Source organism: Phascolarctos cinereus, unplaced genomic scaffold (assembly GCF_003287225.1).
Source record: "Phascolarctos cinereus isolate Bilbo 61053 unplaced genomic scaffold, phaCin_HiC Scaffold_3;HRSCAF=262, whole genome shotgun sequence".
NCBI lineage: Eukaryota > Metazoa > Chordata > Mammalia > Diprotodontia > Phascolarctidae > Phascolarctos > Phascolarctos cinereus.
The window spans coordinates 184,838,743-184,899,690 of NW_027555736.1; the positions used below are offsets into that span (position 1 = coordinate 184,838,743).

The 60,948-nt window shown below is 42.7% G+C and overlaps 2 protein-coding genes across 2 annotated transcripts; both read left to right on the forward strand.

Annotated features, from left to right (window-relative positions):
- Positions 1-19,620: 19,620 nt before the first annotated feature.
- On the forward strand, positions 19,621-33,671 carry DISP2 (dispatched RND transporter family member 2). Its single transcript, XM_021009187.2, is given in 9 exon segments — positions 19,621-19,759; positions 24,742-25,077; positions 25,390-25,419; positions 26,275-26,398; positions 26,776-26,891; positions 27,247-27,374; positions 28,643-28,740; positions 29,271-29,394; positions 29,397-33,671. Coding segments are annotated over 9 exon segments (4,242 nt in total). The 5' UTR covers positions 19,621-19,631; the 3' UTR covers positions 32,555-33,671.
- Positions 33,672-49,062: 15,391 nt separating this feature from the next.
- KNSTRN (kinetochore localized astrin (SPAG5) binding protein) lies at positions 49,063-60,188 on the forward strand. The gene is made up of 9 exons (XM_021009400.2): positions 49,063-49,158; positions 49,340-49,434; positions 52,043-52,163; positions 52,907-52,954; positions 53,121-53,226; positions 53,420-53,513; positions 54,383-54,444; positions 54,951-55,025; positions 55,590-60,188. Exons 1-9 carry the CDS (start codon positions 49,112-49,114, stop codon positions 55,719-55,721), a joined length of 780 nt encoding a protein of 259 aa, XP_020865059.1. The 5' UTR covers positions 49,063-49,111; the 3' UTR covers positions 55,722-60,188.
- Positions 60,189-60,948: the final 760 nt, after the last annotated feature.

Below are 60,948 nucleotides of genomic sequence, written 5' to 3' on the forward strand. Positions count from 1 at the left end.
CTCTATTGTTCTAATAGCATCTGAAAACTGTTTTTAAGACCACTGGCTTCCTATAAAGGTGACTGAACAGAGATGAGAAGAACCCATTAGAAGTACTAATGAAACAAGTTGTCCACAACAGAGAGTGAATACTTTGGAAAATGCCAAGTGGCATTGTCCCCTGGGAGCTGCAATCAAAATAGTGCATCATTTCAAGTTCTACTTTCTGACCAAACCCTTCCACTAACTATCCTCAGGCCATGAAATGCCATCTCTTATCTCCCTCTCTTTGTATAGGCCATTCCACATGCCTGGAATACATGTTCCCCTCATTTCCACCTCTTTGACCTTTGCTTCTTTTAAGGTTCAGCTCAGGTATCACCTCCTGCTGCTGGAAGCCTTTCCTGTAGTTAGTACTCTCCCTCACCTGAAAATACTTTCTATTTATTTCCTTGTGTATAAATAGAATGCTGTCAGAAGAATGTAAGGTCCTTGAAGACAGGGACAATTTCATTTTTGTCTTTGTATCTCCAGAGTCAAGACCAGTGCCTTACAGGTGTTGGTTATTTAATAAATGTTAGATTAATTTGAATCTAATTGGGAAGGGTTGAAAGGTTTGGTGGTGAGGGCACAAAACGGGTTCCATGTAGGAGAAGGTAAGACCTTGGATTTTAAACCTAGGAATTTAAGACCTTGGGGGTGGAAGAGTTCTGAGAGATGATGAGGTCCAAAGGGTCCAGCTCCAATGGGATGGCTAACATGGAAGGAAGATGAAATCTATTGGTTGAGGTTGGCACACCAATCTCGAAGTTTATAGGATGGCCATGGGGGATGGATTTGCTTTCTGTCTCCTTGAGAATTATTCCTGGTCAGGACTTACTTGAAGTAATAGAGAAAATAAACCAGAATCAAAATGAGCTACACTCTGACTACAATGATCTAAAAATAAGCTCAAAAGAATCTGTGATGTCACTGATGGGAGAGTACCATCCAACCATGTCATTTTCAACTCATCCGAGCCTTCCATCCTATGTGACTCTTGTTCATGTTCTCTCACACATTTACTACATGGAGGACACCCTACCTGTTGGAAGGCTTGCTCAATTTCTCCTGATATCAAGAGGGTAGCAATAGGGCACTCCAGCCATCTAAGTGTCATCCCAGGCTACTAGCCCATTTTTTCTATCAATCATTTCCTTGATGAAATCTTTACTCCTGTTCTTTCTCTAAGTTCCTCAGTGTTTACGTGTTGTAACCCACTCAGACAACCATGCATCTCTCAGAGGCCATCTGTGTGATAGGCATTTTAATTAATAGGCATTAAATTAATTAATCAATTAATAAATTGATAGGTATTTAATTAATAGGCATAAAAATAGGCATTTGTAATTCTGGCTGCCAGAGAGCAATACTGATAGAATACTGGTCTTTAAAACAATGACAGATCATTATTTCCATGGGAAGTTTGAAATCATTTTTTTTCATTTTTGTTTTTAGGCAATTTGGGTTAAGTGACTTGCCCAGGGTCACACAGCTAGTAAGTGTCAAGTGTTTGGTCTGAGGCCAGATTTGAACTCAGGTACTCCTGACTTCAGGGCCGGTGCTCTATCCACTGCACCACCTAGCTGCCCCCTGAATCATTTAAAAGGGCTTTGTAATTCTGAAGGAAATATAGCCCACCCTCCTTCTCTGATTCAATTCTGGTCAACCTAGTTGTCCATTTGCACTGTCTGTCTCAGATATTCATACTGATGGACAGGTCCTATAGGTTGGCAATAGACATTCTTCATACACTTGGAAAAAGACCATTGTAATAGGCTTTTTTTTTACAGTAATCTTTGCAAATCTTTTACACTTTTCTACTGCTTGTTGGCCTCTTTCTAATTTTCACCTTTAAATGTCGTTAAGATGACTTTGCTTAGTTGGATCTCTTGAAAAACTTTATTTAAATTAGTCTTAGCCTCCACTATTAACGTCTACTTTATGAGATGAAACTGCTCATAATCACCCATCAGATTTCTTTGTAAGAGTTTGACAAATGAGATTGTATTCTAAATTGGTTTTGTCCTTGGCTTTCACCTTATTGGGGAAATAGATTTATCTCAATTGAACTTTTGTCTGTATTGTTATAATCTGTATGATGTCATTTTTTAACCATTTTCATTGCCAATAAATGATTAAATAAATCAGGACTGAATTGTTTCAATTGTACTCCATCTCTATTTCTCATTTTCATTATTTTTTCTTGCCTTCTACTAATTCCGATCTCTGCTCTAACAAGTTGGTGGTCAGTCTGTATGTGCATAGACAACTAACGGGCAGAGTATATGTACATAGACCAGACCTGCCAAAGGATTTTGGGTAGCCCACAAAAAATGTAGAGGAAAACATCTACATTTCATGGCTGCCTGAAATCCTTTGGCATGCCCGTAGGCCATAAGCAGTGTGTGGACCGCAGGTTGGGCAGGCCTGACGTAGACAATGTTATTTCATGGGATACCTGGTTATCTCATATTACAGTACTCCTGGTAAGTATTCACAAAAAGGACTACCATGAAAATAATTGTGGCCAATGCACCAATATGAGTTGTTGATAATTCCCATATCATTAACAAATCTTCTTTTCATTACAATGTAATAGCTTTCCTTTTTTTTTCAAAAAAGTATTCATGATATAAATGTATGGATCTTCTTTGTAGACTTTCATTTTTTTCTTCCTGAGTTATTCTTGCCATCCTCATCTTTCCCTAGGAGTATCAGAATGTTTGTTGATTTAATTTGGAGGGTCTTATCAAGTTTTTCTTAGAATTTCTCTACCTCTTCATCTTCAGCAACTGATAATGGTGCATTGGCCACAATTATTTTCATGGTAGTCCTTTTACAATACTTGTCATGGGTATTGCAATGGGAGACAATCAGATATCCCATGAAATAATGTTTCTTGTTACTTATTAGCACACAATAGAACCGACTCTACCAACTCCTTTCTTTGTTTCTCCAAGGAGAATCTATGAACTCTATTTCCATATAACTGCAATCTTTTCCCTTCGTCCAGTTCCATTTATGGTGAGAACATCAAGGTTAATATGAATGAGCCCTTCCAGCTGTATGTCTACTCATTTGTCATTGGACAAGGACTTCACATTTAGAGTCCCAACAGTCAAAATAAGGTTTAAATGTGGTCTGAGAAAGATGGGTTTTGGCACCATCTGCACTCTTTTCCCACACTTTACCACTGTCATGTTGGAAGAATGGAACTATTTTATATTTTTCTTCCCAATATGTAGAACCTGCCAGAACTTATACTCCACTGGTGTGGTCTTTGAGAACCCAAAGTCACCTCCACGACCCATGGAGGCATTGGAGTGGGGGAAATGATGAAAAATACAACAACAATAATAAATAATAGTAATAATAAAACAACAAGCATTTATTAAGAACGTACTACGTACCTGACACTGTGCTAGTTACTGCAGATACAAAGGCAAAAATGAAATAAATCCTGCCTTTAAAGAGCTTATGTTCTATAATAAACATTAAAATCAATAAGAATAATTTAAAAGGAAACTTTCCAATTAATTAAGAAAAAAGGAAAATACACAGAAAAAAAAGTGCAGGAACAAAACAAGATGTCTTTGTAACTATCTTGTGAATGTTAATCAATGCAGTTTTCAAATTACAAATGGAGTTTACCATTTCATGTGTGATTATCTGTAAATTCTTTTTCTTTAGTTGAATGTTTTTGTAGATGCTTACTGGGTTGAGAGAGACAGACAGACTAGAAAGACAGACAGACACAGAGAGAGAGAGAGAGAGAGAGAGAGAGAGAGAGAGAGAGAGAGAGAGAGAGAGAGAGAGAGAGAGGGAGAGAGAGAGAGATGGTTTTTGACTCAAACATTCTCTGCATCCCACATCCAGTCTGGGGATACTTTTACCTCTCTAAGTCCCCTGGCACAGTCTCTTTTTCCTTATGCCCTGCTGAGAGAGTCATGTAAAGATTGGACTCTACCAGGAAAATGACAGAGATGCCTCACAAATCCTTCTCCCCTCTGCAAAGAAACAGAATCCCAGAGTTGGAAAGAGTCTAATTCAACCTACATCAGAATAGGAACTCCAACTTTAAATGTCCCATATATTGACCATCAGCCTCTGTTCAAAGACCTGCAATGATAGAGTATTCACTACCACTTTTGGCAGACCCTTCCACTTTAAGACTTTTTTTTCCTTAGGTGAAGACAAAATTTATTCATGTAACTTCCTCCCACAGTTCTTAGTTCTACTCTGAGGGGACCAGGAGAACAGGTTTTAGGCTTCTTTTATACAGAATCTTCAAATACTCAAAGACAGCTATCATGCCCCCAACTAAATCTCTTCTCGAGATGTTTCAACTGATTTTTGGGTGGCATCCAAATTTCTCTCACAATTTGGTTGCCCCTTCTCTGCAAAGTAAAAAAACTAACCCTATTCCACTTTGACAATTATCCCCCAAAAATGCAGCACTCAAAACTGAACATAATATTCCAAATACGAGTTGTGGTTTGGCATAATACAATGGATGGCATTCTGTGAAATAACTGAAGATATTCCTAACCTGGTGCCAGCTCTGTGCCAACTAACAAGCAGTCCAGAGTCAAATGACACTGAAGCATCATGGTATACAAGAACTGGATTTGCAGTCAGAAAACCTGACTTCAAATCCTAGATCCGTTACTTTCTACTAGTGATACCTTGGACAAATCAGTTAACCCCACTGGGCCTCAGTTTCTTTATCTGTAAAATGAGAGGATTGGATTAGATGGTCTATACAGTCTCTTCTATCTCTGAATCTATTCCTCTTTTCAGACTCAGTTCATTAAAAATGAATTAACATGGGATGTTAGATGTAGAAATAGAAAGGACATTAGCAATCAATGAGTCCAACCCACTTCTTTTAAAGGTAACAAAATTTAAAGAAGTTAAATGATTTGCCCAGGGTCACACAATCAATAAATGTCTGAGGCTGGATTTCAACCTAGGTCTTGACTCCAGGTTCCACACTCTGTTCACTGTACCGCACTGCTTGGAGTTAACAAAGGAAGGAAGGAAGGAAGGAAGGAAGGAAGGAAGGAAGGAAGGAAGGAAGGAAGGAAGGAAGGAAGGAAGGGAGGAAAGGAGGGAGGGAAGAGGGAGAGAGGAAGAGAGGGAGAGAAAGTGGGAAGTGGAAAGGGAAGAAGGAAGGAAAGGAGGGAGGGAGAGAGGGAGGAAGGAAGGAAGGGAAGGAGGGAGGAAGGAAAGAGGAACATCCTCATGGTACTGAGATAGCCCTACATTGGGCTCTTCTAGAAGGAATCTAGTCCTACTGTTTATTCTAGCCCCACCTTACCTAAGCTCAATACAAAGCAATCATGCTTTGGCAGCTGTTCTTAGCTGCGGAAAGGTGAACAAACCCTTTGCCCTCCTCCCTATCTTAAGGCCACTCCTGCTTCTGTGACCTTTTCCCTTCCCTTTGGACCTGGCAGGAACTCAACTGCCAGCCCCTCCTCACTCAGTACAAATAGTTGAAGGATACTGAGGTCACACCATTATCCTTCTTTCCCTGTATCGCATCTCCATTCAGGTAAGGAAGTAATGGTTGGATGTAGAGCTACTCATTTTCTAGGTTGTTGAAGCCTACTGTAAGCATGCACCAGGGAGACTGGGAATATGTTGGTGCATGGTGGTGCGTCTCTCCTCCCAGGGAGCCATCTGTAGGTAGAGAGAGCAGGACTGTGTGGAAAGTTGAGAGTTAGTTGTGTAGGTGGAAGGGTGGTAGAAGAAACGGGTTGAGCCTCTTCCAAATATCTTGTTTCTGTTCTTAGATCTTGGTGTGCCAAAGGGATGAGGGTGATAGCTCTAGAGCTAGAAGGGATCTCAGAGGCTGCCTAATCCAACCTTCTCATTTCACAGATGAGGAAATCTCTCACTGTGAAGGAGTCAAGAAGGGTTGAGAGAAAAGGCCATTAGGTTAAGCAATTAAGAGGTCATTGAAAACTCTGGAAAGAGCTATTTCAGTGGAATCCAGGTTGAAAGACAGATTGCAGAGGTTTTAAAATGGCATGGGAGCAGAGAAAGTGGAGGCACCTATTGAAAACAGCTCTCTGTAGAAGATTAACTGAGAAGGGGAGGAGAGATATAGGATGATAACTGGTGAGGATGGGAAAAATCAAATGACACTTTTTAAAATATGGATGAGACATGAACATGTTTGTAGGGAGTAGGGAAGTAGCTATCACATAGGGAGAAATTGAATACAGGCATATCTTGTTTTATTGTGTTTTGCTTTATTGCACTTCGAAGATATGACATTTTTTACAAATTGAAGGTTTGTGGCAACCCTGCATCGAGCAAGTCTATCGGTGCCATTTTTCCAACAGTATGTTGGAAAATAGTATGTGTTTACATTGTGTTTCTATATCACATTTTGGTAATTCTTTAAATATTTCAAATGTTTTCATTATTATTACACCTGTTATAGTGATCTGTGATCAGTGGTCTTTGATGTTATTCTTGTAATTGTTATGGGCTTGATAGCTCTTGGTACACCATGAACTTCACCCATATAAGATGGCGAATTTAATAGATAAATGCCGTGTGTGTGTGTTCTGACAGCTCTGCTGACCAGCTCCCATCTCTCTCCCTCTCCTGTGACACAACAATATTGAAATTAGGCCAATGAATAATCCTATAATGGCCTCTAAGTGTTCAAGTCAATGTGACAAACTTCATTATTGTCTTGTTTTAAGAAATTGCCACAGCTACCCCCAACCTTCAGCAATCACTACCCTCATCAGTCAGTAGTCATCAATATAGAAGAAAAACCCTCCACCAGCAAAAAGATTAATGACTTGCTGAAGGCTCAGATGATGATTAGCATTTTTTAGCAATAAAATAATTTAAGTATGTACATTTTTTAGACATAATACTATTGCACACTTAATAGACTATGGCATACTATGAACTTAACTTCTACATGTGCTGGGAAACCAAAAATTTTGTGTGACTTGATTTATTTGCAATATTTGCTTTATTATGGTGGTCTGGAACTAAACTCACAATATCTTCAAGGTATGTTCACATTAGTGAGATAGTGGTGTCAATAGAGGGGACAATCTGTTGGAGAAAATGGGATTGAATGGAATTAAGGGCATATGATGAAGTGTTTGCTTTGGCAAAGATAAAGGCCGTTTTGTGGGGGACAAAATGGAGGTGAAGGAGGAAATAATGGAGGAATACATCTGAGTGATATGAGATGGAGAGGTGAGAAAAGGAAATTCTCATTGAATAGCCTCACATTTTTGGTACCATGGAAGTCTTGAGGATGGATGAAAAGATTTGGAAAAGTGGTATGTAAGACAGTGAGTCAAATAGGGAGGTATAAAGGACTGTCTCACTGCAGTGAGGGCCTAGTTGAGGTTATATATAAATTTGTGGTAGAGCCAGTCAGCATGCACTCTACTGAAACTATTCACTCAGAGGCCACTAATGATCTCCAAATCACTAAACCCAATGACCTTGTTGTTCTAGTACTCATCCTCTTTGACATCTCTGACATCATTGGCCATCCCCTTCCTTCTGAATGCTCTCTCTTACTTTAGCTTCAGAGATATCACATTCTTCTTGTTCCCTTTTTTGTCGTTCAGTCATTTCAGTTGTATCTGACTCTTTGTGACCTCACCTGGGGTTTTCTTGGCAAAGATATTGGAGTGGTTTGACATGTCCTTCTCCAGCTCATTTCGCAGATGAGAAAGCTGGTTCTCTTACTCCACCTCTAACCACTCCTGTTCTATCTCCTTTGCTAGCTGCTTATCCTGACTCGTTAAGGCTCCAAATACCCTTGTTTGTACCTCAACACGTCTTTTGCATTCATCCTACCCTCTCTGTTTCCACTGATACCACTTCAGTATAATCCCTCACTACTACCCACCTTCTTCTTTCAATAGCCTCCTAACTGGTCTTCCCATTCTCTAGTCTCACTCTAGACTTCAAGTTAGGAAGAACTGAGTTCAAATCCTGTCTCAGATACCTATTGGATGTGTGACCCTGGGCAAGTCACTTAGCTTCTCTGAATTTCAGTTTCCTTTTCTATAAAATAGACAAGGGTTAGATTCGACCTTTGAGAATCCTTCTGACTTTAAATCTTTGATCCCAATACTTATCAATGTCATTTCTTGCTCAATAAACTTTAATGAATTCTTACTTATTTTTTTAAATTAATTTATTTTGATTTATCAACAATCACTTCCATATGCTTTTGAGTTTAAAATTTTTCTTCCCTTTCCTCCCCACCACCCTCCCCAGGACGGTGCACAATCTGATATAGGCTATACATATATATTCCTATTAAACATATTTTCACATTAGTAATATTCTTACTTATTCTTTAAAGCCTAACTCAAATGCTACCTCTTCCATGAAGCCTTCCCTGATTCTCTAATTGGTAATGAAGCATTTTTATACCTTCCTCATGCATTTATCATGTATTATTTTTGCATTATAGCAAGTATATATGTTATACCATCCTACTGCATACAAACTTCATAAGTTAGTTCATGTTTTGACTAAAATTTGTGTCATCTCTAGCACCAAGAACACTATTTTGTACCCATTAGTCACTTAATGTTTGTTGAATTGAATTGAATTATCCAGTCCATTCCTCCATCTCACATACCACAGGATGATAGCTCTAGAACTAAAGGGAATCCCAGTGTAACCTCCTTATTTGACAGTTGAGAAAATAGCCTGAAGACTTCTGGGATTACCTAACCCAATCAATCAATCCCCTCATTTTATAGAGGAGGAAACTAAGACATATAAGGGTGAAGAGATATGCTTGAGGTGACACAAGGATGAAGTGAAATTATCTTGTTATCTCCAAGCAGACAGTCAAAATCCACATTTCTCAACTGGCTGCAAGAATAGCAGTGCCAGCCACAACTCTGAAGCTCTGATTTGGGATAAGGTCTGTCTCTCCCACCTCTCACTTCTTTCCCTTATGATTCCTTCAAGTCTTGCCTGCAAAGACTAGCATCTTGATTATGGCTGGTCTTTTCCCAGCGTGGGACCTGTCAAGATACTATTAGGAGACACCCTGTTTTCCAGAGCTAAGGCCCAGCAAGCAAGCTGTGCCCTGAGCTTGGCAAAACAATAATCCTTTGTGCTCACCTTCTAGAACTGATGGTACCTGAGCTTGGCCAAGCACCAGCAGGCCCAGAGGTGAAGCCCTACTATTAAAGGACTTTTTGTCACAAGACAACCCTGCCTCATTGCTGCTTTTGTGACTCATGACTGTTGCTGTACTACACTGTTTGACTCTTTGTTTATCCACAAGTACATAAATCAAGGTTAGGCTGAACATTCAAATGAGTCCTCCGACTAGGGGCAGAGCCCCAGCACGTGTATCTAATCTGCCTCCTCGCTTGCAAGCCATTTCCCTCACTTTGAAATTAAACTTCTGTTTGATTCCTGACTTTCCTGTCCCTAGCCTGCTCTGTCTGGCTCTAGCCATCCACAGGTTAGAGGCTGGTTTGTGCAGTTGACAGACTCCACATATAGATCCAACTCTATCCCACGATGGAAGGAATGTCTTTTGAAACTCCCAACAAGTGAAGATCATATATGTGTGTTTTTAATCTGCTGTGTCCTGAGAATGGATGGAGATCAAGGTCATTGGGGGAAGGGTTGGGGTGTGCGTGGAGGAGAGGAGTATGAGGATATTCCCTCAGGCTCCAGTCAGTAGCCATAGTAACACCAATCTCTGAATTTCAGGTGTCACTGGAAACCCTCCCTGTGTATTGACCCAGAAGGATGGATCCAGGTAGGGAACCAGTCTGGGTATTTGTGGAATGAAGTAGAGGATAAAGCTAATGGGTGGCTTGAAGTGATTGGAGGTTAAAGGTAGAAAAGTAAACCAATCTGCCATATTACTTAGCAACCATTACCACAATCAGAAATGGAAGACTTGAGCCATAGGAACAGGAAGATGGCCATTGCTGTTAATATTACTAATAAGGGCTCCAGCCTCCTTCCTATTTTAAGACTACCTGAAGATAGCATATAAAAGCAGAACAAACTCAAGCTGGTATTTTCAAACTGACCCTTATATTGTGATTGTAGGGGATTTTTTTTTTTGTGGCAGAGTACTGTGACATGCCTGGTTTCATGTTCCCGTTTTGTTATGTGTATTCTTGGGAAAGTCTTCTGTACTGGGCTGTGCTCCAAGCTGTCTGGGATCTTAGGAAGAGTATATCAAAGGGCTGGGTCATAAAGACAGTGACACCCAGGAAGAGTATATCAAAGGGCTGGGTCATAAAGACAGTGACACCCGTAGCCTTTGACAATACCTAAATCATTCCCTGTTCCTCTTTGTCAGAGGTCCCCAGACTCTTATCAGTCATGGAACATACATCACGTTGGCACACAGCTTTTTCTTTTGGGGGTGGTGGAAGGTGAGATGGCAACTAATATCAAAACCTTACATTCTTACAGTGTTTGGTGCTTTTCAATGTGCTTTCATGTTTATTCTCTCATTTGACCCTCATAACAGCCCTGTGAAGTGGAGAGGGCAGGTATTATTATCCCCTTTTTACAGATGTAGAAACTGAAGCATCTGGAAAATGGAATAATAATACCTATAATACCTACCCCCACAATGTTGTTTTAGGGATAGAGATTGAACAAGGTATTTCATTGGTATAGGGAACACCTGGGTGAAGGAAGGTATTCCCTCTATCAATTAGGTCTGCAACTTCTTTGTAATTTGGAGTCTTAGAGAGTTGCCTGAGACACTGAGTGGTTAAATGATCTGCCTAAGGTCACACAGCTTGCATCAGAGGCTGGACTTGAACCCAGGTTTTTCTGGCCCCAGAGGCAGCTTTCTACCCCTCTCCGCCCACTATACCACATTGCCTATATTATGTTACTCAAATATTCCAAAAGTAGTAATTAGTGGGGAAAGAATGATGGAAATACCTGGTTTAGTGTCTTACTAGACTAGCAGCTTCTGAGTAGTTAAATAAGTCTCATCCTCCCATATGCTAAGCTGTTCAAGGGCTCCATGAGAAAAATAGCCCTCTCCTTATCTTGGATAGAAATGATCTAGTGTTATTATGTGTAGTAAGAGCCTATAAAAAACATAGTTGACATTTGCAAAGCTATCACTTCGCATATATTAACTCTTTCGATCCTTACAATAACCTGGTGGTACTATTATTATAGCCATTTTAAAGCTGAGAAAACTGAGGCTGAGAGATTAAGTGACTTTCCTGGGGTCACACAGCTAGAAAGTACTTGAGTTCCAGAACCTTCTTAAATTGACCTTTTTATACAGTGGTTAAAAGATATTTCTTTGTGGTTTCAAACCCAGGTTTTCTTGACTCTAAGTCAGGAATCTCTAATCATTACAGCACACTGCCTCAGTATTATGTTTCTGAGTTGTACAATTTGGCTTTTAGAAAGGGGAAGGGAGGGGAGTGGAGGGGCATCTAGGTGGCACAGTGGATAGAGTATTGGCCCTGGAGTCAGGAGGACCTGAGTTCAAATCCAGCCTCAGACACATAACACTCACTAGCTGTGTGACCCTGGGCAAGTCACAACCCCAACTGCCTCACAAAAAAAAAAAAAAGGTGAGGGGAGAGACTTTGTTCATTGGTCAGTCTCTCCAACTCTTTGAATAGATCAAGAGTTAAGACCCACAGTCAGCCCAAAGGGAAGGGAGGAAACATGGAAGCAAGAAAAAGGAGAGTTGCTGTGAGTGCTGGAAGGAAGCTCCTTGCAAAGGAAAGGACATCTTCTAAAGCTTTAAAAAGGCACAACCATTTGTTAGAGCTATATGGGCTGGACCCCAGTAAGATCAAGATGCTAATTAGAGGTGGGAGAACTGGAGCTTGCTTAAGGGAAGAATAAACTCTACCTCAGCCTAGGAAATATTGATCAATGCAAGCAACATTTATTAAGCACCTACTATTTGCACGGCACCCATGCTGGAGCTAGGAATACAAAGACAAGAACAAAACAGGAAAGATAGGTAGATCAGGGGTGTGAAAAGGCCTTTAGAGATCAGATCAGACAGGGTGAACCTGAGAATCTGTAGACCTTTGAATTCAACAATTATTTTGCATCAATTATTTTTCCTAATTCCTTAGTAAAGCTTTTTCTTCTAGATATTGTCTCTGTAGAGTTAAGGTTTGTCAAAAAAGGGTCCAAAGAATTATGGGAACCATTCAACTCTCCTTAGGGGCTAGGCTTACTCTGCTGGCAGTAGAACAAAGAAGCAATGAACCCTTTGGGGAATAGGCTTTAGGACTCAGATTTGGGCATTTGGCCTTCCAAGGGCATTTCCTGATAGCCCTAAACCAAGGGAGAGTTAGGCTAATTGGGCTCCTACTGGGTGGGTGGGTGACAGGGAAGATCAGGACTGGCACATATATGGGGGTGCTAGGCTCTAAAGAATGGGCAGCTACTCATTTGTATAGGATTATTGAAATAATGACCAATGTTTTTCTCTTTGCCTTCCTCACCCTCAGGTCCAAAGGTAAGAAATTTTCCCCCTCTCTTCCTAAGGCTCTTTTCCCCTCTTCCTTTCTCTGCCCCCCCATTCCCAGTTATCTCAAGCCTCCCAGTCAGATCCTTATGGAGTCACCCATCAGCTTCCTCAGAATGGAAAGAGAGAGGGGAAGATGTGTAATCTCCCCAGGATGTCTTCAGTTCTCATTCCTTTCCACCTGCCCCTTCCCTGCTTAGCCTTTTCAGCAGCAATCTTCTTGGCTATTTCTCCTCTTTTCCCATCTGTTTTGCTCATTCCCTCACAATATCTTCCCCACTCCCCAACCCCATTCCCATCCCCCATCTCTCTCTCCTGCTGCTCGCACTCCTGTTCCATTCCTCACTCAGTTCCCTGGGTCTTTCCTCCTCTCTGGCTGTCTCTCTCTCCCCTCCCCTACAACACACCACTTAAAAAAAAAACCCAACTAGGGTTGTTCCTGGAGCAGACCTAATTAAGGCAGACCTGTGAGATTGCAATCATGCCTACCTCCCTCTCTGCTCAGCATGCCCAGGCCCTCAGCCAGCTGCTCCCTGCCAAATACAGAGACCTGGGCATCTGATTCTATCCCAGCATGCTGCGGGTGGAAGGGACAGCAGATTGGGAACCAGCAGATTCAGAGGAATGATGGAGAAAAAGCCTTGCTGTGTCCCGCTAACCTCCCCCAAACCTAACCACAGTCTGGGCCCCATAATGGGAATAAAGCTAAAGGATGAAGCAGAGTGATGGTTTGAAGACTCTCTACTTCCCCCTACCCTATTCCTGACCCTCTGGTCCTAATGCCAGGAAACTGGAACAGGAAAGGTGATTACCCAAGCCATACCAGGACTGCAGCCTAACCCCTGTTCCCCAAAGCCCTGACCCAGAAGACTCTACCTGGAGAAACCAGGCAAGGTGCTGAACAGAGCTTTTGCCTTTGCTGGTCTTTACAGCAAGGAAAGAAACTCACCTGCCTAGTGTGTTTTATTTAATTTTTATTTTCATTGATACTTTAAATTTTTATACTAGCTTAATTTCCAAATATACCCCACTCACACCCACTCCTTTAATAAAAAAGAAAAAAGAAAGAAAAGAAAAGTAGTACAGCAAACTAATGAGTATATGGATGGAGTCTGACAGCACAAATTGTGTTACACACCCATAGTTCTCCATCTCAGTAAAGAAAGTAAGTATATTTTTTCATCTCTTCTTTGGAGCCAGTCTTAGCCATTATAATTACCAGCATTTGGTTGGTTTGCATATTTTAAGGGTGGTACCGTCTAGAAGCAGGACGATTAACTTAATGATCTTTCCGGGTCCCTTTCAATTCTTCATTACCTGTCCCTACTTGCTGGTCTTCCTGACTTCTTGTGGCTTGCAAACATGGGTAGCCAGGTATGTACAGGACCACACTGCTCCTTACCCTAATCTTTGTTTCTCTCCCTTGACTCTAGCTTCCTCCTTTGCCTCAACCTCTCAGGAAACATTCTCTGTAGGGACACCCCATGGACCCAATCTGCCCCAATAAGAACTATCTGATTTACAGCCCATAGCACTATCAGAATTCCAAGCATTATATGGTAGCTACTGGTTGAAAATGGAAGGGGAAATAATTGTGTGTGTGTGTGTGTGTGTGTGTGTGTGTGTGTGTGTGTGTGTGTGTGTGTTACTAATGAGTAAAACTGAGATTTCCCACGAGTCAAAGTCATACAGCAGATTAGAGGATAAAATAGTCATTTTGACTCCCAGCCACAAGATTTCCTACATTCCCCCTTCTTGACTTCTCTGTTCCTCTCAGTGTGCAGAGCCAGGGCCCTGGGTTTTCAGTCCTCTCTGCCAGCTATAGTTTAAGGTTATGGGGCTCAGGGAAGAGTGAAAATGCTTGGGAGGCTGCTAGGTAATTCAACGAACAGAGCATTGGACCTGAAGTCAGGAAGACCTCTCTAGGATTATTGTGAACATAAAACAAGATAACATTGTAGAGAGCTTTGCAAATCTTGAAGTACTACATAAATATTAGTAATTATTATTATTATTATTCTACAAGAACAGGATTTCCTTGGCCACCTCAAATCAGGCCAGAACCCCCCCGAGAGTGACCAGGAATGCTCTTTCTCCTCCTATGCCTCCTATTATGATGTAGCTGGTGGCAAAATGGACAGAACAGTGGGCCTGGTATCAGGAAGACCTGAGTTCAAATGTGACCTCAGACATTTACTTAGCTGTGTGACCCTGGGCAAGTCATTTAACTCATTTTGCCTCAGTTTCCTCAACTGTAAAATGGGGTTAATAACAGCACCCACCTCCCAGGGTTGTGAGAATTAATTAGATAATATTTGTAAAATGCTTAGCAAAGAGTCTGGCACATAGTAGGTACTTTATAAATGTTTGTTCCTCTCCCCCTATGCAAGACATTGAGATCACTGAGATTATGATTTAGGACCATAGGGACAGTTCATCAAGTCCAACCTCTTCAATTTACACATAAGGAAACTAAGGTCCAGAAGGGATAGATGAATTGGTCATACTCACATGAGATAAGTCTGAGTTCTAACTGTGTCTCTTTGGCTTCTTACAGGGACACGGCCCTGGAGGGCATCCCCCTGGTCATGACCCTCACGGACACCCACCTGGAACTGAGGGCCCTCCCATGTAAAGCACCCACATGGTCCTGGAAAGCACACACCTGGTCCTGGAGGGTCTCCCCCTCCAGGGAAACCTCATGGTCCACCTCACTAAGGAAGCAGTTCAAAGAGGCAGGGAGACCAAGGAACCACTTTTGCCAGCCTGGCACCGGGCAATATCACCAGTCTATTCTGCTTAATAAACAATCTCATGGAGACAAAGCCATGTTATCAAAAGAAGTCTTTTCTTGGTCCACCGTGCCCAATATCCTTCCTAGGCCAGGGAGTCTCTCCATCTCCTTATTGCTCTTGCAAAATGTACCAGGAGAAACCCAGCACTTGCCCCTGAACTAACCCCCAGTGTTTTTATAAGTCATTCAAACAGCCTTCGTACAAAAAAACAAAATTTGTCTGAGTTATAGCTTAAAGGACAATGTAGTCTCATTTGCTCACTGAGTTACATGGAATCAGTCACTTCCTCTGCCACTGCCATCCCTCTGGTCTAGACCTTATTCAATACATTATTACCAGGTTAACCTTACTAAAACATCACTCTTTGTGTGTCATGTCCCTTCCCCTTCAAAAGTCTCTAATAGTTTCTATCAATGAAAATACAAACATTTCATCTTTATTTTAAAATTCTTAAAAAATGTTTATTGACATCTTTTGTTTTTATATTACTGCCCAAATATATTACTCCTTCTTCCCTTCCTAGTGAGCCATGTCTTAAAACAAAGAACCCAAAAAGAAAAATAAGTTCAGCAAAACTAGCTAGCACTTTCACTCAGTCCAACAATATCAGTCAGTCAATAAACATTTGTTAAGTACCTACTATGTACCAGGCATGGGGCTAAATGCTGGGGATACAAATACAAAAAAGAAAGATAGTTCCTGCCCTCGAGGAGCTTACAATCTAAAGAGGGAAGACAAAACACAAAAAGAAACTGAAAAGGAAGGTGGGAGTGAGGAAGGTACCCAAAGAAGGGACTTGGTGGAAAAGTCAGGGAAGTCCCAAAATAGTTCAGTCAGGTGAGAAATGAGGAGAGAAACATAAAAAAATCCCTAGGTTCCCATCTCTGCAAAGAATGGATGTAGGTCAACATCTGATTCTTAGGGAAAGGATAGATCATATCCTATGCCTTAAAATTCTGTGGTGAAAGTGACTGGAAGAAGGATGGAAAACTCTCATAAATGAAAACTTAAACACACAAAAGTAAAAGATTCCAAACAGGGAGAAAATAAGAAGGGAGCTATCTGAAGAAACCAGTGTAGATGCATTAAAAAAAAACCAACAACCTAGCAATCAGTTTAGATATAACAAAATTTACAACAATAACACCTCACATTTATGCAATGCTTGAAGGTTTGCAAAGTGCTTTACATATACCTTCTTTTGCTCCTCATAACAGCTCTAGGAAGTTGACTCTATTTAATATTCCCATTTTGCAAATTGGAAAATAGGCTGAGAGAGGTTAAGTGACTTGCCCCAAATCACACAGCTACTCAATGTCTAAGATAAGATTCAAACCCACTTCTTCCTGGGCACTCACTGTACCCATCTATGATGCAAGAGCATATAAGAGGGAATTGATATAAAACAGTAGCATTGTTCTTTAACATCAGGAGTGCAAAAACTCAGAACAAGCTAAAGCTGATAATGAAAGCAAAAGACAGCAACCCCCCCAAAAAAAAGCATTTGCAGGAGGTCAAGGAAAAGATCAAAGAAGATATAGTACAGGTCTTTGGAGATGACGGGACTGATAAAAGATGATTAAGAAAAGGCCAAAGTATGCTACCCTTAACTTTGTTTCTAGTCTCTTTGAGAAGGGGTTTAACTTTTGGACAGGGATAGATATATGTAAAAAAACCAAAAAAACCAAAAAAAACCCAACCAACTATTTAAAGATCACTTAGTTGTCTTCAATGAGTTTAAGCTATAAGACCCAGATGAACCATATCCTGAGGTCCTGAAAGAACTTGAGGATGTGACTGCTGAGCCACTGTTTGAAAAATTGTGGCAAATAGGTAAGGAGCTTCAGGACTGGAGCCTGGCAAATGTTGACTTGGCTTTCAAAAAAAGAAAAGAGGGTGGAACATACACTCTATAGACCAATAAGCTTGAAGTCCACTTCTCACAAGTTCCCAACAATATTAATAAATGGAAGGTTGTGAGCATTTAGAAAAAGAAGCAGTGATTATCAAGAATCAGCATGGTTTTAACAAGAACAGGTCACGCGAAAATAACTTCATTTACTTTTTTATAAGATTACTAGACTAGTAAATCAGATGCATTCTGTAGTTACAGAATATTTGGATTTCAGCAAGAGAATTGACAGTCTTTTACACTTCTTTTGTGGGCAAGACACAAAGATGTGTTCTAGATGATAGAACAAAACTGGCTGAATGACTGAACTCAAAGAGTAGTCACTAATAGTTCTTTCAACATAAAGGGAGATTTCTAACTAAATGCTGTCAAACATTTTTATCAACAAATTGAATAAAAATAGCATGGTTATCAAATTTGCTTATGACCTGAAACTAAGGGGCATAGTTAACACATTGAATGACAATCAGGATTCAAAAAGACCTGAACAGGCTAGAATGATGCCCTCAACCTAATCTTTCTGCCTTATTTTCTATGATTCTTCTACACGCCACAGATCCACAGAATAGGAATTGGAAATGAACTTGGAGGTAATCTAGTCCAACTGGTACCTGAACAAGAAAGAATCCTTTCTACAACTCTGATAACAATTGGCCATTCAGGCACCAATTGAAGACCTCCAGAAATAGGGAACCTACTGACTCCTGATAGAGCCTTTTCCACTTTTGGACAGCACTGATAAAAAGTTTTTATTTGCATTGAACTCTCTGTCATTCTGTAACTTTGCCCTATTGTTCTTGGTTCTGGCCTCTGGAGCCAAGCAACATAAATATAACCCTACTTCTATTTGTCAACACTACAAAATTGCTCATCTAAGTCTTCTCTTCTTCAGGCTCCAGTACCTAGAACAATTCCTGAACTTAAGACAGGTGCTTCTCAACAGATGCTTGTTGGATTGAATTGCCTCAGTATCATTCAGTCCTTATAGGACACAGTCTTTAGTCCCCTCACCATCTTGGTCAACTTCCTCCTTTTCAATGGTCTTCTTAAAATACGGTGCCTAAAACTGAACACAGCATTCCACTTATCTGACCACATATCTGACACACACACACTTTCTCCTTCACTCCCCACTCCCACCTTGCAGTCCTTGTGTTGCCATCCAAAATAAAAGCATCCCACACAAGCCAGTCCTCCCCTACTAAAGTGTCCCATGCTCTAAAGTTTTGTCTTCCCCAAATAAGAAATTCCATTCTTTGTGTCAGAAACATCCAAGGGAACAGTTCCGTGGAGGAAGACAAAATAATTCCTACTTCTTGTTGCTCAGTCATGTCCGACTCTTTGTGACCCTGTGAACCATAGTGTGCCAATATTGTCCATGGGGTTTTCTTAGCAAAGATACTGGAGTAGTTTGCCATTTCTTTCTCCAGCGGATTAAGGCAAACAGAAGTTAAGTGATTTGCCCAGGGTCACATGGCTAATGATTGTCTGAGGTCGAATTTGAACTCAGATCTTCCTGGATCCAGGCCCAGCGTTCTGTCACTGACTGAGCCACCTAGCTGCCTAAGTTGTGACAAACGATATAGTTTAAAGCATGACTTCGGAAGGGGAAGGCGAGCTGTGTATGGGGGGGGGCGCGGTTAGAAGGAGGAAAGAGTGAGAAAGAGCGACATTTCTAAGCAAGGAAAGAAGCCCAGTTCCCTTGTCTTATTTCAGGCCTTTACTTTCCTAAATCTCCACCCACTCCACTGCCCCGGGCAGTAATATCGCAGAGCGCTTTAGAATCACGCTTCGGAAAGTTTTCAGAGAAAGCCAAGTTTTCAAGTCTTGGACCTATGATGTTAAGCCCCACAGCCTCACACTCCTACACCCCACAACTGAGGAAGGAGGAAAAGGAGGAGTTCGGGAGATGTACGTAACATCTCTTCAACTGCCGTCCTCTACCCCCTTCTGTCCCTCTTCTTTAGTCTCCTCTCTTCTCCCCTTCTCGTAAAGATCTCTAAGTGCTCTCTACACACAGGAGCCAAGCGTAGCTTTCCCAGAGTCCCACAGGGAAAAAGTGAAATCTTGAGAGCAGAGTAAAACTGTATGCAGGCAACCTGGCTCCCAAAGCTCAGATCTCCATCCTGGCTCCTGCTGAGAGGGCTACGTCGTGGGCTGTAGCCTGGTCGGGAGTTCCTGGGCTGAGAGCTTCAAAGAAGCAACCCAAGGGACCCCAGAGCCCTGTGCTCGGCTCCGCCCGACTCCACCTGGCTTTGGGTCCATTGGCTGGGCCCTTCCCCGACCCACGCCCATTGACTGGGACAGCCTTTGCTGAACGCAGGCGCAGTGAGGCAGCTTCCACCGCCGCTTCAGCACCAGAAACCGGACAGCGGCGCCGCCCACGGGCATGGAGAGCCAAGGCAGCAGTGGCCCTAGCCCGGGTCCGGGCCCCGACTCCGCATCCACCCCTGGCCCGAGGGCGGAGCAGCCTCCAGAAAGGCAGCATCCAGCCCTAGACAGCAGTCCCCAAGACAGGTAAGGAAGACCATAACCCAACCCAACCTCCCACGTCTTCATGAAACCTTTCCCATAACCTGGACATCTGCTGGCAGCCTTCATACATTCTCTTCACCCTCCCCATCGCCGTGGCCCCCTCTCCTACTTCCCCCTCACTTCCACACGCTCCTCCATGCCATCCCCCATACACACCACTCCCTCATTACTCTTGCATGTCTTTCCCCAATCTCAACATTCCTCCCTGCCCCCCATCTCCATTCCTGCCCATCTTCCTTATCCCTGACCCTGTGGCGCTGACCCATTTGCTTCATTCCTGGCTCCTAACCCTTCTCTGGTCCCCCAGTTCCAGCCTACCCCCTCCCACCTCTGTCACTCCCATCTCTTTATACCTTGCCCTGCATCTCCTCAGAAAACACATCCATCCTCTGTGAGCATCTGTCAGAGGATGAGCTTGTGAGCCTCTGCTTGTGTGACTGTGTAGAGAAGTGTGTGCATGTGGATGTAACACTGGGGTGTGCCTTTGGGTCCTTATCTATGAATGTCTGACTATTTGCCTTTGTTCATCATTTTGACAAGTTGCATGTCCATGTGTGTACTTGTAATTTTGTTTGCTTGAGTCTCTGCCCCACCTATGGCAGTCACGTACACAAAGTCGAGCCCAGAGAGGCAGACTGAGGGTCTCAGAATTGCACCTGGCACTGCTGGAAAGAATCACTGCTCTGGAAATGAGCCCAGTGTTCACAGTAGGGAGACGCAAATCTACAACTTGCTTTGATGATTAAAGCCAACTGTGCAGCCATTCCCCTCACATCTGATTATTTCATATGTATATGACCAGAGCTCCCTAAAGGCAGAGTGGACAATAATATATACCTTAGTTATGGGCCCCATAAAGGTCTTACTTTCTTTCCAGATGTCACCCTCTGCCATGGTACTGCCCTCCTTTCCAACCTGAGAAGAAATTAGACTCACTCTTTTGCTCTAGACATCAAAGGTAGAGGCCTTGTCTCTAGAAGGCCATTGTTAAATCACACATCTGTTACCTGGAAAGGGGGGGGAGGAAAGGCAAGGGTGGGGAGAGAAGAGACCTGGCAGACTGTTATTACATTTTTTTCTGGATTAGTTTATTATGTTATAAAGGTGTTGCCTTGAAAGGCATAAAAATCCTGTCATTGAGAGAATGGATGAAAAGCAATCCAAGAAATACTATATTTGAGCTTGCACTATATGAAACACACTCTGCTAGGCACTATAAGAAGTACAAAGATGAATAAGATAGTCTCTTCCTTCATGAACAGTTTATCAAGAAGGAAAAACACATTAAACAAAAACTATATAATACAAGCTAGCTTGTAAAAGTATAGTAAGAAAAATGTACAATGATAGGGGCATTCAGAAAAAGGAAAAAAAATACAGAACAAGTAAGTGTTGGTGATGGGGAAAGAACCTCCAAGTCTCCCTCAAGGAGAGTGAGAAGAAGTGATCAGGGAGATGGCTTTAAGAGAACCCAATCACAGGACCATCTGATCTTACACAGGACAGAAATTGTTGTTGTTGTCATTCAGTCATTTCAGTCATATCTGACTCTCCATGACTCCTTTTTGGGGGTTTTCTTGGCAAAAATACTGGAGTCATTTTACCATTTTCTTCTCCAGTTCATCTTACACATGAGGGACTGAGGCAAACAGGGTTAAGTGACTTGCACACAGCTAGTAAATATCTGAGGTGGATTTGAACTCAGGAAGATGAGTCTTCCTGACTTCAGGCTCTGAATTCTATCCACTCTATCCCAGCTGCCTACTCCAAGACAGAAATTAAGAGGTGATTATTTGCATTACATAAAACCCCACATTTCGTTCTGTTTCATTACAGGGTCTTTAAAAATAGCTCCTCATGAATTTATAATTATTCTACTTAAGGGGAAAACAAAATATTGTTACGCATTTTGGTTCCATAAAGTTTGGTTCCATCCAGTGCTTGGCATAATGCCTGGCACACAGTAGATGCTTAATAAATATTGATTGATTGAGCAAGTAAAATATACCTGTACGCCCATCATTCCCCATCTAAATGAGTTGATAGGTGGCATAATGGAAAGAGTGATGAACTTGGAGTCAGGAAGACAATGACTGTTAATCCCTTTGGCTTCTCTGCTGCAGCCAATGTATATGGTATTCCTTCCCCCATTTATCTGCCTGCTGGATCTCTCCAAGACAGGCAGGCAAATCCAGGAAGTTAATCTTCACAATCAGCCTTAGGCTTCTTTCCTGGGAATTCAGAGGGCAAGAGGAGATCATCCTTCTGAGGGTGAAGAGGCTAGTGTACTTAATTCTTATTATTACTGGATCAGGCCAAATGATTTGTGGGAGCAAGAACTAGGGAACAGAAGAGTTTTGGCTTGAGAAAGATTTTCCTTGGAAAAGGGTGGAATTTGACTCTTTTAACATGGGAAAGCAGAGGAAGAACAGAAGGCTTGGCTCTGCTACCAGTAGATGATGGATGGGTTCTCAAATTCTCCCAGATTGGGATATTAAGTACATCCAAGAGCTGCGGTTTCTGGAGAAGGGAAAACAGAGCACTAAATTCTTCGTTCCTCAATTCCCTATCAGGGATCAGAATAAATGGAAGAAGTTAGGAATATCAGGAGTAAGAGGAAAAGATACTTTTTGAAGTTAGGATCTAGGTAAAACCTGACAGAAAAAGAACAAAAGAGGTTTAAAAAAAAGGCAAGGGGGGCAGCTAGGTGGCACAGCTAGGTGATACAGTGGATAGAGCACCTGGCCTCAGGAGACCTGAGTTCAAATCCAGCCTCAGACCAGACACTTAACACTTAGTAGCTGTGTGACCCTGGGTAAGTCACTTAACCCCAATTGCCTCCAAAAAAAAAGTGGGACCAGGTAAGTTACTTATTACTGATTATTGAAATGAACTGAACATAAAGTTGCAACTTATCTCCTCCTCACACAGATGCTTGGACTCTGTGGGGGGGGGAGGGGAAGGGAGGTTCACTTTTTTCTGGGTACTGAAATTGAAACAATAACCCTGGTTTTCATGGAACTGAACCTGAGTAGAAACCTTTTCGTGATCACTCTCCATTTTTCCTTCTACTTACTCCCTACTAGTGATATCATTGGTCCTCTTTGAGAATGAAGGACAAACAAAGACTGTTCCCTATGTGCCAGTTAGATTTCTGACCTTAAAGAAGACAGTTGTCTTCCATCATAGCCTGGGAAGGGGAGGGGGGGATCTGCACTCAAACTCCTCCCCCTAAGAATAGAACACATTATCTCTAAGCCTCCTCTGGTCTGTGGTCAACAGTGTTAGTCACCTTTTCACCAGGAAGACAAAAATGGGTTCATCTTTTATTTTCTATCTATTTATTTGGTATTTGGACAGAACACAGCCTCTCCACATGCTGCCTCCTTCCTTCTCTCCCTTTGCCCAACCTTCCTCCCATCTCATTCTAACCAGAACTCTGGCTCAGAGTCTTTACAGTACAGCAGCAGTGTTGGCTTTGGAATAAGAACACAGCAAGTTCATTCAAGGGGTCTGGCCACCCCACAAGGCAGGGAGGACTCCCAGCAGTGCTAGGAAAGAAACCCTTCCAGCCCAGTCTAGTTCCAATGAGGCTTCCTGCAATCCCTCCAATCAGTGTATATCATGCAGTCCCTCCTTGTTTCTTTTCAGCAGTCCACTTGTCTCTAAATGTTGATGTTTTGCTCATGCCTGGTGGGCAGGGGCTGTCTCCAAGCAGTTTCTAGCACAGTTCTGCCCATGGCAGTTAAAAAAAAAAGGCATTTGCTACTTCTACTGAATCTCCCTGAATCCACTCAGTTTAATGAATTTATTGGACTAAACCTATGATTTCATTTGTATAAGAAACTATTGGTGAGGAAATTCCTTCTACTAATGCTGATGGGCATTGGTTCTACAATTTATCTATCTATCTATCTATCTATCTATCTATCTATCTATCTATCTATCTATCTATAGGAGGTGGCCTGGGTGCACTAGGAGATTAAGTGATTCAACCAGGATCATAATACTCCTATATGTCTGGGACTTGAACCCAGGTCTTTTGATTCTGAGGTCAGCTTTCAGGCTCATCACACAGATTCTCCACTCAATTTAACTTAATTCAATTCAATTCAACAAATTGCACTACATGCAGGACAATGTACTAGATGGAATATGAGGACAATAGTAAAACTATTCCCACCCTCAAGGAGCTTATAGTCTACTAAAGAGACACAATATGTACACACAGAATCGTTATAAGAAGCGGAGATAACTAGTAACCTTGGAGGAGGGAGTACTTATGAAAATATTCTTGTTGGATATAGCTCCTAAACTATGCCTCAAAGGAAACTAGGAATTCTAAGAGTCTGAGGGGAGAAAGGGAAGTGTTCCAGATAAGGAAGATGGTCTTTGCAGAAGTAGCAGGTGGAAGATGGAATGCCCTGTGTTGGAAGCAGCTCGTAGGCCAATTTGATTAGAACAGAGAGTAAATAAATAAATGAATGAATGAAATGAGATTGGAAAATCAAGTGAGATCCAGATTGTGATGAGCTTTAAACGCTAGCCTGAGGATTTTATACTTATCCTACATGCAAATACGGTGCCACTGACAATTCTTGAGCATGACGTGGTCATATGTATGTTTTAGTCATATAATTTCAAAGAATTAAAAACCAAACTCAGGCCACCCAAGCTGTCTAATCCATCATAAAACAAATCCTTTTCCTAGATAGCAAAAGGCTGGGGTATGAAAATAATAGAGAGACACCAGAGTCCCTCACCTGCCACCACTTAATATTATTCATTTGCCATTTCCATTTGCCACAGTGACTAGCTATCCAGAAGGACCCTGAGACTTAGTACAAGGTGGTGACCCCTATTTCTCCAACACTGCTGTAGTTCATGGCCCTGGGGATGGCCTCACTTACTCCTTGCCTCTTCTCTGTGATCCTGATTCTTCTTTGCTCTCCCTCTCCAAACAGCTCCCGGGCTGAGGGCCCAATGTCTGATCCAAGCCAGGAGAGAAGATGCCCTCTCCACCGGTGCCCAGTTACCACACCCCTCATCTCTTCGGGCCCATTACCAGTTTCAAGTAACCTCCAACCCCAGGGTCAGAACTTATCCAGTCCCTCAGGTCCTCCCCGATTCCCTTATCCCCGGGCCCAGCAGGAGTACCGCAGTGGCTACACCTTGCCTGGGCCTGGGGACAGAACTGCTCTGTGCTCCCACCACTCAAGCCTCAGCCCCTCCCCTGTCCCCTCACAGAGGGATGGTTCCTGGAAGCCCAGACCCGTGCAGCACCACGTGGTAAGCGTCAGGTAAGGAGTGAGATGAGGGTGGGGTGGGGTAGGGAAACAGAGAAGAAAATAGCCTGCCCTCTGTCCATAGGATTAAACTAGAGATTGAGAACCCAGGTCTCAGAACTCCTGGATATGGGAGTTTCAGGGGTACATACAGAGATGCTGGGGATAGGGCTCCAAAGTGGAGAGCACACAGGTTGGAATACAGCTGGAAGAAAGATTTAGGACCTGGATGGAGAGATCTGGGAATGTACTGAAAGGGTTAATGTTATGCTTCCCCATTCCTATAAAAGAAAAAACTCTCCAATTAGTTATTTTTCTTATCTACAGGCACGAGCAGGCTTTCCGGATGCCAAAGAGGTAGGAACTGTGTCTTCCTTTACCCTTTCATATTTGTCATCATGTTCTTCCCCTGCTGGGTTTTACCTCATGTTCTCCCTGTGACTTTCTTGGCTACAGCTTTCCCCTAATGACAGTGTTTCCCAAACTATCGACCACATTGACAAAACATGTAAGGGCAGAGTTCTGCAATGAGTGTTTTGGCTAGTTATCCACAGGTAAGGGATTAATGCTCTTGAAAATCAACCTCAAGGGGCAGCTAGGTGGTGCGGTGGATAGAGTGCCGGCCCTGAAGTCAGTAGGACCTGAGTTCAAATATGACCTCAGACCAAACACTTGACACCTACTAGCTGTGTAACCTTGGGCAAGTCACTTAACCTCGATTGCCTCATTAAAAGGGAAAAAAAAGAAAAGAAAAGAAAATCAACCTCAAGTCTAAAGAATCACTTCTGCTATTTTTCACATTTTGAGGTACGGTTCATATATGGCCCATATGTGCAGTGGGAAGGGAGATAGATGGTGTTTCTTGCCCAAGGCTGTGTTTTTCCTGATGGACACTGACCCCTGAACACCAATGAAACTGGGCAGTGAGAGTAGCCTGCGGCTTGGCACAGTACCTTTCAGGGCAGACTACAAGCCTTCTACTGAGGTGGTAAGATGAATGGTTCCCAGTTGAAGGACTCATTAGCATTAAAATGTTCTCATGGAATCCCTAGTCAAATCACAGATTACACTGAACACACTTTGGGAAATGCATTAAAGCAACATAAACAGACAATTGCCCTCAGCCCCCGCCCCTGAGGAACTCTTCTCTGCTGAGTCCCAGAGTAGTCATGGGTTCTGAACTACTCATTCTCTGGCTCCCGTCCCTTCCAGCTATTCCCAGCTGATTGCTGAGTGGCCCCTGGCTGTGCTGCTGGTGTGCCTGGCCACTGTCTTGCTCTGTACGATAGCTGGACTACTGGGGGGACAGATGCCTGACTTCTCAGAGCCCTTACTGGTGAGTGACAGAGGGACAGACAGATGTCCCAGCTCTTCTTCCCACAAGGCAGAGAGAGATGGGGTGGAGTCAGCTGGGGGAAAATGGTGCCTGGGTAAGGAATTGGGCTTTGAAGCATCACAGAGAATGGATAAAAGTTAAAGAGAAAGGGAAACATTCAGAATAAAAAGAGATTGGTACTCAGTGATCAGGTGATCCAGGGGGGTTTCATGTCTTTTGGTCTCTGCATTAGGGGAGCAAGGGATCCAGAGAATGGGAAATGGCAGACATTCTGGTGGTTTGTGGAACTAGGAAGGAAAGGAAAAAAGGGGAGTCCTAACTGGAAGATTTATCCCCATACCCCATCAATCTTGCCCTTCCTGTGAACCTCACTGCAGGGCTTTGAGCCTCGGGACACAGACATTGGGCGAAAACTGGCAGTCTGGAGAATCGTGCAGGAACTCACTGGCCACAAGAAGGTGTTCTCATTAACCCCTGACCCTGACCTGAATAGGTATGGGCCATGGCATGGGGAGGGTGGGATATCTGTGTCCCTATAAGACCACATGATTACTATGGTGTCTCTTTCTCTCACACACACACACACACACACACACACACACACACACACACACACATACACACACACACCACCCCACACACACACATGCACACATAACCTCAGTAATTTCTCAAGGGTAAAAGCACATATCCTTTGTATCCACTGAGGGAACTGTGACCACATAGCCCAGCTAACCTCTCTCCTTGGCCCCCTCTCCTTGAATTAACTGTAATAAGTTGAGCCCTTACTCATTACCTAGCCTTGCTGGTGGCTTCCCTGGAATGGGAACTTTCTCCCTCTACCTCAGTTCCAACAGCTCTATCACTATGAGCCCCATGGACTGGGGCAGTGCCCAGGAAGGGTTGGCCCGGCATCGTAGGATGGTGGAGCCCTGGGAGGACAGAGGACAGGATGGCTTCTTCTGTGGCCCCCCAGGTGAGTGGCATTTTGGCCAACTCCTCCCAGCCTCTTCCTCCACTCCTTCCTTTGCCTCCCCAACTAGGACACTTATTATCTCTAAGCCTTCTATGGCCAGTGCTGTTTCCCTTCCTATTACCAGAGGTACAGGGATGTACTCCCTTTTTATTTTCTGCCCATTCAACTTAGTATCTAGATAGAACACAGCCTCTCCATGAGCTCCCTAATTCCTTCCTTCCTCACCCATCCCCCACACCCTGGCTCAGGTCACCCTTCACTGCAGCAGAACATTTTCCCCCCCTGGAGCTTTGGCAATAGCAGGATGGGGCAGATGAAGGCTAGGCATGAGGAAATGATCAAGATTCTGGTATAACAAAAGGAAGAAATAAGAGGAGGACTGGTAGGTACTATGAGGTAAGCCATAGGTCAAGTTCATGAGGATAAGCTGAGGTAAAGAAGAGACAGCTTGCAAAGCAAGGGGTCAATGATGTCCAGGGAAGTTAGTCAGCAGGGATTAAAAACATAGTTCAAAAGGCTGGGGAACCCAAAATCAAGGGGCCTAGGCAGAGAGTCTGAGCAGCAAGGGATCAGAAGCACAGGCTGAAGAGATAGGACAGGATCTAGGCAACAAAAGTGAGGCCTCAGCAGCAAAGATGGAGCTTATGGTACCAAGCCAACTGCCTTCTGAGGAAAAAACTCCTGAAGTATGTTTTTTTTTTAAATCTGGGGCCAGAGCTGTTTGCACTTGCAAGAACTATCGAATTGCTTGACCCCAGCAAGGCAGCTTTGGCTACTTTCCGTTCCCCTGGGCCAACTCCCTCTGTCGCACGGACATAAGACCCAGTTAAAAGGTTAGGAAGCAGACAGATGAACATTTATGTACACCAAAGAGGGACACTGCCCCAAAAATCTCCTCTTAAGGACCAGTATGGAACAATCTGTCCCTGAGCTGGCGGGGACTCTGCGCCTCCCAATAACAATTCAACTCTCACTTAAGAGGCAATAGGGTCAGCCTCAGTTTCTCTTTAAAGAAAAACCCAAGTCCCTATCCTACCTGAGACTAGAAGGGCAACAAGAGGACACCAAGAATCAGAACTGATTTTTACCCTTTCCTGCCTTGTCCTGCAAGCCTGGACTAATCTCATCCTTTTTGTGCCTCAATTTCCCCACTTATCACACAAAGAGATAGGGATAATTTGGCCTCCCTCTCTACCTCCCAAGGGGGTGTTGGGGTCCTGAGGGGTCCATAAGACCAAAGGGTTAAGTTCTTGGAGTTTGTGTTGCAGAGAAGAGTTACTCGCAGCTGGTGTTCATGTCCACCACAGCTGGCAGCCTGTGGAATCTGCAAGCCATTCAGTCCATGTGTAGAATGGAGCAGCAGAAGGTAAGCTATCTGGATGTGTGGGGAGGGTGGGTTTGGAGAGAGAGGAAGAGGGAGGAGGATTGGCAGGATAATGGATGGCCAGTTTAGGAAAGTAAAAGTTCCCAGGAGGCAGCTGACCCTATTCTAAATGTGAAATCCCATGTGAAGTCCAAAGCAATGATCTTGCTCTTGGTATCCTCCTTGTCCTCACCGTCTATTCCTCCTATCCTTGACTGCGTCTGTCTGCTTCCCTCCACTCCCCTCCCATTCCATTCTCCCCAATTAAATGGCCAAGAGAGTGACCTATTGTTCATTGGGTTGTCCAAAGTGTCCTTGATAACTTCCACTCTTCAAAGGGACAGGCTTCTTTTCTAAGATAGAAACCAGGTGGTCATTTGGTGAATTAGGTGGGAGCTGGGGACATTGATCCCAGTCTCCCCAGCCCCCTCCTCTGTAGCTTTCTGGAAAGCAAGGAAATGTGTCTAATCCTTGGGCTACCCCATCAGAGCCATACGAGCTTCCTGAGACCTTCCACTGCTGTCCCTCTGCAGATCCGCTCCCATGCCCATTTCAGGGACCTATGTCAGCGCACCTCGGCCGACGAGTGCTGCCCCAGCTGGTCCCTAGGAAACTACATCGCCATGCTCTATAATCGCTCCTCCTGCCTGGACATCACCCAGGGGACATTGTCCGCACATTGGCTCTTCTACGGGCCTGTGCCCCTTATTACCACCGTGGTGCCCTGGTGCCAGCCTGCCTGGGTACACAACGGGAGAAACACCCACTCTGTACCCACGTGCCTGAAAAATGTGTCCGAGTGAGTGTCATCTACCAGCTCCTGCACTTCCTGGTCGATCGGGATTTCCTGAGTCCCCAGACTGCTGACTACCAGGTACCCTCCCTCAAGTACAGTCTTCTCTTCTTGCCTACCAAGAAGGGGGCCTCCATGATGGGCATCTACCTGGACAATCTGGCCTCCTCCTGGGAGCTCTTTGATAACTATACCTCCATCACAGGAATGGACCTAGGCCTCAAGCAGCAATTGTTTCAGCATTACCTAGCCCGGGACACAGTGTATCCTGTGCTGGCTCTCAGCGCCATCTTTCTCAGTATCTCCCTGTATCTCCGCTCCCTCTTCATCACACTTATGGTGTTGCTGGTGGTGATAGGATCCCTGCTGGTTGCCTTCTTCCTGTACCGGGTGGCTTTCCGCTTGGCCTACTTTCCCTTTGTCAATCTGACTGCTATTGTCTTACTCAGCAGCATCTGTGCCAATCACGCCCTGGTCTTCTTTGACCTGTGGAGCCTCAGCAAGAGCCAGCTCCCCTCCTCCGGGCTCCCCCAAAGGGTCAGCCATACCATGCATCATTTTGGCTACTTGCTCTTGGTCTCTGGTCTCACCACAGGTACCGCCTTCTATGCCAGCTACCTGAGTCACTTAACTGCCATCCGATGCTTTGCCATCTACATGGGTACTGCTGTGCTGGTCAACCTGGCACTCATGCTCACATGGCTGCCCTCCTCCATGGTGCTGTACGAGCGTTACCTAGCCCCTACCTGTGCAGATCGGCCCCGAGGTTACTGGGGCGGCAGCGGGCACCGGAGGTTGGCCTTGGCCCTGCAGCGGCAGCTTCGTGCCCTGCAGCGGGCACTGACGGGAACCTCCCATCTGCTCTTCCAGCGGCTGCTGCCATGTAGCGTCATTAAGTTTCGTTACATCTGGATCTGCTGGTTTGCCGCACTGGCAGCAGGAGGGGCCTACATTGCCGGCTTCAGTCCACGGCTGCGTCTCCCCACTCTGACAACGCCCAGGGGACAAGTCTTCCGACCTAGCCACCCCTTTGAGCGCTTCGATGCTGAATACCGCCAACAATTCATGTTTGAACGCCTACCTCAGGGAGAGGGTGGCCACATGCCCGTGGCAATGGTGTGGGGCATCCTTCCTGTGGATACAGGTGACCCTTTGGATCCCCGCAGCAATGGCACTCTGGTGAGTGACCCAACTTTCTCCGCCCGTGGTCCTCAGGCCCAGCTTTGGCTACTGACGCTCTGCCACCGGGCTCGCAATCAGAGCTTCTACTATGTTGAGCAGGAGGGGGAGCCCACTCTCTGTTTTGTGGAGGAGCTGCAGCGGTGGATGGCTGGCCATCGGTGTGCTTACCATGGCCCAGGTCTCTGCTGTGGCCATTTCCACTTCCCCTTTAGTCCCCAGCTCTTCCTGCATTGTCTCAAGATGATGGCCCTGGAACAGAGCCCTGATGGGGGCAAGGACTTGGGGCCTCGGTTTGATGCTGAGGGCAATCTGGTAGCCCTGGTTCTGCAGTTTCAGACTAATTTCCACTATAGTGTGGATTACAGCCAAACTCACCGCTTCTACATTGAAGTGAGCCGCTGGGTTGAGGGAGAGCTGAGCACAGCCCCTGGTGGCCTGCGCAATGGCTGGTTTACCAGCCGCCTGGACCTCTACAGCCTCCAGCACAGCTTGAGCACAGAGCCTGTGGTCGTCCTGGGCCTGGCTGTCGCCCTCTCTTTTGCCATACTCCTGCTGGGCACCTGGAATGTGCTGCTCAGTCTGTTTTCTGTGACAGCCATTGCCGGTACTGTGATGCTTACTCTGGGACTGCTAGTGCTTCTGGAGTGGCAGCTCAATGCTGCTGAGTCTCTCTTCCTTTCAGCTGCCGTGGGCCTTTCTGTGGACTTCACGGTGAACTACTGCATCTCCTATCACCTCTGTCCCCACCCAGACCGGCTCAGCCGAGTGGCGTTCTCCCTACGCCAGATGAGCTGTGCCACCGCTGTGGGAGCCTCTGCCCTCTTCTCCGCAGGCGTGCTCATGCTGCCTGCTACGGTCTTGCTCTACCGCAAGCTGGGCATCTTCCTCATGATGGTCAAGTGCCTCAGCTGTGGCTTTGCCAGTTTCTTCTTCCAGTCCCTCTGCTGTTTCTTTGGGCCTGAGAAGAATTGTGGCCAGATCCTCTGGCCCTGTGGCCGCCTGCCTCTGGACTATGGAGTCCACGAGACTGGTAGGGAGAAGACTGCCCGCCACCGCCCAGGGCCGGCTGGGGTCTCTTCAGCTGCATTTATAGAACAGTACGAGCTCCAGCCCTTAGCCCGCCGTCGTAGCAACAGCTTCGACACCAGCACAGCCACCAGCAAGTTGTCCCATCGTCCCTCCATGCTGTCTGAAGATCTGCAGCTCCAAGAAAGTCATTGCTATCCCCGGGCCCCTCCGCCACCTGCCCGCCAGGAAACTCTGAGGCCCGACCCCCAGGAGCCACTTTTGGACCATCAAGTTGTCTTTGGCCAGTGCCCAGCTCTACAGACCTCCTCTCCTTACAAGGAGAGTAGCCCAGCCCCCAAAGTCTGGGCTGGAAAGGATTCCCAGAGTTTGGACACTGGGACTCCACAGTCCACAAGCCAGCCTGTCACACCTACTCATTCCTCCAAAGCTGAGGTAGAGGAGACCCCTCACTGCCTTTGCTCCTCAGCCAGCTCCCTGGAGGGGCTCAGTGTCTCTGACGAGACCTGCCTTAGCGCCTCAGAGCCCAATGCCCCAGTTCCTGATTCAGCCATCTCCTCCCCAGAGGTTCTAGATGTGGCTAGGTCCCCAGCTCCAGAAAGGGGTCAGCTGAATGGAAAACGTGAGACTCTCTGGCTGGCCCTGCGGGAAACTGTCTATGCCCCATCCTCACCTGCCTCCCACCAGAGCAGCTCTTCCTGGAAGGGCCGTGGTGGCATTGGGGGCAGCCCCGTCATGCTGCCCAATAGCCAGCCCAATTTGCCCGATGTATGGCTCCGCAGATCTAGCACCCAAAATTCTGGTTATAGCAGCTGAGACTCCTTGAACAGAATGAAGACTAGGAACTGAAGAATGAAAAGGCCAGAATGGAGCCTGAGGTTGTCGCTGTGAACCAACATATAAATGTTGCACCAAACTGCTAGGGATGCTTAGAGCCCGGCCAGATGGTCAAGCTGTGGTATTGGCTATCTATGCTCGACTTGAGTAGAAACAAGCTAAAAGGTTCTCCAGAGGAAAAAGTTGGACTGTCTTTATGATAATGGCAAAGTGTGGCTCCTCCAGTCCCTATCTGAGGAAAAGGGGACATTTCCTGTGGAAGGTGTTATTGAGATAAGGCAGGAGGGGGAATTCAATAGATAGTGAGACAAATCCCAGCAGGAGACTCTGTGCCCTGGCTGGAGAAGAAGGAACAAAACAAAACAAGACAAAACAAACTGCTTTCCAGAGCTACATTTCCACGGTGCTCCTTTAGTGCTTTGGGAATCAACCAAGAAAATCCTTCCCAAGGCTACCAGGACTTCTTGTTGACCAGAAAGATAATACAGGCCTCCCAGTAGCCTCCTAGAGCCTAGACTCACACTTCCTTTGGGGATTTCCTCAGAACTATCTCATACTCCTTTTTCAAATAACTTTTTTGTCCCCAGAGTTGGGCCCTAGGGTCTCCGTATTATAGCCACCCTTGCCCCTTCAGTTTTGTGGGTCTGACCAGAAAGTTTCCTGAGACCTGAGAAGTGTATAACCAGGGAGAGGGAGGAAAAGGTCTGTTTTGTGGGTTTCTTTGCTGAGAACAAGGAAAAGTCAGCCCTAGCAATGATTCTGTGTTCCTTGAGTTGGAACATCTTCTATCCCTGAAGCACTGCATTTTGGATTCAGTTCGACATTTCAACAAATATATATCAAGTCCCTACAAAGCACATTCTGCACCCTAGAGAGAGGGGCAGGGCATAAAGGTAACAAACGACATGTTCCTACCCTCAAGAAGTTTCAGATGTACTTAGAGGGTTACAACATATAGACAATAAATGTGACATAAGGTGGAATGTTATGGGGTAAAGAGACACAAAGTGGACTGCGAAAAATTGAACAGAGATTGATAACTTTCATTGGGGTGAGGGGAATGGGTGGGATTCCTGGAGGATGAAGGGTCTTTTGGGAACTGAGGATCCTTCAGCCCCTTTACTTACTCTCTGGGGTTCTTCTGTTAACTAGTGCTGCTCTATCTGTTCCCTGGCCTAGGGATATCTACTTACTTATTTCTCTGTGGGAACTCCTTCTTTTCACCCACCAAGGATCCTTCTCAAAACTGCCAGGGGTAAGGCTCCAGATTTCTCCCTGTTGCTCTTCCTATTTATTGTCCCTGGAAGTAATCTTTGGAGGAAACTGAACTTAAAGATCAACTCCAAAGTTCCTTCCCTGATCCTTCAGTGCCACCTGTCTCTCGAATCTGGTTGGGGATTTTACTAGCTAATGGGCATTCAGGATGATCTGATTCTTGGGCTTCACAAGAGGAGGGAGAGATATGCACTTTTCAGAGAACTCTAGGGAATGAGGTGAGCCCGCTTCAGGTTACAAAGTGGCAGGCAGCAGGGTTTGTGATCAGGATATAAATAAGGCAGAATCTTGGACGTGAAGATGAGGCTAGAAGCAGTCAATCAACCAGTTATGAAGTACCTGCTATGTACTAACCACTGTGCTAGGCCTGGTGATGCAAAGACAAAAAGTGCCCCCAAGGAGCTTACATTGTACTAGAGGAAACAACTCATAGATAGATAGACCGAAAGACAGACAGACAGACAGAGACAAACAGACACAGTCAGACAGATAGATGATAGACTGACAGTTGACAGATAAGTAGATAGATAGATAGATAGATAGATAGATAGATAGATAGATATAGATAGATATATGATAGATTGACAGATAGATGACAGACACATGATAGGTAGATGGATAGATAGATACATTCATACACACATATATACATAGACAGATAAGTAGATGATAGGTAAATAGATCATAGATAGGTAGTTTGATGAGAGACAGATGATAGATGGGTAGAGGATAGGTAAATAGACAGATCATAGATAGGTAGATTGATGATAAGTAAATAGACATATGATAGACAGACAGATGATAGATAGATATGTATATGTATATGTATATATGCATGTAATAGATAGTTTTTTCATAAGACCTGTGATTTCACCCACTTGGGGAATTCTGTAAGGAATTTCTACCAACACAGATTGACACTTTTTCTGCAATTTAGAGTAAAGAGTTGCCTAGGACACTGAGATGTGAAGAGACATGGCCAGGATCACACAGCCAGTGTGTTTCAGAGTCAGGATTTGAAGGGAAGTCTTCCTTCCTCTGACACCAGATCTCTATCCATTGTGTCACATTGTCTCGTGTGTGTGTGTGTGTGTGTGTGTGTGTGTAGGTGGGTGTATTTGTGGGTATGGGTGTACTAAAAGGCAGAGGTGGGCAGGGTGTGCCTTCCAGGCTTGGAGGACAACCTACACAAAGACATAGAGATGGGTACTGGAGACTCCTGCTTGTGGAGAAGCATCATTTTGACTGGAATCATTATCCTGGGGCTGCTCCTGCTCCCTCCAGGGATCTGCCTTTTTTTTTTTTTTTTGGCTAGGCAATGGGGTTAAGTCACACAGCTAGTAAGTGTTATGTGTCCGAGGCCACATTTGAACTCAGGTCCTCCTGAATCCAGGGCTGGTTCTCTATCCACTGCACCACCTAGCTGCCCCAAGGATCTGCTTTAATAGCAGACAGAGTAAGTTCATGCAGCATAGGTTTTCCCCTCCTCAGTGTCCGCCAATGTTTGCTAGCTCCCTCTGATTCCACCACTGAGGTCAAAGAACCTTCCTGAGAGATTTTTTGATTGCTATGAGGTCTGACATTTAGGATGGCATAATCATTAACTCACATTCATTTGGGGCTCCCAAGTCAGAAAGATCCAGATTCAAGTTTTGCCTCTGGCATATGCTGGCTAGGTGACCCTGGATAAATCATTTAACATCTCAGTGCCCTGGGCTGCTCCCTAAAGAATAGGTTGTAGTGGAGTTGCTGATTAAGTTGTTGTTTGGTAGAGGAAGTTTCCACACCTGGAATTCCCAACACCAATAAAATCACAGCTCCTGATGGAAAAAAAAGAAGAAATAAATACTCTGGCACTGACAGAGGTTTCAGTTAGATTAGGAGCTGGGAGCACAAAGATGGGCACAGTCTCTGCTTTCAAAAAGATTGCAACTTAGTTGAGCAGACAGGATGTATACGTTGAAAGAGCAACAAAAACACACTAACTATTTTATGGAAACCTGTGAAACAACCCAAGCCTGAAAACGCCAATAAGTGGTATGGATGGTAAAAGTTATAACAGCTTAGTGAAGGGAAGGTTCAGTCACCAAGGGGACTGGGACAGCTAAGGAATTGGCCACAAGGAGAATTTAATTTGGGCCTTAAAGGAAAGATGAGACTTAAATAAACAGAGAAAATTGGGGAAGGGAATTTCAGACAAGGAAGTCAGAATGGGCAGATTAGGTTCAGGGACCAAGCGCAGGCCCATTTGGGAAGACCACAGGGTTTTATAGGGAAATGATGAGATATAAAGTTGGAGAGGCAAACAAGGCATCCGGTTGCAGAGGGTCTTGAATGCCAGTTTAGACTTTGTTCTGTCAGCACTGAGGAGCCAATGAAGGCTTTTTACTATTGTTATTATTACTAATGCATTATTATTATTATTATTAATTATTACTGATGCTATGTTACAGGAACTGCACTAAGCATTTTACCAATATTGTCTCATTTTATCCTCACAACAACCCTGGGAGGTGGATGCCATTCTTATCCCCATTTTACAGATGAGGAATCTGAGGCAAACAGAAGTTACAACTTGCCCAGTAAGCACCTGAGACCACATTTGAATTCAGGTCCTCCTGACTCCAGGCCCAGGGCTCTATCCATTGTGTCACTTGGCCACCCCAATCGCATAAGCAAATATGATGTAGGCAAAGCATTATTTTCAGGACACAGAAGGCAGCTTGATGTAGCCAAAAGAGTGCTGGAACAAAGGAACTGGTCAGGAGATTTGAGCCTGCTTACTACTTGTGTAATTTTGGACAAGTCACTTTAATTCCTGGGGCCTCAGTTTCTTCATTTGTAAAGTGAAAGGATCAGATGTCTAAAGACCTTTGTCCTCCAGGTCTCTGACTCTGATCTGGTAATGGTCTCTAAGATGGTACTGTGGGTGTGCCAACACCCTCTTAGGTCAAGTTTGATTCTGAGATGAAATAAGGCCCTTGCAAGCTGTGTACAGGATAAATTGGAATTAATCAAGGGAAGGCACTAGTATTATTTAGATGATAAGAAAAGTCTTCTTGGGGCAGCTAGGTAGCACAATGGATAGAGCACCAGCCCTGGATTCAGGAGGACCTGAGTTCAAATGTGGCCTCAGACCAAACACTTGACACTTACTAGCTGTGTGACCCTGGGCAAGTCACTTAACCCCAGTTGCCCATAAAAAAAAAAAAGAAAAGAAAAGATAAGTCTTCTCACAGAAGAAGTTGAGACTTAAAGGAAGCCAGGAAAAGGTAGGACATGGAGATGAGGACAGAGAGAGAGTTCCAGGTAGGGGGGACTAGCAAGTATAGCAGCAACACTGGATTTCAGAGTTTGAGGAGGAGTGACTGTAAGGTATAAGGGTCTAGGCAACAAAAGCAAAAAGAGGATTTTATATTTGATCCTGGAGGCAATAGGGAGCTACTGCAATTAATTAAATAGGGAGTGACATGGTCAGACCTGTGCTTTAGGAAGATCATCTGATTGCTGAGTGGAGAATGGACTGGAGTGGGAAGAGACCTGAGCAAAGGAGACCAAGCAGCAGGCTCTTGAAATGGTTCAGGCATAAGGTGAGGAGGGCCTAGTCTAGGGTAGTGGTAGTGTCAGAAGAGAAAAGGTGGAACATCCAAGAGATAGCGAAGGCGAAAACAATAGGACTTGTTCATTAATTGGATCTGAGGGTGAGAATGAGGAGTCAAGGATGACCCCTAGGTTGTAAGCTCTGGTGACTGGAAAGATGACGGGCACCCTAGATAGTTAATAGGGAAGTAAAGAAGACAGAAGGATGGGGGCGGGGAGGGGAAGTGGAGAAAGACAATAAGTTCAGTTTTACATTTGTTGAGTTTAAGGTGTCTGTGAGATAGCCAGTTCGTTTCATTTTCTGGAACGCTTCTTTTGTGAAATTCTTTTTTTTTTTTTTGGTGAGGCAATTGGGGTTAAGTGACTTGTCCAGAGTCACACCGCTCATAGGTATTATGTGTCTGAGGCCAGATTTGAACTCAGGTTCTCCTGACTCTATCCACGGCACCACCTAGCTGCCCCATGAAATTCTTCATAACCCAAGGCAAAATCTTCCATGCCCCAAGAATCCCTGGAATGTGGGGTCACTTGAGACAGGGTGATTTGGCTTAAGCTCTGATTCAGGTCCTGGAAAAGTAGAAGAAAGAAACTTGAGTGAATATGTCTTTCCCTACACATCCTTAGTAGAATACCTACTAAAGAGACCCTGGCTCTAACCTCCATGCAAAGGCAACAATACAGTCTCTTAGATCCAGGACTAAGAGTTCTCTTGGGAATTGTATGAGTGACTCATAGTCCAATCACACTGTTGGGAAGATCACAGGTGTTTTGATGTGGGGAGGAAAACAGATGGAGGGAGGGGAGAGAGATGCACAAAAACCACTAGGTCTGAATGTCAACACTGAGTCATTTCAGCAGTTTCACAGTCCCTAAGAAAGAGAAGTAAGCATTCCTGTCTCATTCGTCCTCTCCAGGCCTGAGCTAGGGCTCTACCCAAAGGACTTTGGGGGGACAGACGACTTTTGGTCATGATACTTGATCAAGATGACTACATCTACAGAATAAAAGTCAATCTGTGAACTAATCAACAGACACTTTAATGCGCTTACTACATGAGCTAGCACGGTTTTCTGGCTGAGGCTAAGCCAACACTTTTCTTGACAAAGGCACAGTAACTTAGCTGACTTGAATTTCTGGCTCCGTCCAAACTCATCGATCATGAAGACGGCTTCCCCCCTGGCATCCGGAGCTAAAAGGATTAGGAGCTACAGATTTTGACTTAGGAGCTAGATAGTTGGGGCAAGTTGTCATTGTGCCCAAAACAAAGCAAGGATTTTCATATCTACTAAGATCTGTGTCAACATCTGAGCCAAAAACAATACGGGCTATTGAAGAGAGTAAGGAGTGGGTTGGGGAACGGGAGATCAGAAATAGAAGATAAACAGTGGGAATTGAATTTTGACCTTCCACCCCAGAATCTCACTTAGATACTTGCAAGCCAACCTTTAGTCACCCATGTCTATTAGAAGGCAAAATTGGGAGATAAGCCATAGAATTCCAGTTGGAAGAGACCATAGATGTCATTTAGAGTGAGCTAGATGGTGCAGTAGATACAGTATTGGACAAGTATATTAGATATAGGATACCTAACGGTATTGGACTCAGAAGAATAAAGACTTGTGATCAAATTCTGCCTCAGATACTTACAATCTGTGTGACCCTGGGCAAATTACTTAACCGCTTTCTGTCAAATAAGGACAATGATAGAATAACAGGTGTTGTGAGGATAAAATGGGATGACACATATAAAGCAATTTATAAATGCTGACTCTTATTTTTATTTGTTTGCTTTTTCCTTTTTGGAGGTAATCTGGGTTAAGTGACTTGCCCAGGGTCACACAGCTAGGAAATATCTAAGACCAGATTTGAACTCAGGTCTTCCTGACTCCAGGGTCAGGTGCTCTGTCCACTGCACCACCTAGCTGCCCCTCTTATTATTCTTTGTTTTGTTCTTTTTTTTTTTTTTAGGCAATTGGAGTTAAGTGACTTGCCCAAGGCCACATAGCTAGTAAGTGTCAATGTTTGGTCTGAGGCCAGATTTGAACTCAGGTCCTCCTGCTTTCAGGGCTGGTGCTCTATCCACTGCCCGACCTAGCTGCCCCTCCCTCTTATTATTCTTTCATCTAACTCTTACCTAAAGTATGAATGTCCTTAACACATCATATAAATATCATTTAATCTTCCTTTGAACACCTTCAATGATGGGGAATTCTCTACTTCCAAAAACAACCACTTCTATTTTCTTAACTGCTCTAATTGTTATAAAGCTCTTCTTTCTTTCAAACTGATTCCTGCCATACTGTGACTTTCAGACATGAGTCCTAATTCTACCCACTGAGACACAATGGAACAAGTTTAATCCTTCTACCCCATGATGATAACCCTTCATCTAGTTGAAGCTGGCTCTCACATCTTCCTTTCCAGGATTAACATCATTGCTCCAGTTTTTTCAATCATTCCTTTACGTCAAAGTTTCAAGCCACTTCATTATCAGTCAATCTATTAAGCACCTACTATGTGCTAGGCATTGTACAAAGCTTTGGGGATACAAAGAAAGGCAAAAGATAGTCCCTGCCCTTGAGGAACTCGCAGTCTAATGGCAGGGGCAGGAGGGGGACAACGATATGCAAACAACTATGTTCAAACCACACACACACACACACACACACACACACACACACACGATAAATAGGAAATACTCAAAAGAGGGAAGGCACTGGAATTAAGAGGGATTGGGAAAGGCTTCCTGTGGGAAGTGTGATTTTTAGCTGGGACTTGAAGGAAGTCAGGAAGCAAAAATGAGAAGCGAGAACGTTCTAGGCATAGAGATAGCCAGCAAAAATGGGAGAGCAAGATGGCTGGTATCACTGGAACAGAGTATGTGACTGGAAGTGTCTGGGGGCAGGGGTGAGGGCTAGGTTGCAAACTCTGAACACCAAACAGAAGATTTTATATTTAATCCCAGAAGTGATAGGGTGCCCCTGGAGTTTATTGAGTAGGGAAATTACATGTTTGGACCTGCATTTCAGGAAAATCGCTTTGGTGACTGAATGGAAGAGGGATATGGGGTGGGGGAAGACTTGAGGCAGGCTGACCCATCAACAGGCTACAGTAATAACCCAGGCATGAGGGGAGGATGAGAGCCTGCATCTATCAGAGGGGTGAAGGAGACACATTGGAGAGATGCTGCAAAGGCGAAATTGCTAGGCCTCGGTCAAGATTGGGTACGGTGGGGAAGGGGGAAAACCTCAGAAATAGTGAGGAATCCAGAACAACTCCTAAGTCGGGAGTCTGGAAAGACAGTGGTGGCCTCCATAGTAATAGGGGAATTTGGAAGAGAGGAAGGTGTAGGAGAAACGACCATGAGTTTGGTTTTGAATTTGTTGAGTTTAAGATGTTTACATCTAGTTCAGGATATCTAGAGCAGGCAATTGGAGATGTGAGATTAGAGGTCAGAAGAGAGATAAGGTCTGGTTTGAAAGGTTTGAGAATCATCAGAGTTAAGATATCATTGACGTGAAAGCTGATGAGACCATCAAATGAAGTAGCATAGAAGAAGAGAAAAGAGATCAGAATGGAGCTCTTTGGGATGCCCATGGCTAGCAGGCATGGCCTGGATGAAGAATCAACAAAGAAGATGGAGAGAGAGAGAGAGAGACTGAACAGGTAGAAGGAGAACCAGGAGAGAAGAGTGGCCCACAAACCTAGAGAGATGAGAAAATGAAGGAGAAGAGGGTGATTGACAGTGTCAAAGACAGCAGAGGTCAAGAAGGATGAAGATCGAAAAAGGACACAGGATTCAGTAATTATGAGATCATCAGTAACTTTGGAGAAAATGGTTTCAAATGATAATTGGGCTGGAAGCCAAATTGCAGAGAATTAAGAAGAAAGGAAGAGGAAAGGAAGTAGAGATCTATCATAAATCTCATTCTCAAGTAGTTTAGTTACTGAGGAGGGAAGGATCAAGGGAGGGTTTTTTGAGGATGGGGGAGATATGGGCAAATTTGTAGTCAGTAGAGAAGCAGCCAACACACCGGGAGAGATTGAACATGAGTGAGAGAGTGAGAGAGTACATATCTACAAGATGATGGAGGGAACAAGTTGGTGGAGAAAAATTGGGATTGTGATGTCAGTAGGGTGGAGAACCTGAAAGTTACAATGGATAGCAAGAAATATTCCAACTCCCCTACCTCAACCACTGAGTTGAGGGGAACGAGTGAAAGTATAACCAGTGCTGGAAAGTGTGGCCAGGGAGATTGTATCATCAGGAGTGAGCCAGGTCTCAGTGAAAGCCAGAAGAGGGAAGGAGTGGGGAAGAAAAAAATTTAAGATGAAAACAAGTTTGTTACTTATGGAGCAGGCATTCCAAGGAACACGGTGGAAGGATAGGGTAGGGCTTGATTGACACTTTAGCAGGTGGCATTGAGGGGAATGGGACCGAGTAGGGGATGGGGAATGACATTTGGAAGACAACTTACAGGAGTTCAGAATTACTTGGATGTGGAAGGCATAACCAGGTTGACTAGCAGGGACCAAATGGGAATTTGTGAACTTAATCACTAAGTAAAAAATTTAGAGTGATATTCAAAATCAATAGTATTATGTAAGGGTGAAATCCTTTCAGAACTTTGAGCAGTTTGTTTGAAGGGGCAAGAACTTGGAACAGAAGGAGTGGTGATACTCTCCTTCTCCAAAGCAGGAATTTAAGCTAGAAACAGAATGGTACCAATCAGGTCCCAGACAAAGCTTTGTCTCTTTTAAGGAAAGCTGATCCCTAAGGATTAGGGAAGAAGGAGGATTCTGGGCCTCTTTATGTGGTGGGTGAGGGGAAAGAACCTGCATCAGGGAAATGCTGGTAGATATTAGTTCTATTATATGCCACCCCTTGGTTTCAAAGTCCTAAAGTTCTTCTAGAGGACCTTCAATCACTTAGATGATTATAGGGCTTTTACTGGATAATCCTCCTGGCATGGAAAGTACTAGGGGGAAAGGGTTAAAGAAAAGAATTACAGCCTCCCTAGTCAAAGTGTCACCATAATGAGAGAAAAGAAAAAGGAAAAATGTGTAGGACAAAAGCCAAAGATGCCAACCTTTCCTTCTCTACTTCAGAAGGCCAAATCTCAACAGTCTTATCTTTGTATTGGGTTATGCCAAATCTTTTCAGTTCCTTGTGGGTCTTCTAATGCAAGAGTCATATCAGTAGCAGCACCAGAGTATCAGAGACACAGCATAGATGATGGAACCTCTAGTACACTTGCAAATTCCTTCTCCTGGTGTGAAGTGCTAACAGGGATCAAGAACAGCTCCAGGAACATAATTCTGAATCGTGTATCAGTGTCATCCACAGTAAAGTGGCTAAGAAGTATTGGCCTCCACCACCCACATCCTGCCCCAGGATCTAAATTAATAATGAGGCTCCTGTTATACCAGTACCCACTCTATATTCTCTGACTCACCTGCCAAAACTCCACCCCTCCCAGAGTGTCACATGGGGGAAATGATATATCTAAAAAACCCAAAAGCCTCTGTGCCCTTAAAGGACTCTGTGGAGAACAACGTATTGTATGGTGTTAAATACAAGATGGTTCAGGTAACCTTCTAAGGGAGAAGTGATAGGACAGCCTGTAAACTTTCTTATCATTGGTGGGAGTTTTCAAATTCTAACCCTATGTCTGCTCTCTTTCTACTACTTCATGATTCCAATTTTATCAGGAACCAGAATCCCTGTGTCAGAAACCCCATCCCCACCAGGAGAGCTCCCTTCATTTGAATGGAGACACCAATTCCACTCACTGCCTCTCAGCTTTAATTGCATGGTCCCTGAGAAAATTGAGAAAACTCAGACCCTTGCTGTTAGATGCGTTACCCTGATATACTTTCTGTCTTGTTATACTTCATAAATCCAACTAATGTAGAACAGTCAATAGCAGCCAAGGAATCCTAAACTTGGCTCTTTCTTCACCTCTTCTGGCAGGTGCCTCCAATACCCACAGAGCCCACCATGACTCACTGAGCTAATCTTTCCACTTGAGTGGGAACCTGCTCCCTATCCCTTAGATAGGATTCTTCCTATTCGATCAGGAAAGGTCTTGAAACTGGAAGCCACAAAGTGTCCCGCCGTGCAATCACCCCCACCCTCTCTTATACTTGGAGGGTTCTTCCTGGAACACAACCATGCTGTGAACAATGAGGCCATTTCTTCTCATTCTAACTAGCACAAATACTAGAGGCAACTCTAACACCAGTTGTAACACTCAGCCCAGGTTTGATATTTGGAACAAAGTGAGGCACTCGAAAGTCAGTTAACAAAAGGAGATTTACTTTGCCCTAGCATAGCAAGGATATGCAAAAAGGATACAGTGACTCTTAGATAATCTGGAGGCAGACTCTTCATCTCCATATGGAAACTCTAGTCATCAGGGCAGGATGTGGTAAAGGATATGGGGATTTGAGGGCACTTCAGAAATTCAGCAAGTGTCAAAGACTCTGACCTCCTGGGGCTGTGGTGTTTTATGCCTTTAGGTGACCAAGATGCTTTTTAGGAGTCTCTGGAGCCATTTGGGTCCCAAGAAATGCTTTGTAAAGCTTTGTAAACCTATCCTCTAGGATTAGGGAAGGAGGAAAGGCCTTGCTTTCCCCATGTTGGTAAGAAGCAGGAAGCAGTACAGCCATACTTCCCCATCATCCCAAACTCCTCCAAACAGATCTAGAAAATGCACCACATTGAATGCCGATGGGAAAATCCAGAAAAAGTCATAGTGAGTCATCTGTTCAGCCCAGACCAGCATACAAAAACAGACAGAAAATTCTGCAGACGCTGGGGTGGGATCTGGCCAGGAGTGTGCTGCATATGGGAGCCCAGGAAGAGGTTCTCTCTTAGGGCAAGAGGAGGTCCCAGACTCGTACCAGGGAACTCTCTGTGCAGGGCGCAGAAGCAGGTGTCAACTGGCAGCTTTGGAGGCCACTACCCATTTTAGGCCACAGATCCAGTGCAAACTAAGTGGGGATCTATACCCAGGAGTGGTGTTCCCAGGTAAGGAGATCATAGGTGGTGTACCAAGAAAGGAGAAAGTTCAGAAACAAGCAGGAGTTTGTTCACTGGCTCAGACCCAAGGAGCAGAAAGGTATCTCATTTCTAGCATCGAGCTCCATCTGAAGCCTACAGAGGAAAAGCCATTATGGAGCTGACAAAGCTTTCCTGCTGGCTGATGAGAGCTGAGTCCAACAGCATTCCATCGTTGCTCAAGTCAAACCCAGATCAGGAACTTGCAGAGATCAGATCAGGGTGACTTTGCCCTAGGTCAGACTACCCTGGGAACACTGAAAGCTTGTAGATCTCCACACTGTCCCTGAGTTCCTAGAATAATACAACACTCGGTGCCCCAAGAAATCAACAGCAGCACAAGCCCAGACCTTCCCTCCACATGTGTGCAAAGCCTAGCCTTAGCATCTAGAGTCAGAAAGTAGGCTGGGAGAACGAGCAAACAAACAAACAAAAAATTCCCACCATAAAGAGCAGTTATGGTGGCAAGGTCACTCAAGATAAACACAGAAGAAGAAAATTACTCTAAAATACCTACAAGCAAAGCCTCAGAGAAAAATAGAGCTTGGACTCAAATTCAACTAAAATTCCTGGAAGAGATGAAGCAAGATGAAACAAGTTTAAAATGTTTTTTCTAAATGAAATGAATATTATATAGGTTTTCTTGAAATGGAAATTTATTGTTTTATATTGAATCCTCTTATGTTCTGCTGTGTACATGGAATTTTTTTTCCTTTTCTAATTTTGTATTTAAGGTTAAAATAAACTTAAAAACTTACAAAAAATAAATAAAATGAGAACACAAATCAAAATATGGAAAGGAAATGAGAGCTATGGAAGAAAGAATTAGCAAGGGAATCATCAGTTTATCACAAGAGGGACAAAACCTTGTCGAAGCAACAAACACTGAAAATCAGAATATACTAAATAGAAGCCAATGACTATAAGGCAACAAGAAATATCAAGACAAAGTCAAAAAACGAGAGAATAGAAGAAAATGTAAGGTATCTCATAGCAAAGACAACAACCATGGAAAATAGATCAAGGAGAACAAATTGAAGAATAAGAAATCATTGGACTATCTGTATGCCATGACCAGAACAAAAGCCTGAACACAACATTTCAAGAAATCTTAAAAGAAAACTGCCCAGAGTGCAAAGTGGAAATTGAAAGAATCTACTAGTCACCTCCTGAAAGAAACCTCAAAGTGAAAGCTTTGGAACATTATAGCCAAAATCTACAGCTTCCAGGTGAAAGAAAATACTAGAAACAAAGGGAAAAAACAAAACAAAACACTACAAGCAGTCAAAAAAGAAAGAATTCAAGTGCCAAGGAGTCAGTCAGACTCACGCATGATTTATAAATGAATGGACAACTTGGAACACGATACTCCAGAAAGCAAAGGATACATAACTTACCCAGCAGAACTGAATATAATGCTACTGGAGGATGGGAGCATGTGGAGGTGGAAGGATCTTTAATGAAATAAAAGATTTCCAAGCATTCCTGATGAAAAGTCTGCAGCTTGGTAGAAATTTCAAAGTTCAAACACAAGAGTTAAGAGAAAGCTAAAAAGGCAAATAAATAAACAATACGAAGGGAATACACAAGTCCCTTGCTTCCTAATATGGGGAGATGATACATGTGTCCCTTATGAGACCTGTCAAGTGTCAGACAGAAGACATGGAAGTGGTTCTGTTATATCTTGATGATCTTAAGAGAAGGATGTAAAGAGAGGGGAAGAAGAATACACTGAGGGCAATGTAAGGGAGAGAGAAAGAAAGGTTAGGGGAAATTATCTTACGTAATCAGGGCACACAAGTAGACATAACAAGGAGGTGGGGGTGTGGGCAGCTGATGCTTCAATCTCACTCATATCACACAGAGTTGGATACAGAAATGCATTTCACACAATAGAGAAATAGGAAAAAGAGAAGAGGGGTGAATAGGAGAGAGGATAGATTAATGGAGGGATTAGTACTAAGCAAAACAAACTAAGGTTGTACAAAAATATTTGTAGCTCTTTTCAAGGTGATAAAGAATGGGAATATGAAGGGTGCTTATAAATTGAGGAATGGATAAATATGTTCTGGTATATAAACATGAAGGACTACTGTTGTGTTCAAGAAATAATGAAGAAAATGGTTTCAGAGAAACCTGGGGAGATTCGTATGTACTGAGGCAGAATGAAGTGAACAGAACCAGGAGAGCAATTAATACAATGACAATATGAAAGAATTAATAACTTGGATCAGCACGATGACTAAACACTATTCCAGAGAACTAATGATGAAACACTATCCCTTTCCTGGTGACAGACTCAGTGAAAAAGGAAATTTTTTTTTTTGGACAAGGTGAATGCAAAAATTTGTTTTGCTTGACTATACATGCTTATAACAGGGATTTTATTTTTCTTTGGCTCTTAATTTGGTGGGGAGGACAGATTAGATGAGGGGAGATAAGAAGATAGATTTTTGCTAAATGAAAAAATTTAAATGCAAAGATAGGAGGACCATCAGTGTGGAACACTGAATATACTGTCAGACACAGTTGATGTAGTTTAATTTCTTGAACTGCTTTCTACCTCTCTCTTTTTTCTTTATTACAATGAATACAGTATAAACTGGGGAAGAGGAAGGGAAGACATATTCAGAAATAAAAGTAATGTAAAGACAAAAGAGCAATAAAAATTAAACAATTTTTTAAAATCTAAAAAAAGCTTCTATTAATTCAATAATACTTTCAAATTAATTTGTAACACCAACCTCCTTAATTTTCTACCCTTTCCCAATCTTAAGAAATTGGACTTTATGCCCAAATCCAAGAAGGTTTTTGGCAACCAAGAAATGCAATAATGATGCAATAATAATAATGATTAACAACAACACAAGATCCTAGATACAGAGTTGGAATGGATCTTATAAGTCATCCAATCTTGGGATCACAAATCCTAAGCTGTAGGGGATGTCAAAAGTCATCAAGTCCAAGTCCTTTTTATTTTACAGATGAGAAAAGTGAGGTCCAAAGAGGTTAAGTTATAACCTTGACTAAGGTCACATAGGTAGCAAGCAGCAAATCCTCAAAGGCAAGATTTGTATGAGGATAATAAGTAACAGAATGAGGATTTGAACTTGGGTCATAGGACTTTAAGTTTGGTATTCTTTCCATTGTACCACTTTTATACAACCTTAGCATTGTTCTTAACCTTTTTTTGGGTCATGGACCACTTTGGCAGTCTGATGAAGCCTATGGATCCTTTCTCAGAATGCTGCTTTAAAATAATTGAAGGAATCAGAAAAACCTGGAAAGACTTATATGGACTGATGCTGAGTGAAGTGAGCAGAATAACACTGTAAACAGTAACAACCACACTGTGTGATGACTGACTTTGATATACTTAGCTCTTCTCAGCAATGCAAGGATCTAAGACAACTCCAGAAAACTCAGGATGGATAATACCATCCACATCCAGAGAAAGAATTTCGGAGTCTGAATGCAGATGGAAGCATGCTATTTGCTCTCCTTTTCTTTGTTTTGTTTTGTTTCTTCTTTCTCATGGCTCCTCCCATTAGTTCTAATTCTTTTTTACATCATGACTAATGTGAAAATATGTTTAATATGAATGTCACATATTTATATGCTTAACATGTCATATGTTTAATATAAACCTATATCAGATTGCACATTGTCTTGGGGAGGGGCGAGGAGAAGGAGGGGAGGAAAATTTAAAACTCAATCTTATGGAAGTGAATGCTGAAAACCAAAAATTAATTATATTTTAAAAATAAAATAAATAAAATAAAAATAACTGAAGGAATGGCTTCATTTCAGTTAGAGGTTAGTAAAAACAAAAATGTGTTTTTTCCCCATCCAAGTTCATGAACCTCATCAAATCAAACCTCATCCATGGACCCATTTGGAGGTCTGTGGAGCCCAAGTTAAGGATCCTTGCTTTAAGATTACAATGTCATTCCATATACATTAGCTCATTTGATGCTGAGTTGTCTGAGATCACTGATGACTGAGAAAGGACAAGGTTTGGACATACCTAGGTAGATCTTCCAATTCTTTATTAAACCCACTTCAATGTAGTGGAGAGGACAACGGACTTGGGAGTCGGGAAGTCTTGGCTTCAAATCCTACCCTTGACACTTACTAGTTAGTTGTGTGTCCCTGGGAAAATCAACTAACTTCTCAGTGCCTCAGTTTCCTCATCTGTAAAATGAGGCACTTGAACTAGATGGTCTTTGATGGCCTTTCCAGATGGAAATCTAGGACTCTATAATATTGAACGTCATTACAACCACCTGGTTTCTAAAGGTCACCGTGCCCGCACCCCAAGGCCTTCTCCAGCTCTAAATCTGCGACGCTATTGTCCCTTCCAACTCGAAATCCTACGGTCATGTCCCCCCAGCCTTTTCCAAACCTCGGGTAACGTTCCAGAAACCTCGCCAGCCGTACAAGATGGCGGCGCCCAGAGCTCTCGTTCCCACAGTTCCCTCCGTACACCATGGCTGCCGCCTGGACGCAGAGCCCGCCCCGCCCCCTTCCACCGGAAGTTTCTGTTTGAAATAACGGAGGGGCGTGCTGCTGGCGGTTTCTGTGGAGTCCGAGGGGTGATGGAGAGCGGCTCCCGCCCAGGAGCGGGGGATCCGGCCTCGGCTGGGTGAGAGACGGGCCGGATGGAGGCGGGGGCCAGGAGTCTGGGGGTGGGGGAGGCGGGGACGGGGGACAGCAGGCTGAGCCCCAGGGAGGGTGGGTCTCCTCGGGCGAGTTCCTGGGGAGCCGGCCCGGGCTCCAGGAGCGGCAACCGAGCGCCTCTTCTAACGCAGCCCCGTTCCCTCCAGGCTCCAGCCCGGCCCCGCTTGCAGAGCCAGCACCGCCAGGTGTGCGTTTACCTGCCCGGCCCCCTCGGCGGCGCTGGGCGGAGGGCAGCCCGCGGGTGAGTAGTGGGGGCCGCCTGGGCTCCTTAGCAGGCGTTCACAAAGCGCCTACTGTGGCCCGGGGAGGAGACCGCCGTGTCTACGGGCCGAAATGTGAGCGCTCTGTTCTAGGTCTTGTGAGAGACTTCGGATGATACAGAGGAAAAAAAGAGGCTGTCACGAGGGGCGGGGTGATACCCAGATAAATAATAATACTAGCTAATATTTATATAGCGCTCAATACGTGCCAGGTACTGTGCTAAGCTTTTCACAATTGTTACTTCATTTGATCCTCACAAGAACCCTATTATTATCCCCATTTCACAAATGAGGAAACTGAGGAAAATAGCAGTGAAGTGACTTGCTCCGGGTCACACTGCTATAAAGTGGCTGAGGTCAAATTTGAACGCGGGTCTTGCAAAATAAAGCATATTAATTAACTAGAAGAACTAAGAAAGGTCTTTTAAAGGAGTTGGCATGTGGGTTTCTCTGTTCTCCCTTTATTACTATTTCGCAAGGGGATCTCATTAGCTGTCATGGATTCAGTTATCATCTCTATGCACACGTCTCTCAGATCTACTTATCTGGCCCTAATCTCTCTGCTGAGCTCCACTCTCACATCACCAACAGCCTATTCTGGACATTTCCAACTGGTTGTTCTGTGGACAGCTTAAACTCAACATGTCCAAAACTGAACTCATGATCTTTTCCATCAAACCTTCCCCTCTTCCTAACTTCCCTGTTACTGTGTGGAGGGTACTCTAGTCACCCAGGCTTACAACCTAAGATCTCTTGCACATGCCCCCTTCTCTACCCTGACTCTGCCACTAGCCTGGTGCAAGCCCTCCTCTCCTTACACCTGGATTATTGCCATAGCATACTGGTTGATCTCCCCATTCTAGTCCCTCCACCACTCAGCTGGCAAAATGCTCTTTGTAAACATAGGAAACATAGTCATGTCACTGATTACTCAGTAAACTCCAGTGACCCCTTATCACCTCTAGGATCAAATATGAAATCCTCTTTGGCATTTGAAGCCCTTCATAACTTGTTCTCCTCTTCCAACTTCCCCCTCATGAGAAGCATGCGTCTGGAGAGCAAAGACTGTTTTTCTTTTTGTTTTCATACCTCTAGCCTTTAGCACAGTGCTTTTGCAAAGGGCTGGGAAAAGGGGGGACCAATGTGGATACACTGAGAAACTACTGACTTGGACTTTTAAAAGACATATGTTAAAAGTGCAAGAGAAAGTAGGTATTAGGATAAATCCAGAAAAGTGGCACCTCTCTACCCGTACAAATATAGATGGGGCAGAATGGAACTAATGTGGTTCATATGGAATTGAAATTAAAGACAAGTAAGGCAGTGGATTGGGGAAGAGGGAGTAGGTAGGGAGAAAGAGAGAATTTGGAACTGAAAAGAAAGCATCCGGCTGCCCTCAGGTCCCCAGGCCTGAACTACCACTACAGCTAGTACTTGAAAAAAATGGTGGAGGTGATTGCTAAACTGATATAAATAATCTTTGAAAAATTTTGGACAATGGAAGGGGTGCCATAGAACTGGAGTCAGCAATTGTCCTGATTTTGAAAAAGGGGAAGAAAGAAGAGCCTTCAAATTACAGGCTAGGGAGCTTGAAGAGGGGAGAAACTGGGTGCTGGGAGACCAATTAGGAGGCTATTGTTACAGTTCAGGTGAAAGATGATGTGAGCTTCAATTAAGGTGATCCCATGAATAGAAAGGTTCAAATCCCACTTCTAACACCCAGACTTGTATGAACTGATGATGTAAAGCAAAATGAGCAGAACCAGGAGAATAATCTGTATGGTAACAGCAATATTGTGAAGGTAATCAACTTTGAAAGACTTAGTAATTCTGATTAATGCAATAATCCACCACAGTTCCAAAGACTCACCACAAAAAATGCTGTCTACCTCTAGAAAGATGATTGATTGACTCAAGAGTACAGATTGAAGCATATTTTTTCCTTCTTTCTTTTTCTTGCTTTTTTTTAGAACAAGTTGGTGTAGAAATTTGTTTTGCATAACTCTGTATTTGTAATGGGGTTTGTTTTTCTTGCCTTCTCAATGGATTGGGGAAGAGGGAGTGGGTAGGGAGAAGGAGAGAATTTGGAACTGAAAAGAATAAAAGAAGTGTCTACTTTAAAACGATTAAATTTTTAAAAAATTATATTAATAAAAATTTATTTTTTAAAAGGAATGAAATAAAGTGGCTAAGATATTAAATAGTTCTAGCAAGTTATGAGATATAGCTATTGTGTGTTTAGGGAGTTTAAGCTTGTATTCTCCCCCTTCCTATCTTCATTCCTTTTTTCATCTTATTCCTTTTGCATTTTTTAAGCACCAAGTTACGTTTATATCCTCTGTTCTTCCAGTCTTGGAGATCCTCAAATGAGCACTCACAGAGCCCATGTACTATTTCAAGTAGTGTGACTTAGATATGGCCTTTTTACCCCAAGGAGATTAAAATTGAGTGACTCAAAGCTGCTCTTCAACGAATGAAGTTGACTAGATTAGGACTTGGCAATTTGGATTAAAACACTCACTATGATGATTTGGGTTAGAGCTGGGTCATATTGGTTGGGTTTTCACCCTCTTAATTTTCCTTTCACAGAGACACATTCTCGAGCTGCTTCTAAGAGTCAGATACCCCAGCGGTGCAAGGAGGTAGAACTCCACAAGGCTCTCAGTTCAACAGGCCTAGAGAATGAATTGTACAAAACCACCAAGCAGAGGTCAGAACATAGATAGAAACAGACGATTGCACTCAAATGGATAATTTTATTAGAAATGACTCCAAATGGCCTAAAACTGAAGAGGAGGTTTTCAGTAGGACGTGACAAATGAATTATTGTACACTGCCGTTGAGCAGTGTACAATTCCTTAGTCAGTCTCCCAACCCCCTTGGAAGGTCTATTCTGGACAAGACAAATTGAAATCTCTAACATAAGGTGTTTTGAAGCTTTCCTTTCCTCTCTCATCACAACCTTTTACGTCTCCTTACCAAAAAGCAGTTATAGTGTAGTGGAAGTGGAACTGGAAACAAACCAATTAGTAAGCCATGTTTGTTTGAATGGAGTCGTAACTTTGAAGTTAAACTCATCTTATCTCGGTGGGATGGGATTTTTTGGTTAGCCCATTCCCTTTATAGTAGGAAATCCAGAGTTCTACTAACAAAGGCCTTCTACCAGTCTGAGCTGAAATAAATGATGCTTTACTTTAGCCCTGAGATTTGGAGATGGTTAGAAGTAAGTTTAGAGGACTTCAGAGAAAGTCCCTTTCATGACACTCATGTAGCTTGTAGTCCCCAGTCTTCCCTGTAGACTATGAGAGTCTCTGTGCTTGTTTCCATTATATTCATAGTAAGAAAGAGTTAAAAGATTGCTAAGGGCCCTTGCATCTTTAACAGTCAATAATTCTCAGTGCAAATGACACTCAGGTTGTTCACTGGTTTATTTCTGTATTGTTGACTCTCCAGGCAGATGAAGACTATGGATCCTGCTGTTAAGAAGAACATTAAAAAGAGGTGAATCTCGGGGCAAATGAAACTGCTTTTCTTTTCATGTTTAGTGTCCTTTTATTCTAATGTCACAAAGCATTACTTAAGCAGTGCTGTCATCTCTACCAACTGGAAAGTGTTTTTAGCTTTTTTAAAAAAGAAAGTGCAATCTAAATTCAAATTATCATTGTAGCTACAGACCGTTAAATCAACATAAAGCTGAGGAAGAGCTCAAAGAGAAGAACCAGCTGTTAGAGGCAGTTAACAGGCAGTTACACTTGAAGTTGACTGAAAGCCAGGTAAGAAGCCAATCATGTGGAACAAAAATTATCTGGAATTCTAAGGGATGACCCTTCAAGTGGCCCAAAGACAAGGTTACTCAGAGCAGAGATAGAGAAGATCAAGCTTGTGCCACACCTACCCAAAAAGGAGAAATCATAGAGGCCAAGTCTGGTAGGCAGGGCTGATTTGAAACTGTTTGTGATCTCACAGGGAGAGGTGAAGGTGCTGACTCAAAAGGTGGAGTTGCTGGAGAAATCTCAGGATAGCTACTTGGCAATTTTGGAAAGTGGCAATATCGACCCAGGTGAGAGGCCTATGTCTGAACCTTTCTATGAAAAGTTCTAGAGTTTCGTCAATAACTCTAACTTTGAAAGAGTTGGGCCCCACATTGTCATGATGCTTGTTAATTTGCCCTTTGACAACTGTCCGTCAAGTTTCCAACAAAGTTATTGCTATCAAAAATTCAGTGTGTGTGTGGGGGGTGGGGAAGACAAAGGAAAAGAGGGAGGGAGGTTGGACTGATAGGGTTTTAGCAGCTTTGGCTTTGATCAGCTGCTTCCATTTAATAATGCGTTAACATAAATAATAGCTATCATTTATATAGTGCTGTAAGATTTGCAAAGTGGTTTGCAAATATTATTCCTATTTTGTCATCACAGCAACCCTGGGAGATAGATGCTATTATTATCTCCATTTTTCAGATAAGGAAATTGAGGTAGACGGATTATATGACTTGCCCAGGGTCATATAGCTAGTAACCATCTGAGGCAGGATTTGAACTCAAGTCTTTCCTGATTCCAGGTCCAGTACTCTATCCACTGCACTACCTCATTGCCTAGTTAGCAAATACCTATTAGTTATAGTGATAACAAGGTTATCCTTATTTCCTGCAAATTCTGAGTAGGATTGATTGCTTATAACTTGGTACTTAGCACATAGGATATACTTTTTGTGTGCCATGTAAATGGTAAGTGTTCAAAAGATGTTTACTGACTTGCTATATTTTGTCATCTCAAATGAAACGTATTTTATACTTTTCATCCCCAAAGTATCTAACATAGTTTATTGTACATAGTGGGTGCTCAAAGCATTGGGAGTGGGTTGGGGTGAGGGGTAGGATAAAGGAGCAAGAACTTCGGTTATCAATTAGCTCACTGGGGACATGTTTATCAGTTACAGGCAGACAGATCCTGGAAAAGCAGCAAGAAACAGTGAAATGTCAAATGGAGTCTGTGGTGAGGGGCTGGGTTTAAATGGGTGGGAAGCAAGTAAAGAAGAACATTTTCTATACTAAATGTACTGATCATAGTCAAAATAGTTCAGTGGAGTGGGCTTGTACTATGTTAAACTTGCTAAGTATAAATTGACCTTTGATTATCCATGTTAATGGAAGGGAACACTGGTGTCTAGTCCAAAAATAATTTCTCTTTAAGATCAGAAGGTAGCTATTTACTGATTTCTTATCAGTAAGTCTGAATTCCATGATCTAGTTTCTTCATTCAGGTCCCTTATTAAAGTTCTCCCTTCATGCTGGGGATGAACTATATGATGCAAAGGACCAGCCTAATTAGTGTTGGGGTTTTCTCCTTGCTTCCTCCCTGAAGGAAGAAGGTAATTATTCAGCTTGGAAGCCCTTCCAAGTCCTACTTGGAGTAAAAACCACCAATATACCTATTTGACTAGAATAGATGAGTATTCAGTTTCTGATACAAAGATTGCCTTCCATCTTATTTTATTTTAGTTGCTCTTGGAAAGTCTAAAAGATGAACTGAAGCTTTTTAACCAGACAGCTACAAAGCAGATGGAGGAGTTACAGGTAAGTATTGTCTTGAGGTTTTGAGCTCCCTATGTTCCTCTTATCCCAATGCCATTCATCTAAGGTTCTATCCCAATGACCAAGGGATGAGAGGTTGTATATGGCTCATTGTATTGACCAAAGATGATCTTTTGGCAATACATTTGAACCCTCTGCTTTGAAGCTTGAACATAAACATGCATTTGAACTTTTGAAGGAAGAGGTCTTATATTGAGAAGCCTAGGATTCTGATTTGTTCATGAGATACCTTCTGCTATTACAGTAGATGCTACACTGAATTTACATTGTTTTGTGTTCTGTATAGTTTAGTTTTAAGAATTTAACCATCTAGATTACTGCTGTACCAACTCTATAGAACACAAATGGTCAAACACAAAAAGACATTAAAAATATATGCTATAGGTGGAAGAGTACATATTGTTTATGTAGAATACAGCAGTGTATAATTTGCTGACTGCTACTTTGTGTCTTCCCTAGTAGAACAGAATGATAATTTATAAATTTATCTGCCATATTTTCCAATGAATCAAGTGAAATTTTTTTCTAATGGCTCCTTCTTTGTAGGCATTGAAAGTTAAGTTGAAGATGGAAGAAGAGGAAAGAGCTGGTTTCCTAGAAAAACGGGCAGCATTTAACAACAAAAGAGATGATTTCACAGCCACCCTTGAGCAAATGGAACGATTACTATCACTTTGAGAAGAAAGGGAGTTCATTCTTTCAGCTAAGGTCAAACTATAAAAACATTTTCTTAAGTTTTCCTAGGAGAGGATTTCCTTACTCCCCCAACTAAAATATCATCAGAAACAAAGTTGGGATGATCCAGGTTTGTACTGAGGGGCATTCCTGCCTTATAAGCCTATGTTGGCCAAGCAGCCAGATAAGTGAATCATCTATTGGTGGAGAGTCTTAAGATCCAACAAGGAAAGCTGGACCTTTGGGCTGCCTTGCTGTAGTTACTAAGTAAGCAATGCAGCTCTGAGAGCAGAATCAGAAACTGAAACAAGTTAACAGGACCAAAAAGGATCATTTTCAAATTGGGACTGGAAATTTGAAATGTTAAAAAACAGTATGTGGAGTGGACAAAAAGGAAAGAGATGCAGAGTCCCATGTTGTCATAATCCCATTTTAACCACTTTTTTTGAGTTAGATTTTCCTCGTTGGGATTTAGGCATATCTTATGGCATGAACTCTACCTTATGCTACTTCCTTTTTGCTCCCAGCCAAATTTCTGAACTCGCAGTGGGTTAACATAGATTTCCCTAAACAAGGAGGGAAGGTGTATAGACAGAAGATTAGCATCTTCCTGAAATAATTAAATAGAAGAGTGGACTTGGAATGAATGCATTGCTATGATTATCTTGTCCAAATCCTTTTTTAAAATTTTATTAAGCTAAAATACTTCTGTAAATAAATATTTTTTGACTAAAATAGAATGGAAAAGGATATATTAAATACTATGTGTGTGCCAAACACTGTGCTACATACTGAGTATATAAATAGAAATTCAAAGAGCTCACATTTTGCTGGAGGAAACAATGTATGTTAGAGAGCTCAGGGCTGATGGAAAGGTCCTTAGGGCTCAGTGGCAGGCAGGTGGTAAGGCTTGGGAGTTTTCCACCTTGCCAGAAGGATTGTAAACTAAAGTGGTGTAGCAGCCTGGAGATTTGGAGGAGCTAGGCCCATACCCTTGGTAAGGTGATATCCTTGTAGGATCTGACCAAGAGACAAGGTAGGTCAAGCACTTCACCCTCCAGCTTCAGGTTGGTGCACTCTAGGGGACACTTACAGTTCGGCTGGGATGCTTGGGGAGAAGAGCCTTCATAAAGTGTGTCTCTAACATTAAGGAATACAAACAGTCTTTTGAAAACCTAACTTGTCCCTCTACACAGAGTTGACCTTACTGCTCTCTGGCCATTTTTCCCTGAGCCATTAATGGCCTATTAATTTAACCAAGAATTATTTCCAATATTTGCTATAAGCCTCTGTTACCAATTCAGTATCAGGTGGTATTTCCTTCTCTTGCCCAGAGCTGTTGTCACTTGCCACCAACATTCTTCTGAGCCACATGTATGCAAGCATTGCTGCCCCCATCAAAAACCCACCCTTCAACCTGATGGCAGCACATCAAAGGTCCCTCAAGAGGCAAAAGGGCCATGTATCTATACTAAAAAAGTCAGCTCAGGTGTCCCATGCCCATCCCAAATTGTCCAGGGCAGTACCCAAGGCAGCTGGGCTCTTTTTTTAAATGGAAGAGCTTTTTCCCATCTGATGTCTGGGAGGAAGAGAATGCAACATTTCAAGGTAGATAAAATTTGTCACTGCTACCTATCGTCTCTTTTTTGGTATTTTCATATCTCCACTCATCCTCAACTCTTCCGTGTTCCAGATTTTTATCCTGCTTATGATCTCCCTCACTTTGAGTCACACATACCCACAATGGACAGTTTCATCTAAGACAACTCCCACAACTGAATGAATGCTTTCTTTGGGCCACATTCTCATTTCCCTTAGCAAAGTACAAACAGTGGAGACATATAGCAGGCATTAGTGATCAGGGACCATATCTCTGGAGAGATATATAGATTCACAATACAGTAAGTCAGTTGTCTGTATAGCATAATAGAAAGCTTGATCCAAAGGATTATGGTGGAGATGGAACAAAAATGTAGAGAAGCAAATCATATAAAATATAGAACATTCTCTTAAATACTAAATAGCAAGCATCAATCAACAGGAATCAAGTGTACTTCAATAAATGTGGGAAGAAATAAAAAGCAGTTTGAACAAACTAGGTCTTAAATCTTCCAAAAAGGTTAGGATACTCTAAGAGATAATAAACAGCATATAAATCAGAATTAGCAAAAACAAGATGACAAAAAAACCCTTTTCATCCTTAGTATTTATTAAGGTCCAAAAGCTTTCAGTTTTCCGGTTTAATATAACCTAATGCCAAAAAAAAAACCATTAGAAATTAAGAAAATAACATTCTGGAGTTTTACATGTAAAGTGAATGTATGAGTTCATTCAAAACCCAAAGAGACTTGGCAGCATTTGGCTTAGAGAAGCTAATGAATTGCATACAAACACAAAAGGAAATTCTTTTGAACTTTGGTCTGGTGATCCGAAGTTGACTTAGAGACATAGTTGTGTTATAATTTTATCCAGCGAGCGTCCATAGATTTGTTTTTATTATCCTCATTTTTTTATTGATTAATTTTGATTTATCAGCAATCACTTCCATAAGCTTTTGAGTTTTAAATTTTTCTCCCCCTCCTTCCCCACCTCTCTCCCCAAAATGGTGCACAATCTGATATAGATTATACATATACATTCCTATTAAACATATTTTCACATTAGTCATGTTGTAAGAATTAGAACCAATAGGAGGAACCACCAGAAAGAGGAAACAAAATTCCACAGAAGAAAAAAATAGCAAATAGTATGCTTTGATCTGCATTCAAACTCCATAGTTTGTTCTTTGGATGTGGATAGCATTTTCCATCATGAAGCCTTTGGAGATATCTTAGATCCTTGTATTACTGAGAAGGGTTAAGTTTATCAATATTAGTCATTGCACAATGTGGCTGTTAACTGTGTACAACATTGTCCTGGTTCTGCTCACTTTCGGCATCAGACCATACAAGTCTTTCCAGGTTTTTCTGAAGTCTGCCTGTTCGTCATTTCTCACAGCACAATAGTATTCCATTACATTCATATACCACAACTTGTCCAGCCATTCCCCAATTGATGGGCATCCTCTCAATTTCCAATTCTTTGCCACCACAAAAAGGGCTGCTATAAATATTTTTGTACGTGGGGGTCCTTTTTTCATTTCTATGATCTCTTTGGATACAGCCCTAGGGAGTGCTATTGCAAGTCAAAGGGTATGCACATTTTTATAGCCCTTTGGGAATAGTTCCAAATTGCTCTCTAAAATAGTTGGATCATTTCACAGCTCTACCAACAATGCTTTAGTGTTCCAATTTTCCCACATCTCCAACATTTAGCTTTAAAAAATTTTTTTTAAAATTTTATTAACTCATTTTGATTTATCAACAATCACTTCCATATGCTTTTGAGTTTAAAATTTTTCTCCCCCTTCCTCCCCACCACCAAGGCGGTGCACAATCTGATATAGGCTATACCTTTACATTCCTATTAAACATATTTTCACATTAGTGATGTTGTAAGTAAAAATTAAAACCAATAGGAGAAATCACCAGAAAGAGGAAACAAAACTCAACAGAAGAGGAAAAAAATAGCAATTCAATTTCCATAGTTCTTTCTTTGGATGTGGATAGCATTTTCCATCACGAGGCCTCTGGAGATGTCTTAGATCCTTGTATTGCTGAGAAGGGTTAAGTTTATCAATACTAGTCATCGCACAATGTAGCTGTTATTGTGTACAACGTTCTCTTGATTCTGCTCACTTTACTCAACATCAGACCATACAAGTCTTTCCAGGTTTTTCTGACGTCAGCCTGTTCATCATTTCTTATAGCACAATAGTATTCCATTACATGCATATACCACAACTTGTTCAGCCATTCCCCAATAGATGGGCATCCTCTCAATTTCTCTATTATTTTTTCTAGCTCTATAAAATAATATTTTGGTAGTTTGATTGGTATGGCACTGAATAAGTAAATTTAAGTAGAATTGTCATATCATCTGCAAAGAGTGATAGCTTTGTTTCTTTGCCTATTCTAATTCCTTCAATTTCTTTTTCTTCTCTTATTGCTAAAACTAACATTTCTAGTACAATATTGAATAACAGTGGTGATAATGGACATCCTTGTTTTACCCTGCTCTTATTGGAAATGCTTCTAGCTTATCTCCATTACATATAATGCTTGCTGATGGTTTTAGATAGATGTTACTTACAATTTTAAAGAAGACTCCATTTATTCCTATGCTCTCTAGTGTTTTTTTTAATAGAAATAGGTGTTGTATGTTGTCAAAAGCTTTTCCTGCATTTATTGAGATAATCATATGAATTCTATTAATTTTGTTGTTGATATGATAAATTATGCTGATAGTTTTCCTAATATTGAACTAGCCCTGCATTCTTGGTATAAATTCTACCTGGTCACAGTGTATTATCCTTGTGATAAATTGCTGTAGTTTCTTTGCTAATATTTATTTAAACTTTTTGCATCTATATTCATTAGGGAAATTGGTCTATAATTTTCTTTCTCTGTTTTGGCTCTTCTCAGTTTAGGTATCAGCACCATATTTGTATAATAAAAAGAATTTGGTAGGATTTCTTCATCTATTTTCCCAAATAGTTTATCTAGTATTGGAATTGATTGTTCTTTAAATGTTTAGTAGAATTCACTTGTAAATCCCTTTGTCCCTGGAGATTTTTTCTTAGGGAGTTCATTGATGGCTTGTTCAATTTCTTTTTCTGAGATGGGGTTATTTAAGTATTTTACTTCCTCTTCTGTTAATCTGGGCAATTTATATTTTTGTAAATATTCATCCATTTCACCAAGACTGTCAAATTTATTGGCATACAATTGGGCAAAATAGCTCCTAATTATTGTTTTAATTTCCTTTTCATTGATGGTGAATTCATCCTTTTCATTTTTGATACTGATAACTTGGTTTTCTCCTTTCTTTTTTTAAATCAAATTAACCAAAGGTTTATTTATTTTACTGGTTTTTTTTCCCCATAAAACCAGCTCTTAGTTTTATTTATTAGTTCAATAGTTTTCTTACTGTCAATTTTATTAATATCTCCTTTGGTTTTCAGAATTCTAATTTGGTGTTTAATTGGGGATTTTTCATTTGTTTTTTTTCTAGCCTTTTTAGGCGTATGCCCAATTCATTGATCTCCTCTTTCTCTATTTTATTCATGTAAGCATTGAGAGATATAAAATTTTCCATAAGAACTGCTTTAGCTGCATCCCATAAGTTTTGG

Excerpts from the sequence above, each read along its gene's own strand:
- KNSTRN (XM_021009400.2), top strand. The coding sequence starts at position 49,112 with ATGGAGAGCGGCTCCCGCCCAGGAGCGGGGGATCCGGCCTCGGCTGG. Across the intron at positions 53,227-53,419 it reads TGAAGTTGACTGAAAGCCAG|GGAGAGGTGAAGGTGCTGAC; the intron begins GTAAGAAGCCAA and ends GTGATCTCACAG. Across the intron at positions 55,026-55,589 it reads AGCAGATGGAGGAGTTACAG|GCATTGAAAGTTAAGTTGAA; the intron begins GTAAGTATTGTC and ends CCTTCTTTGTAG.